The sequence below is a fragment of the Rhamphochromis sp. 'chilingali' genome (assembly GCF_963969265.1).
Source record: "Rhamphochromis sp. 'chilingali' genome assembly, chromosome: 18".
Taxonomy (NCBI): Eukaryota; Metazoa; Chordata; class Actinopteri; order Cichliformes; family Cichlidae; genus Rhamphochromis; species Rhamphochromis sp. 'chilingali'.
In genome coordinates, this window is record NC_137945.1 from 28,173,877 (window position 1) to 28,245,965 (window position 72,089).

Below are 72,089 nucleotides of genomic sequence, written 5' to 3' on the forward strand. Positions count from 1 at the left end.
TCTGTAATGTTCAGTACTTTGAAAATTGAACCGAATTTTTCTCCAAAGCATACAATTATGGATCGCTGGATGCAAATCAGAAAGTACGCTTAATTTTGAGTCTGTCTTGACATCAATCTACATATCCAGAGCTGATGATGGGATTCTATCAAATTCAGCAATGAAAAATAGGCAGGAGCTGATTTACAGTTTTAGTGCACAGCTACTTTGGAAGAGCTTAATGTACTGTTGTGTTCTCCTCTCTTACAGAGAGCTCACAGCTGAGATCAAGCCAGGATGCGGTGTATGGGCCCTGTGATGCTGTGCCAGAGGATGAACCATGTGTGCAGTGCAGACCAGTGACGGGGGTGCCAGAGCCAGGAGCTGACCCCCCGACGCACAGGAAGCTCTTCCTCAGGAATACTGATGATGGCTGGCCAGGAGTCCTTGCGACAGAGGAAGCTCTCTCAAGCCACCAGCTGCGACAGACTAGCCAGAATCTCTTTCATGGCCTGGACGGGCCCCCAGATTTGAAACCACAGCATTATGAGGCTGCACACGGAAAGGCCTTTCTTGCTATCCTCTCTCTCCCCTCCTCTTACCCAGGATGAAATGAAATAGAAAACACATTATGTGCTGTGCGTGATCTCAAGCTGAGGGGAGTGAGCCAAGCCCAGAATGGCAGCAGCATGCCCTGACCCCATCTCTAGAGCAATCAGACTTCTGTAGCATACATGGCTACTATGTAAAGGAAAAATAAATCAAGCATCTAAATGTGCCTCAGCATCCAAGGCAAATTAATGATACACCCCATTACGTGTGAGTGGGAAGGTTGTATTTCCTTGATTTAAGAACAAAGATAAATGAATGATTCACTTCTAAGTCTTTAGAGTACTTTTATGGTACTAAATCAACTTAAGTTGTAGACCTGTGGACACAGAGCATAGTGTCTGTCTATGTCTGTGTCCTTGGAGGGGCAAAAGTACCGTATGGGGCATCCAGCAGATGCATTTATACCATGGCTCTTTCATAAATCCACTATGGAACTGCTAACTCAAACCACATGGAGTTTTTATCTAAATAACAAATGCACCAAAGCAGCAGTATCAGGTTTCCCATGTCAATGGGTAAAGAGCGCTATTTAGCTCTTCTCATTGCTCCTGTCCCAGGAAAATCACCCAAAAAGCATGTTCATGAATTTCCCTAAAAACTGGCACACTGACATCCAGACAAACATTGTCAAACTTTGTTAGCACTCAACGGTGGGTCTGCAGTTCCCCCTCACCCTCCACATGGCTGCCATGCGTACACTTCTAGGCCAGAAAAATTCCCACTAGAAAAAGATTCCCCCCCCCCCCCGAAGACACCTGCCTGGGTCCAGTATGTTTAAACTTAACCAGACAGTTCTTCTGACATGCTGTTTACTTTTAATCACTGCTATAATCTAATAAAACAACTTTAGGTGTGGCTGGAAACAATACAGCTGCTCAGGAGATCAAAGACCAGATGATATGTAACCCAAATTAAGGTTGATTGACGACACTGATTTGTAATAGTAAGCTAAAGACCTCAAACAACAGCATAAAGATGCTCATTATAACTTAAAAAAACCTAGATTGAATTGGATGGCAGCAACACATCTCAGAAAACCTGGTAAACGGAGCAATGTTTACCGCTGTGTAGCATCCTCTCTTTTTTTTTCTTACGGGGGGGCACCCATTACTGACCTTTTCCCATGTCCCATTCTTGTACAATACAGCAGCTCAACAGCCCTGGGTCTTCTTTGTGACACTAATGCACCAAATATTTTCAGTTCGTGAAAGCTCTGGAGAGCCCTGGAGAAGCTATGCTATTGTAATAGGTGCATCACGCAGTGGCTACAGCTGTATATTCTATAAGAAACATGTCCTGTTTAAAAACTATTATGTATTCCTATTCTGTGCATGGTTCTATCTAAACATATATGAACAACATTCAAAACCATGTAGTGGATTGTGTGCCTCTGGAGCTAGTAGCATGTTAAGGGAAGATTTTCAGCTGGGAAATCAGAAGCCATGCCACAGGATATTACTCAGTCTTTCTCCCCGCCTGCTTCCTAATTCACCAATCCCTTTGTGCCAAGGAAGCTTCTCTGCTTCATATTAGTCCAAGGTTCATGTAAGCCTCTTCTGACACAGCTCTGCCCCTGCTAACCTCCCAGCAGCAGCAGGTTGAAGGAAGGGCTTAGGAGACAAGCTTGATGATATAAGATGGCTTCTGTTTTGTGAGAAGGATAACCCTTCTGAAATGACACGAACACTGCAGAACTCTTTGATTTACAGGATAAATATGTGCTGGTGATGTGCCTCACTTCGCAGGAACAGGACAGAGGCAGAAGGCCAATTAACTTTAAGTCACGGATAACTATAAGAAATATGCACTTCACTGTATTTCTGCATTCTCAACGCACAAAGAGCCCAAGCAGCACTGAACATCTGCACTGGGGTTTTTTAGCAGCGACCACACCAGACGGATTCCATCAAGCTGGTCAATGATTCTGAAGAAAGAGAAAGACATGAAAGTGTTGTGATGTGAGAGGGAATGAAAGAAAAGAATGAACAAGCAAATATAGAAAATCTTAAAAAGTGTTACATTGTGATTTCATTTAGATCTTTCACTAAAGCTAATTCTCTGCTTGAAAGATATATGATAATATCTTTTTAATCATGTTTATTTCTCAGAGCCCCTGCTGTATCAGCCCAGCCAGCACCAGGCTCAATCCAAATACAACCAAACAGGATCAAAGCGTCAATCGATTTCAGCAGTGGCTTTTCATCGCAACTTGCCTTCAGTTTATCTAGGTTTCTTTCCAGGGTCTGAAACCCTTCTACTGTGTGCTCACTCAAATCATTCTCCATGGAAAAAGATCAGTGATGCTAGGGCCAGAGGTTAACTCACATACATCTATGTGTAGTGTTTCATACATGGATTTATAAATAGAACCCGAGACAAATTTACACTTTACATTGGTGGCTTGTTTTTAAACCAGAACCAAAAAGAGGAGCACTTTCCAAATCAAACAGAGCCAGAGACAGGTCGTTCTATATTTCATTCAGTCTGAGTGAAGTTTACTTAAGCGTGAGCTGTATTTCATGTAGTATACATGCCTGTTTTCAAAACTGCAGTCAAGGTCTGAGAACTCAAAGAATTACGCCACAGTGCACCCGTTGTCTGGTATAAATAACATGTAACGTGTTCCCCATGTGTGCTTCCACCAACAAGGCCGACATTGAATGTTGTCATAATTACTTAAACACTCCCTAATCACAGTATCTCCGTGACTGGCAACGAGTGAACACTCATCAGGGACGTCCCTTGCGCCATCTGTCTTCCGTTTGCACATAAATCAGTCTAGAGGGATCATAACATCAGATTCGAGTCTGCTGGGCCTCTTAAATCCGGCCCCAAAACAAAAGTGAAGCGTCATATCGACCGCCAAAACTGCTCCGTCTTCCCATGAAGCAGGTATGAAATAGATTAGCAATGAAGTTGCAGCCGACAGTGATGGATTAGAGGAGAAGACCACAAACCTTGGAGGCATTAAAACAACGTGTGTTCGCTCTTGTAGCTACACAAGATTCAGGAAGTGTTATGTCATTAACCACACATTGCCTACTGGTTGAGAATGAAAACAAACATGTGAGTATTTCATGGAAAACTTGAAAGTAATCAATGTTTGTTCTGGGTCTTCTGTAGTTATGGATGACCTAAACGACAATGATGATGAGAAAATGATTGTGATGATCAACCAAAGGGGGGTTTAGAGAAAAAGTTTCTTTAGTTATAATGAATTCATGTTAACTGACAGGATTGTTGTAGCTAACTGTGTGGTATCATTCATATATCATCGTAAGTGTTAGCTAGCCAAACACTGTTTATCATTGGTAATCTGAAAAACAGTGCTAGCTGTGTTGGGTTGAAGCAAGAAATGGCCAAATGTGAGTTATGTTAATTGCTCAGCAAACTGCCGTACACATTCACACATGTCTCAAAATAAACTATAGCTGCAGAACATAAAAAGGTGGCTGCTGAAATAAAGAAATGTCTGTTTACAGCTAAGTGTGAAGGCAGAAAGGTTCCACACTTTGGCCTAAATATGATCATCGTGAGAAAACATGGAGAGCGTGATGAACAAATGTAACACATTTTTCCCCATTGTGTGAGACTTACCACAGTAACTGGCTATATTTTATCATGCTGACAATTTTTTTATTGAGCTCCTTGGTTTTTGACTCCAAACAAATGTAATAGGTTCACACAACAGCATTAACAGCCAACTAACAATGGGAATTCTGACATTAGGCTGCATTTGTGTCCACTGCTAATTAAGACGGGTATTGTAGTCCTTAACAGCCTCGTAAAAGCAATGAGGCACAGATGGAAGCTCCGCAAAGCTCGGCGGTATTGAGGGTGAGGTTAAATGAGCAGAGAATAAAGAGTGCTCTGGCCTCTGCTTCACTGTGTTTTCTCACTCATGTAGTCTTGGACAGGGCAGGGTTTAGGTATGTTAGTCTGACCAGCTCAGCTCCTAACAGTGACCGCAGGCCTATAGTAAAACACTAGGAATTAAACCGCAACCATATTTAACACAGCAGGTACAATAAACAAAGCTTTTAAAATCTGTCATTAAGCCGGGGATAAAAGGGTAACCTACCTGCATAATTACAAATTTTAAAAACAGGAGATTTCTTGAAGCATCAATGCATGACCAGTTAATGATACCGTGTTTAGATCCTAGACTTGATGTCATTCTTTTGTAAAACCGTATGACATCAATGCAAGGTTGGGAATATGTATGTTTGGACCTAATTTAGTAATAACAGTGAGTCAGACATATCACATTTTAAGAGACACCTCATATGAGGCTGTTTGTCTTGTCTGTAAATTATACTGCAAACTTTAAAGATCATGTTAGCTAATTGGATGTACAGAGAGAGACATAGCCTTACAACATATTATCCTAACCAATCACAGTGGCTGGTGAGATTGCCTAAAGTGGATGCATAAATCAGTATGTCATGTTTAAAACATGGCATCACCCTTAAGATAAAAAGGAAGACCAGTTCATGTGATGTTATCGAAGTCACGTATTGGGGACCTTGTTTTCTCTGCCAAGAGCCATGTCTTTTTCTCTTTTTCTCCTTTGTGGTTGACAAGCAGCAGCTGTGGTGAAACAGGTCTGAGTTGGAGCAGCAATGAGCAGATGGTCAGCTGCAGTGACAAAGAGAAACTGTGGTTCTGCAGTGACAGAGCAGCGCTTGACTGTAGGAGGACGTAAATCAGAGTTGCAGTATTGGGTAATGCCAGCAGCCAAGATTTGATGAAATGTAATCATGCAAAAAAGCAAACTTAAATATCTTTTAATAAGGGTTGCAGGCTTCCTTCGGACCCAATGAGTATTTCTAAAGCTGGGTACTCCTTCCTCAGACATCTCAAGAGTAAAATTTTAATCTGTGCTGGTGCATGATCCAATTGTGCTTAAGCTTCGGGAATGAAATCATGGCCAGACATTCTCCTTAACGATTTTCTGATAGGGAGCAGAATTCATGGTTTCACTGAGTATAGCAAGTCGCCCAGGTGCTGAAGGAGCAAAGCAGGCCCTGACATTACACTATCATCTTCTCTGTTCTGTTGGTTGTTATGAGTTTCTTTGGATGGTGGCATGATGTGTTGTTGTTGGGGTTTTTTTTAGATTTTTTAGACTACTTCACTTTATTTGACAGGCTTGATTCTTCAATCACCTTCTAATACGTTTAATAGTTGCTGAGAAATTTCTAGACCACAGTGTGAAGTGGTTTAACCAACGGGGTGGCTGTAGCTCAGGTGGCAGCGCAGCTCAGCCACTAATCAGAAGATCGGTAGTTCGATCCCACGCTGCCTCCTGGCTGCATGCCAAATATCCTTGGGCAAGATACTAACCCCATGTTTGCCTACTGGTGGTGGTCAGAGGGCCTGGTGGCGCCAGTGCCCGGCAGCCTCGCCTCTGTCAGTGCGCCCCAGGGCAGCTGTGGCTACAACGTAGCTTGCCATTGCCAGTGCGTGAATGTGTGTGTGTGTGTGTGAATGGGTGAATGACTGAATATAGTGTAAAGTGCTTTGGGGTCCTTAAGGACTGAGTAAAGTGTTACCCCACACAAGGCATGCATGGCTAGGCTTAATTGCATCTGCAAACCACATTGCAACCCACCTCATCTTTGCTCCTTTGTAACTGCTGTTTTTGACTAAATCAACATAAAGAGCTCTCAGCCACACTACGTCCTATATCTTACTGTAACTCAGCAGTACAGACAGCTTTCCCATGGTTCCTCACAGTTGTCCCTTGTACATTATTTGCATAACCAAAGCTTTGCTGCGGCTTGGAAACACTTCCTCCCTCTTTTGCTGTGATTTTTCCTGTTTGCCACTGCTATAGAGTGGTAAACTATAGTAAACATTTAAAAGGGATATAATGCGGTTGCAAAAACCTCAACAAACCTCTGATGTACAGTTAAGTTCTACGACTGTTTTTATTCACAGTTACGGTTGCTGGCATCGTGGCCTGTAAGCTATTGTAGATGGCCAAGGTCATTTGGTTTTGGTCAGGGTCCACTGACAGACAGCCTATTCCTGCAAGTGAAAACACAGCTAATGAACAGAAGAGCTGCCAAAGATAACTTCAGTGAAATTCACCATAACAAAAAACAATGGTTTTCCTGTGCCATTGCTGAAGTGTCTTCTGCACTTGACTACAGTAGAATTGTCTTGTAATCACAGACATAGCTTTTGATAAATGAACAGTAGGCTGTGTCTGTTTCTGTTAACCCAATCCCAGCTGAAGTAATCACGTGATGGCAAGAGCAACATTACACAAAACTGCCCGAAGCGGCTTTTACTGCAAGGACTGGAAGTTTATCTGAAGACGCAGGAATCACAGTGGAGCTTCTGTGGAGCAGATTTTCTTTTTTTATGATTGATTGTTTGCCTTTTCCTGTTTTCATTCATCTGTTCTAGTCATAACCAAGTGACCAAGTCTAACCAAGTGGAGAAAGATGAAATTGTGCTTTATAGATGTTTTATAGAGTTTTTAGGCAGGCTGAAGTGAAAGTAAGATATTACAGGAATGATGAACTTAGAAAGAGAAAGTTATCTGCTGAGATTGAAATTAACAGATAAATCAATCTATTTTTAAAAAAAAATGTTGTAGAGCATTGAATGACTTAGGTGAGCATAGAGTGTCTGTGAGGTAAGGAGAAGAATCATTTAGCCAGGCAATTATGGTCTGCTCATCACAGGGCTGGAACAGAGGTAAGATGGAGGGGTAGTCAGTAATTGGAAGCGAACCCCACAATCTTGACCCCGAGCATTACTGCTCTGGCAAACACAGTCCGCAACTTGGCAGTTGTGACTTTCCATTGCAAAGTTATTCCCTCACCCTTTTGTTGAGGCTTTTTACAGGATTTTTGTGTGTCCATAACACCTCAGCATACAGACTCAAGGAGCCACATCTGGATGCATCCATAAATCTGCACAAAATAATGTTGCAGTGTTTCCAAGCAGGCTTTCTACTAAGGTTTTCCTCATACATATAGCTTTGACCCAGGCATCGTGGTACTCCTATGAATAACATGAGGTTATGGCAATGTGGCTTTTTTCCAAACGCACTTACATTATGAATTTAATTATATTTCAGGACATCAATCATCTTTCATTTTGATCCATCATTAATCAAGAAAATGGCTAATAAGTGCTGCTCCTTGTCTTGATTGCAAGTCCTCCCTGCCTCATTCTCTACTGTCCAGAGCATGCAAAGCATCAGTCACAGTGTTGTATCCAGGTGTGTGGCAGACGGCGTGAGAACCCCATCTCAAGACTCTGGAGACAGACGTGCACTGGAGTGTAGCTTTATTGCTGAGTTACATATGCTTAGAATCCTACACAAACTGGGGCATTACTACGAACAGAACACAGAGAGTGACAGGAAGACCAACAACAATGTGACAAAGAACTAAGTAAACTGAGGGCTTAAATAAACACAATGGGCAATCAGGGAGACACAAGGTAACACAGGTGAACCAAATCAGACTAACGAGAAAGGGAAATAGAACTGAACATAATGCACACAGTACAAGAGACTGTCACAATAAAACAGGAAGCTTATGGCTCAGGCACAGGAAGATGGGGAAAGAAACACTGAGACGAGACTGACTAAATATCGAGAGCAAGGGACGCAGAGAGCAGAGAGAGAGACAGAGGGTGACATAACACAGACGAGACCAAGACAACCAGGAGGCAAAAGGGAGCTGACTTAATGAAAAAGTAGCTAAGAGTGCTGTTGTTTGCAGTGGGCCACAGGCTCTGTTTCCTCTGACTATGAACTTAATGAAAGAAAAGAGAAGAAAACAGACTCTGCCTCTCATTATTGCTGTAACAAAACATATTCCAAAATGATTTTCATTTCAGTACGCCACTCAGCCTCTGATTGATTCTGAAATGAGCAAATGCCCCTAAAACCCTGTTACCATTAACAGCCTTTCCTTTTTGACAGTAATGGCTCTGTCGCTTCATTCCAAGCTTTTGCCTGACCTAGACATTTTAAGTGATTCAAATAAGCCTGAGAGAGTACGAAAAAACAGATCCACTTACAGATTCAAGTGGGCATTAAAAACATTTGCTGTGCATCACGCTGGTTTCCTCCCGAAGAGGTGGCCAATTTCACCTTCATTCATATCCAACTGTGCATGTCATCCAAAAAACAAAATATAACACAACACACACGGGAACCAAACCACAAAATGAGAGAACTCTATTCATATTACGGCCTGTTGATACTCTTACTAAGATACCTTTGTGACATGTTAAATTTAGAGTGAGGGCAACCAAAGTGTTTTTTAGTGTTTGTAAATGAAGTGTCACTAAATGTGCTTTACATAAGATTAATGTCATCATTATAATTACTTCTATTATTGTTATTATCAGTAGCGGGATAACTGTTTTACATAGTAACAGTGTGACAAGTCATTAAGTATGGCAGAGAGCCTGTACTGGCAGCAAGTGTATTAAGCTGCCACATTACTCATGGCAGTTAGGATGTTTTATCACCATGCCAAGCTGCAGTTAGCCTGGTTCCCAATTTTAGTTGTTTTTTTAAAGCCTTATTTGTTTAGAAATGACTAAGACGTCCGCTGAAAGCCTTATTTTGTTCCATGAAGAGGGAACTTCTCTCTTTAGCAGTTATGCTTCTATCATTAAGTATAAAGTGTGTGTTAAGGAGATACTGATTTGTCCATCTTGTTCTAAAAGGATAATATTCTCGTAGTTTTGCTTCAAGTGAAGGTATTCATGCTAACTCAGTGTGGCAGCAGACACTCCAGTTTCAGTTGGGAGGACTTAACCTAGACTTTAAATGCAGGATATCATTGTGTCAGTTATGATATATGAAGTGCAGAAAGCCTTGTGAGTGCTACTGAACCCTTTTTCTTGTTATTTTTAGAATTCCACTGAAATCGGAACTACACATAAGAAAAAAGGGATTTTCACATAATCTTACCTCTGGAAAAAGACTTCAACTTCGTATAGTACTTTTTTTTTTATCATAGCAATTATTAAAACAGACTAGTTTATCAGCTCCTTTGCTAAACTGAAAGGACTTGATTCTGAATTGATTAATGTGGTAGCAAGGTGTTAAGTCACTGCTTGCTGTATATTATAGTCCCACACTCACAGTGACTAAGAGAATAAATAAAACTAAATTGTTCTTTTAAGAGAGTACTAGTGGAAATGTGTTGAGCTGCCAGGGCATGCTCTGAGGACATTGTTTATTTAAGAGGGAAAATTACTGATTTAAAAATCATCTGACACTAAAGTGCAAGTCCAAAACCATCGCACAAATGTCATTACTATAGGAACCAGGCTAGATGACAATTAAACAAACCCCTGCCTATCAAGACAAATGATTAAAGGCCCTGTCAGCCTGCATCTACTGACATTAGAAAATCAGAGAAAGTCAGTCTGCAGCTGATTCTTTCAGTATGCCCATTTTTGGTTCATTTCTAAAAGGCCCTAACCAACACATCACTTATGTCTATAAAATCAGCACGCACGCTTGATCCTTTGTTAGCAGCGGAAAAGACTGAAATCTAAACGCAAAGACTTACATAAAAGATCAGAGCGGATAGAATCCATACAAAAACTTTACATTTTATACAAATAATGACTTCAAGGAGAGACAATAGTAAAGGAGAGATATGACAACAGCATGCGAGTGGAAAAAGTGACACAGCTAGTCGTGAATGAGTGAAAGCCCCCATAAAAATAACATGTGGTGATGGTATAACATCCTTGATGCACGCAAGTTGGTGCTCTATATCCATCGCTGCTATTGATGTATTCACAGACTGCTGTTAATAACATCTTCCTGGCAAACATATGATCCAAAAGTAATGGGCACATGTGGATAATGCAATGGTTTACTGCTATCAACCAGCTTTTCCACTGAGGGTCATCAAGTGATTTGTCAAAGTCATACTAATTGTTGTCACTGCTTAGGTTTCCTTGATCATGCCTAAAGTCTGAATGTCAGTCCTGTAGCTCTCCTGTAGTTAGACAAAAATAAACAGATCACATAACCATGAATGATACCACCGGTCTTAAGTTTTGAACTTAATCTTGACTTTTATTATCATTATCGCAGCTCAGCTCATATATATTTGTTAATCTTATATCACTGGTTGTTTTAGTTTCACTGTCTAGACTGTTAGATGTGTAGCATTTAATAGAAGAAAAGTGTACAAGCATAATGAAATCACAATAGTTTAAACTTTTAAGGTGCCAAAAGGCACCTTATCTGATTGTAATGTGAAAACTTGAAACATCCACCACACACTGGGAGCACTTTTCAATTAACTTTACATATAAGCAGAATTAATGAAATAAAAAACAAAACGGGGATTTCTTGTGAAATAACCTGTCAGACAGGAGTTATTATTTAAAGCCGAGTATTTTAATATGTCTCAAAAATGTGTTTAGATGGGGATCAATAAAACTTCATGGAAAGACCGTATCCAACAATCATGGAATCATCGTCTCTTAATACTGCCTGCACTTACTAATTCAAGCAAAGACAGAAATGGAAGATTCCAGATCTGTGCTCTCCTTCCGGGAGTCAGAGCTATTATACACAAGCTGCTGACTCATGCTTCTGATGTACTTGATGTCAGAAGCATGTCCGTCTGACAGACAATTTCACCACTTAATACATACTTAATCTGAACATTGAGTGTGTTTGTATCTTTTTCTTTTTCTTTTCTTTCTTATAAAGTGTCTTATTGTGTGCTCTGTTCAATCATCTCAAAGAAAGTCAATGAACAAAACAGCAAACGCAATGTCAGATGAAATTCTGTCAAACTGCCACTGGAGAACAGAATTTACAGGAGATGCACCAAGTTTTGTTTTCAGAGTCGCGCTTGTTGCTGCACCTGCTGCACTACCCCCAAATCAGCTAATACCAGAGTGATGGCCTAGTCTCTACAGCAAGCCAGGACTATGAAGATTCTCAGCATGTCATCATCCAAGTTAGCTGACTGATGCTATAGTAGTGTTTGCTGATGGTAGGTTCAAACAATGCCATGCTCCATACAAGTTAATGATAGGCAGGCAAAGAAGCAAAAGTATTGCTTTTGATGTGGAACTGCTACTGACTGCAAAAGAAAAACAACCTCTTCTAGAGTAGGTCATGATTACACCTGCACTTTGGTCCAAAGTGAAATTCAGACAGATTTACTTGGGGCACATTGGTTCACATCTAAATTATTGAGCACTTGAGTCGTACAGAGATTCTGTTAAATGTTAAAGTCACACATGCAGCTTAGGTCTTTACATTATTTTTTGATGACACTGCAACTCAGGAGTATAAAGGGATTAGGAACATTAAGTTCTGGGCATAGAATCCATGTCAGTAGGATCAGCTCATTGTTGGTTCTGGACTTTCAATAAATGTATGTGCAATAAAAAAATCAAGGGAAATGGTTAGCCTTCTCATTTCCTTTGCAGTATATGTTTTAACACTTTTAATAGATGGTTAATTCAATATAGAATCACACTATTGTGCAGAGTATGACTTGACAAATTGTTATCAATCATAGGCCCCTCTCACCTCTGATGCATATTCCTGTAGGTTGCCAGTTACTGGAATAAGCATTTTCTGAAGTGGAGACTTGAGCTGGGGTCCCAGCAGAGGGATACCCCCAGCCTTACAAATGGTTCATAATGCTAAAGCCCCACAACAGGCCACCTCTATATCGTCCTCCTGGTTGGGAATCAGGCTGGCTAAATTAGGAAGGCAGTCCACCTGATTGGAGATATAGACGCCCCTAAACTTACATGTAGATAGACAGTTAAAGCCGAGTAAAATCTCTACATGGAAACTCAGTGAGACTGATATAAATTCAGGAACTAAACTGAAAAGTTTGTCTGCAAGATTTGGGTAATAATTGATGGTTCCAGATGGAAATAGCAAGTTTTTGGCCCTGATTACAGGTGTAATTAAAGTTCTATTACCACTGGGTCTGAGAGGATGAAAACACCAGAGATGCTAGGAGTGGAAAACTGTCAGGATAGATGTTGATGTTAGGTCTGAAAAGCCCAGTGTGACCATTTATGGCCATCATTCTGTGTTCTAATCCATAGTTCCTGGCCAGCAAGACAGACCAGGCAAAGCTATTACGGACTGCACAGTTCAAAGGTGGTCTTGTAGCATAGCGTGAAATTAATCTGCCTCCGTGAGCAACTTGCACATGAGAACATCCGATTTGGGGCTGAGGAAAATATACAAGGCATGGTGGCTTTAATCAAAGGTCCCTCCATCAACAAACATAAATGCAGGTTAGAGGATGTAGGAGACATTCTATCTGGTACCCAGCACCCACTTTCTAATTTAAAAAAACTGGATGACCACTATCGGGCATTTACTGTGTGAAAAGGGAACATAATTCTTTGATTCAAGGAAGCTAAAACAACAACAAAAATTTTTTTACCCTTTGAACTATGTTAATATATGGATTTCATCAGAATAAAACACATATTTTCACAAAAGTGTCCAAGTTTTCTGAAGTTAGTACAAAAAAGTACTACATCATAAATAAGCTGACCTGTGTTTTCAAGGAAAATCTGCCACTGTTGGACATTTTTCGTTATTACCAGTACAGAAAGATCAGGCTCAAATCTGCAGTGTTTTTTCCTGCTGCATTCCTCACCATGGGATTGTAGAGCTTGAGCCATGTCACACTCTGAACTTACATTTTACTCTGCTTACACTCACCAGTTTATTGATACCACCATATAACCTGACATTTCTTCTTGCTCTGCGGAACTTGGCCACGTTAGCGATGGTCTCGGCAGCTAAGGCCTTCAGTTCCTTGACTGGTGAGTCCAGGATCTTCACTATGCTCTGCACGCCTCTCATGTCAACAATAACCCGATGGATTAGAGATCCAATCTAATCACAAGAACACACATTAATATTAAATATGACTAGTTAAAAGTTAGGCAGCACGGTGGCACAGTGGTTAGCACTGTTGCCGCACAGCAAGAAGGTCCTGAGTTCAATTCCACCATCAGGCCGGGGTCTTTCTGTGTGGAGTTTGCATGTTCTCCCCGTGTTTGCATGGGTTCCCTCCGGGTACTCCGGCTTCTTCCCACCGTCCAAAGACATGCAGTTTGTGGGGATAGGTTAATTGGATAATCCAAATTGTCACTAGGTGTGAATGGTTGTCTGTCCCTGTGTGTTGGCCCTGCGACAGACTGGCGACCTGTCCAGGGTGTACCCCGCCTCTCGCCCTATGACAGCTGGGATAGGCTCCAGCGCCCCAGCGAAAAGGATAAGCGAATGGATGGATAGTTAAAAATTAAATTTGTTTTATGACAGAGAAACTTTTTAAGCAGCCAAATATTCATTTCCACTAAAAGTAGATAAAATGTTGCAGTACAACCCAGTTGAAAAGCACCAACCCACACATCTCATTAGGAATGCTATAGAATAATTGCTACCCCATTTTTTAAACAGCATGCTTTCTACCTTGCACTCATGTTTCTGAAACTAAAACACAGGCTGGCACACATGGCCAGCTCTGTTCATGCCAGCAGGCCATGCAGGTCCAACTTTGCCATGGCAACTCACTTTGCATTTGTGTTCATCTGTATCCAGCAAGTTAAGGAGGACTTTAAGGCCACCTGTGTCCTGGATAGCCATTTGGCATGACTCCTGCATCAAATTAGTCCATCATGGCACAAAGAGTGTCAACAGTCTGGTCACCATCCTGAAACAATAATTTCAAACACAAATGAATTAAAAAGTAGGAGAGGAGGAAATAACTGAACATTAAGAAAAGCCTCCCTCCATTCCCTCGGACTTCTCCTTCCTCTTACACTCATTGTGTTGTTTCTCTTTATAATGCTACTCCTGCTGTTTTGTTTATGCCATGGTCTTGTTCTGTATGTGTTTAGCGTTGTCGTGGTTAACACTGATGGAATGAAATAATTTGCTAACAAAGAGCACGGTGCTCTGGTTTCATGCAAAAAAGGACAGTATTAACACTGAAACCCTGACACTAATTTTAAGTTAGAATTCAAAAGTTGTGTGTTTTGTCAGTTGCTATATACACACAAATCAATTTAGACCAGTGATTAGCAACTTAGTAACTACAACACTACTCAGTCAACAAGTGGTTTGAGGGAGGAAAGTCTGGTCTTTGATTTAAATTCAAGCCCCTCGACAAATATGGGAGAGGAAATGGAACTGATTAGATTTTATTGCCACTTAACTTCAATGTGTTCACAAAAAACAGAAAAAAAGAAAAAAGAAGAAAGAAACAATACGGACTTAAAATAGTGCATGTGTGGTCAAATGCTGTCATGCACCGCAGTTGCAGAACCTTAATTTTATTTTATTGTTTTTTCCTTAAATTTAGAGTCCAAATACTAGTTTTTGTTGGTTTTTTCATATACTCTTTACATAAATCCACATAATGTCCTAGCTGTGGATGGATGATGACAGCATTACAGCACTTGAAATACCAGCGTTACAGTTCTTGCTTTGTGATGGTTAAATGCAGGCAGTGGTGGTGTTTTATGACTGTGTTTAGTCTGAATCACATGCAGTTATGTAACAAACTTGGTTCACATACAATGTTTTCCATCATGACATTGAGTGTTCACAGCAAAAAATGCAAAAGTTTTATTCAGCTTTGACATTCATTTCAATTCAGCTTTATTTATATATCATCAAATCACATCAACAGTTGCCTCAAGGCGCTTTATATTGTAAGGTAAAGACCCTACAACAATGCAGAGAAAACCCCAGCAGCCAGATGAGCCCGAGTGGGAATAAACAATCCCTTTTAACCAAAAGAAACCTCTGACAGAACCAGGCTCAGGGAGGCTTAGGGTTGGGGGTCAGGCATGTCACTGAAACGTCCAGTCTAAAATATTCTGGCAAGTGAACCATCAAATATTGCTCCCTTTATTGCACTGATTAAAACATGGCACTGATAGATTCTCCTATAGTAACTTCAAGGCTGCCTCTATGATTCCAAGGCAAACTTTGCACAAACAACTGTGAGACTTCACGAGTTATTTCACGCAAAAACAGGACATGAATCTATCATGTTCTGCTAACAGCTACCCATATATGTAGAAAACAGCCAGCGAGTTTTAAGCAGCTGTTGGAGGGGCTGGCTGATCTGGTCAGGCCTATAGCATGGTCTCAAGTAGTGTTTGATCATATCTCGCTCACAAAGCAGTACTCAGCAGGATAACAGGCACATGTGTTCCCCATATCATGACGCGAGCCTAAATGTGAACCATTTGTCCATTAACAGCAGTGGATCTACTGCTTCCTTTGTCTCCTTCACTCTCACTCTTCAAAGGGTTCGGCGGGCGAGTTTCGTACCTTGTAAAAACAACAAAAAAAGCTGTGTTTAGGAGTGATAGCTGGGAGAAAAACAGATCATGTGCTTTCAGTTTTGGTAGCTTTGGTCTTGAAGTTTTGTCGACATTCTTTAAAATACCGACAACATCTGACAATCTTTTATGGTGAAAGATCTTTGACTTTCTCCAAGCGTGATACAGGCAGATGCCCAAGATGGAACAAATTCAACCACCATTCGACCTCAGAACAAGAAATTCAAAGTAGTTCCAGCAAGTTTAATATCTGTTTCATGAGGCCTGGTGAGTGTTTGCATGTTTGGAGGGGGCAAAGACAAGTGAGTCAACAATGTGTAACAACAGCCGTCACGCAAATTCTGCTACATGATTCACCAGTAGGCTGCAAAGGTCTTTAATATCAAAGACTAGAAGCCATAGGCGATTTAAGACCCTTTTTTTTTTTTTTTATCAGAGCACCCCTAAAGATAACTATTAAGAGTATTAACAATAGTTTATTTTAGTATTATTTTCTGTAATTATCTTCAAATGTTAGACTTTCCTAATTTTCCTATTAACGACAGTACAGGATAGATTGATATCATGTTAAAGTCTCTCACACAAAAGGTGTTGGTGTTTTAGCAGCATCTTTTATCATTACCCTAATAACTTTCATTGTTGCTGCAGAAAGAAGATGCTGAGGTAATTTCATGACACACATCAGTGGTGCTTATTTAAAATTATAAAGCTGTAGCTTCCATTTTACCCACATTCATTGATGATGAGGATTTCACAAATGTAAGAAGTGTGTTGTCCTGTGGTCAACTTTCTCTTATAAAAATTATTATAACATTATATTTTTACTTATACTTCTTCTAAATATAGCATATTGATATGGATGCTATCATTTTATAGGATTCCTACCACTCTGAACATGGCTCAAAGAGGCTGGCTGCCACTACATTGATGTGTCCGACTACAAATCTGTTTACATGATGCTCTGTGCTGAGTCTGCATAATAATGGGAGAGGTTGTATGAATTCCAAAACAGTTTGTGTTGTGGAAGGGTGATTTTTCAGTGTCTATACTGAATAATGTTACTTTAAGTGCTTAATGATTTGGTGGACTGCCTCTATGTGATTACCAGACTGAAATAACATTGTGCATGTTTCTCAGCTGCTTTGCTACAAATAGTTATTTAACTTCTTTAAGGACTGAGCCTTTGAGTAAACACAAAATTGCAGTTTTTAAATGATGATTTCATTTATAAAGAGAAAAAAGCTATCCAAACCTACCTGGCATTATGTAAGTAATCAACATCTAATACTAACAAGAGGTTGTGCCACCCTTGGCAGTAAGAACTGCAATCAAACATTTGTGATAAATGGCAAACCGGCAAGTCTTTCACATCGCTGTGGAGGAATTTTGGTCCACTCTTCTTTGCAGACTAGATTTAATTCAGTCATGTAGAGTTTTCAGGCATGAACGACCTGTTTACGGCTATGCCAAAGCATTTCAATTGGATTCAAGTCTGGATTGGACCACTCCAAAACCTTCAATTTGTGTTTTGAGCCATTCAGAGATGGACTTGCGGGTGTATTGTTGGGTCATTGTTCGGCTGCATAACCCAAATTCTCTTGAGCTTTGAGACACAAACCGATGATCCAACGTTTTCCTTCATAATTTTCTGGTAGAGAGGAGAATTCATGGTTCCATCAATAGCGTAAAATTGTACAGGTCCTGAAGCAGCAAAGCAGCCCCAGACTATCATGCTACCACTTCCATGTTTGAATGTTGGTATGATGCAGTTTTTATGAAGTGCTGTTAGTTTTATGCCACATGTCACGGGACATAAACCATTCAAAAAGTTCTGTCTGATCAGACCACAGAATATTTTCCCAGAAGTCTCAAGATGTTTTTGTTAAATGTGAGATGAGCCTTTCAGCTGTTTTGGCTTGGAACATTTTGCCCAGTGTCTTTGTCTTTGCTGAATCATGAATGCTGATCTTGACTGAAACCAGTGAGGCCTGAAGTTTTTCACATGCTGTTCTGTTTTTTTTTTTTTGTTTTTTTTGTATTAGTCATCAATGCACTCTTACAGCAATGTTGTGTGAAATACTTTGTCAGATAGGCCTGGGTCCCTTTAAACTTTTTTTACCCTTAATAAATTAAATCTTTATTTAAAAACTGTATTTTGTATTTAGACAGGTTACGTGTTTGTAATATGCAAATATGCAAAGAATAAAATAAACCCCCCCCCCCCAAAAAAAAAACAAAAAAAAACTCAGAGAGCGGCAAACACTTTATCAAAGCACGATATCATGTGAATTACTTCTGATAGTATCATTACTGTGAATCCTTTTAGCTGCATTAATTATGGAAAAGAAAGAAAAAAGTGCCTTTTTTAGTTTGCACAGCTCTTTGGTCAACCTGGCAATGAACTTGCCTTGACATTGAGTTGTTTAAAGCCATACAGTGAGGCTAGGGAAAAATCATTAAAAAAAAATCATAATACAAATAAATTCATACTACATATACTGTACAGCTTAGTTAATGTATTAAAATACCAGGGACAGATACATCCCAACCACTTTCCTATTAAGAACACTTTGGATTTGTCACCATGTAATTAATAAGCTTCATTAATAATCATATAGCAATAATTGTAATAATAATAATAATGTCTGATGAATTGCAGTAGAAAATGGGTTAAGAAGGGATTAGGCAGTAGAGGATCCAATTGCATTCACAAGCTCCAATGGTGAACTTGATATCAGCCACATAAAGATGCTTTACACATTTTTTCTCTTCCTTTACTGCAGGTGTCTCGGCCTTGAGCTACTAAATAGCTGCAGCCTCCACAGTACTGAATGGAGGTCTTATTCTAGTCTGGTTTCCTCTGGAGCAGCAGACTAGATACTGCAGACACAGACTGCCCTGGCTGAGCCTCTCTCGGTCTATAAATCACAGCACTGAGTATGTGGGAGCTGGGATGGGGTTAACAGTGATGTCAATGATAGCCTGTTGACCTCAGGCATTTAGACATTTTGTGTATGTGTGTATGTTTGTGTATTAGTGTGTGTGTGTGTGTGTGTGTGTGTGTGTGTGTGTGTGTGTGTGTGTGTGTGTGTGTGGGGGGCTCAGTGGGATATTTCTCTTTTTGTGTGTGTTACCTGAACATCCTTTCAGCAGGGGTTAACATGCATATTAAGCATGGTGCTCAAATACATAGGAATGTTTCAGCAATGCCTGATTGGAGACAGGGGGACTTGGGCCACTCAGAGTGTTTCATACCAATTATTGTAACACAAAATGATTCAGACTTAGCAGTTTTCATACTTCTGTGCAGTCTACAGCAGACATAGAGAGAACAAACCCATCCCTTTCATGGGAAGAGTACTAAAAGGACAGAATGACTGATTACACGTTGTTTCTTGACTCATATTTGATCTCCTGTAATATTAAACCTGATCACTTAATAGGGTTGGCAGTCATAAAATGAGCACAGTACATGTTGGGCAAAGACTCGGGTCTTTGGGTTGCAAAGACTCGGGTCTTTGCCCAGTTGAGCTGAACAGTTGCTTGACTCAGGAACCAATGCAATGTTTTTTTGTAAAAATAAATCTCCACATTAGGCATGCTATAAATGCATTACAGGCACTAAAAGCACAATTGTTTTAACTGAGTGCTGCAGTTATTAAAAGCAGCATCAGGAACAGATAATTATTCACAGTACAACATAATTAACTCCAAATTCACTGCTGTTGAGAAAATGACATGACATTGGGATTTTGCACACTGGAGATGAATTTCAGTGCAGCCATTAGCAGGAGGAGCACAGGGCAGTAGTGCTGGTAGTACTGGGACTGCCCAGCAGAGGGGGAGAAACCATAATGAGGGCTGAGCACAATGTTGTGTGTGTGTGTGTGTGCGTGTGTGTGTGTGTGTGTGATGTGATGTATTTTAAAGCTAAGGAGAAAGTCTGCTCTAACAGTGACACCTTAGAAACTTTAAAAATCTGATGACAAAAAACATTTAGTTAAGAAAAAACGAAAAAGCAAATTTTCTTGTTTTAAAATGACAATTATTAAAATCTTTACAGCACAAAGTTTATGTGTGAACTGGTAACATATTTTACATGAGACAAAATATTTTGTGAGAGTGTGTTTGTTTTGTTGTTGTTTTGTGTTTAGAAAGCCACATGTCTAACATCACTGATAGCAGCTAGTGTATTTGTATTTGTTTAACATTGCTTAGTCCCGATAAGTAAAGCAGCTCTTCTTTTGACTCCTCTGCATTTTTTCCATAGCCTGTGCGTTTATAATAATTCGCAGAATTCTTGTCCTAGCATGCACAGCCTTTATAAGCATAAACACATTATGATACAGGTAGTTTACAACTAATGAATAAGGAGCGTAAATTAAAGTTTTCATCTATACACACTTACAATCATGTTACCATAGCATAGCCACAGGTCACCGTTATGCGGGTACAAAAACAAACACATCGGCAAATATTCTTACATAAATATCATTAAAACACAAAACAGAACATCCATGTGTCACTTTATGAACGTGTTAAACATCCTAGAGTACAAATGGCTGTCTATAGTGCGAAGGAGAAGGAGAAAAAAGATCTCCTCCTAAAATAAAACAGATATTTAACTTGGCTCATGGTAGCTTTCAGTGTCTGATGGTAATGATATTATAAAATGACGACTAGACAAACCCCATAAATAACTGTGCTGTGTGGCGTCCAGACAGATAGAAAGCTGGGACATGTTGGTTACGGCATTGTTGCATTGTATTGAAGCAGGATTGCACACACAACCCTAAAGCTCGTGCCACAATCCCACTGAAAAGCACAAAATCTAAAAACCAGAGAGTTTTTTGTTTTTCTTTTTTTAAATCTGAATTTCGTATCGTTTACATCTTTTTTTTTCTTTTTTCTGGAACGGAGCAACAGCCTGCTTTTAGAGTGGGAATTTCCTTCCATTATATTCTGTTTAGCTAAGCTAAAAATATTCACCAGGGCTTGTACTTTATGGCAGTGTTTTCTATAAAAGTTTTACTTGCACTGTGAATGATCTTATTTAGCACCAAGCTATGTGCTTCGGAAGCCAAATCAGCAACATCAGGAAATCCCACACTGTGTAAAAATATGAAATCTAGACTAATGTTACACACTGAAATAACACTCATTTTCTTTCAACTGAAACAGCATTTGAGGTATTGTTACGGCTAAATACCAAAGGACAGGCATGCAGCAAAATACGTTCCTTGAATATCATCTGTCTGAATGATGCTGTGCACATAAACAGATAACTGGGCCCACTGAGTGAGGCAGGGTAATTGCTCAAGTCAAGCGGTCGGAGGTATTCACAGCCAGTCTGGGCCATTGTCATTCTGTCCTCTTTTTCTTTTCCTTCCATGTTTTGACACATTAATATTCACCATATGCCCCGTCAGACCTATCACGAGTGCATTTCATTTTTATGCTTCTGCGGTGTGGGCAAACGATGCATGCAGCTGCTGCCGTCAGACAGCTCTTTCCCCCTGTGCACTTGGCTCGCATGTGCAACCAAACAGGCCTGTGTCAGAAACCAGGAATCCACGAGCCGAGTCTACCACTTCAATAAACATCTCCCTGCAAAGCACCATTTTAAATGGGAGCGACCTACACTTCATTTCATCTGACATCCCTTTTGTCGCTGAGTGTGCCTTGATGTGATTGAACAAAACAGACAGGTGGAATTATGTGAAAGGAAAATATCCCATTATAAGTTCTGGTGCACATCCATGGCTAAATATTATTTTCCTTGAAATGCAATTGTGGAGAGTTTGTGGAAATTTGTATGCTGATTCAGGTCAACATCAAGATTCTTGTACAGACAGCAGGAAAAGATCTAGTATGTCTGTGGCTCAGTTCAATTCACTGTTTTTGGATGAAATCCATGAGAGGAAGGAAACACTGTTGTGCAGAGTGAACTTCTCATACCTTGAGATACTTGACCAGTTGAATACTGGACTTGCCAGTATTCATAGGGCAGGTCTGTGTTAGTCTCTGGATGGCGATATGCCTGCTCTTCTTCCTCTTCACTCTCAGTGGAGCTCTCACTGGAAAGTTCCAGCTTTGGACTAAAGATTACAACACCAAACGTTTGGGACAGACAATAGAGATAAATAGAGGGATGGAATATAAGATCATAAAATCTCTTGTCTGGTGTTTTAAGCAGGAAATAAAGCTGGTTATCCCACACAAGAAGATCCATTAAAGACCGAAATTCAAGTCTTCACAGAATTTAAGTAGCAGGAAAATAAAATTGGAGTCAATATCATGAGGGGAATGGAGCCGTTATCATACAGAGTCAAAGTTCTTGCTGTATACTGATGCAAACAGAAATGCAGATGGTGTTTTAAAGCTGCATGGGCCACTTGGATGAATGTATCATGAAAATATGGCACTGTAGAGCAATGAAATCTGGTACACATTCAAATGGGCCCACTGAGAGGCAGTTCCCAGGTACATGCAAATAGCATTTCCAGGGGAGCGTATTATCAGACGGGGCTGGCTGATAGATGGGGTTTTTTCCACTACACAGTATGATAAACACTGAACAAGACCTTCCTGTGGCTGTCAGGCCTACACTGATGTGAGGTGATGAGTGTGACTGAGTGAACGCACCCCGGAGTCTTTATTGCATGTATAGAAAATGATGATCAGCAAAGATTGATGTCAGTGACTTAATGATTTATTACACTTGCAGTTTGTATACAGACAACATTCAAGTATGGAGATGGCTTATGTGCTGTACCTGCCAAAAGCCAAACAAGGAAAAACCTTTTACTTAGCTTCTTGTTCAGAACAATTTTAGCAGCTGACAGTTTTTAAAGCAGAAGTCACAAATGGTGAAAAACATCCAGTTAATTCAGTTTTCACTGGGGGGGTGGGGAGGGGGGATATGACTATATAACAAACTGTGTCAATATTGAAATAGCAAACGGATGGTTAATAAGTCAAAATTCTTTAACTTAGACCACATGTAATATTAATGCATTTAAGTGTAGAATGAAGTCACAATAAAAATTCAGCCAAGATTTTAGATTTTTAAAAGAATCTCATCTTTACCAATTTGGGCCAAGCTTTAGTGTTTTCAACTTAGAGAGAAATGCCCTTCTCTTGCAGCCTGTTATCTAAGAAATGTTATCTAAGACCTGCAGAGTCAGAGATGTAACTCTTGGGTAGTCACCTGCCGTTGTTGTTGCATCAAGGATGGCAGTCTGGTTTCTTACTTGGTAAGTCACGTTGCATTAGACAATTATAAGAGAGCTGTGCTGTTCATGGGTCACTTTATAACTCCATTTGTAATTGTAATTACCCTCAATCAGAAATTACATGTGTTATTCCTTTTTGTTACCATGGCAACAGGTGTACTTACATTTGTTTCATTTTGTTGCCTGTACTTCTGACCTATTTGGTTTTAATTAGACGTACAATCAGAACTTCTACGGTTCTAACCTTTACTGAGTTTAATTTGCCCCAGCTGCAGAGCAAAAACGAATCCTTATAGTTTCAGAAAAAAGGAAGTTTCTGGTGTCCAGGTAAAGAAGATGCAGAAAACTCTGCTTTCATTTTGGTCATGGCTTTTCTGTCTCAGAATGTTCTTCTCCTCTCCAGAACTCTTATGGCATTCACTTTTTGTTTTACTGTAATGCTGTGAAATAAGAGACATTATGGCTGCTTCTATTTTAGCAATGGTTAGTTTTCAACATAATCTTTATTTAACAATTCAAAAAAGACCTCAGCAGATTTTTTTTTTTTAGCCAGTGAGACACGTTTATCTTGGTTGTATTTTCAAACTAATCTCTAAGCTCTTTGTTTTTAATTAGACATACAATCAGATTCCTTGCACTTCTAACCTCTACTGAGTTTAATTTACCACAGCTGCAGTGCAAGAAGGAACCTCTATAGGTTCTGACAAAACAGAACTATCTTACCATGTCTGGGAGGACATGTGTGCAGGTGAAGAAGACACAGAGAATTTTGTTTTCATCTTGTTCTTGGCCCCTTGTCCTAGACTCTTTTATCCTCTTCAGAGCTCTTACGGCCTTTATTTTCCTCTGTTTTACTGTAATGATGTAAAATAAGAGTCATTATGCCTGCTTCTATTTTGAAAATGGTTATTTTTCTAACATAATCATTATTTAACAATTCGAGACAGGGCTCAGCAGACTTTTTTTTTCTTTTTCTTTTTTTTTTTAGCAATTGAGATACTTTTATCTTGAGCCAGTTTCTCCTCAAATGGGTACAGTTATCACAAGGTACAGCTGCAACAGCTCAGCCCTTGCTAGATCTATTTATCAATCAAAGACCATATGTGATAGATCTTTTGGGGATATTTTTTCTCATACTTTTCCCCAAGTTTTGCATCTGTAATTGAGCAGAAAGGGTTTCTATTATATGGAGAATTTATTAACTCTGACTATTGTGTAATGAGGAATATTTGCACTTGCCCTTAAATTTATAAACCATATAACCATCTCTTTATAATGTGTGACTGCTGGCAGATGCACTAAGCACATGTGTTGAAGGCCTGGCATCACAGTCATCTAAAGTTCATCTGCTATTCAAGAAGAATCTCTGCAATGCAACAAAAATTCAGGACACTTCTTACGTGAGGAATTATCACATACCCACATGTAGAAAAGACACTAAGTCCACTCCATCGTGGACATGGTTCATATATCTTCTCGCGGTCTACCCTGTAGAGTGTACGCTGTAGTTTCTCATGCACATTCTTTTCCTGTTGCTCGTAAGACCTCTGGGGTTGGCCTTGTTCCTCTCCATCAACCGATTCCACATGCTGAATCTTTTGTGTTGATAGTTCTTGAACTGCAGAATCCTGCTGGTAAGGGGGAAAGCCAGAAGCTGAAGACTGAGTGTAAATACCTCTTCCAATTTGCAACAGAATGAGCAAAATCTGATTGTGAAGTGCTTTGTAATCTGGCTGTAAATTTGTCAAGTTTATGCTTATTAAAACAAAAATAGCTATTCTGATTAATCTGTTTCGCATTTATTTCACTTTTTATCAGTCAATGTGGTGTATTTTCCACTTACGCTTTGCAATGATTTGTCTCATTATCGGAAAGTCATCGCATATCTATGTCAGACAAAGAATTGCTCATGCTACTCAGAAGGCGAATACTGGAAAACCCTACATGTGGCAAATAAAAACATGAAATTCACATAAAAGCCCCTTCTCAATCCTATGCAGACTTGAAAAAATCTTTATTTTCTCAATATTATTCTTTATTGAGGTATTGAAATAAAATAACAAACTCTCATTGCTTTGCACAGAAGAGGTCTCTCTTGGTTAAATGGCTGAACAATGTCAAGAAGTTCATTGTTTCTCGACATTCACCTAAAACCTTACAGCTTGGCTCAGGCTAAGTAACGCCTTTGTGTCACTGTTATTCAGGTAAAGTTTTCAAGGTCTTTATACCAAACTTTACAACCTACACACAAACGCCAGTAAGACACATATGAAAGGTTTGCAGGCATGAGAGTTTTTAATCACAGACACCTGCTTTTGCAGAAGTAGCTCAGTCTGTCATTGGCTGTTAGGAGCTTGAGATTTTTAAGGGCAGGGGAAAAGAATTAAAACGTATTTCTTTGGGTTGTGTTCATGCACAAACTGGAGCCAAGTTGCCTGATCACTTTTCCAAAGACTTGTTTTTCATAAAACACAAAGTGACCTTCTATTGGAAACATAAGTCAATACACCCAACCACAGACCCACATCCTGACTTTATTAGACTAACCAACTTTCTTTAATTCCATTATATGTGAAATGGACAAAGTCCATTTGCTTACACAGAAGGGAACACTCGACATTTCTTAACATGCTGCAGTAAAAAAAAAACCTTAAACCAGTACAGGTCCAGAGACAAATGCTAAGCAGGGCTGACGCCTGAAATCTGAAGTTAAAAAAATATTTTTATAGCATGTAACATTACACCACCAAGTTTCTTCATTTGTCGTTTTCATAAAGCAATCGACTACTAAAACCTAAACCCCAAATGTTTACATGTGTTTGGGGCAGATTTGTATCTAATTACTTTATCCATACTGATGGAAAATCAGCAGGGCAACAAATTGTGAAGCCAGTGGCCATAAAACATCTGTCAGTGTGAGAATTCCAGCAGCTGCTGGTGAATGGTTATGGCAGTGAGGCAGTCTGTATTAATTTCAGGATGTGAATAACAAAAACAATTGACAACCCAGGGATTTTGTGTTTTTCAGTAAGCATCTTGTGCATGCATACACACAGCATGTTCCATTTCCAATCACGCTGTGATGTCAAAATGAATCCGCAACACTGAACAGAGAAGGCTAGTCTGCTTCCTCCCTGCGTTGCAGCCACCATCTCCGTTGGCTGCTGCAGCTCATTTGATTGAGGCTGTCCAATCTAATAGAACTGTTAAAAAAGATCTGCTTCCTCAGACTGAAAATGAGCAGATATGTTTGGAGATTAGGTGTTGTTATCTTTGACTTCGTCTTTTGGGTTTGGGCTCCATTCTGCAATCAGGGAACTGAGGCGGAGCAGTGGAAGACTGTGTTCCTGACTGTTGCTTTCTCAAATTAAAACTGCAATGGGCCAGACTGACAAGAAGGACTACAATTATTCACTATCTTGTATGGATGATATAGATTTGATTGATGTTGTCAGCAATAAGTCAAATGGATTTCAATGTGATGCATTCTAGCCGCATCACATGAAAAGGTTTAGCTGAAGTAGAGGCAGAGAGATCTAGACAAAAGTTACAGGACACTGCATGCTGCACATATCAAAGGAGTTAAAGAATCCAAGAGAAAAAAGACCTTGACAGTGATTTGTGCCTCCACACACTTATTCACAGCTATTTATACGGCTGTTGTCCATCATTTTTAGATCATTCAGACTAAAGGCATCATTCTTCACAGAGCACTCATGAAACATAAAAGCCTGAATATGTGTATATAACTTTCTTTGTTATAAATTTTTTTTCTTTCACACAGGTCAGCCCCATACTTCTTATTGGTTTATTGTAGTCATCATAAACCCTATGATGGGTTTCGTAGAACACTTTAGATCTTTACATTGCCTACTGTATGAAAACATACAGACATCACCACTATGCCACAAATATGAAGAAACTACTTTTAAAGGGAAAGCTATGAAGACTAAAACTATCTAAATGATTGATATTTTGAGTCTTACCTAATACGTGTAGAATTTAACTTATATTTTCATTTCAACACAAAAGAAAGTATGACTGTTCAGAAAAGTGACTGGTACACTGAATATATAGTTCTTCTCTTAAAGGCAAAAATGCACTTTAGCCCCCCAAAATATCACACTTTGACAATCAGCTAAAATAGCTGAGAGAACACCACACTGGTGTAAACTGAGAGTAAGTGCAGATCCTAGACTGATTAGCAAAGTCTGGTTTTGAGACCTCAGAGAGGAGTCAAGCATTGTCACATCACTGTCTTTGTGACTTCAAAAAACTGAATGTGGCAAACCCTGGTGGGATGTGACAAACTAAGGGACACTGCAGGCTCATGCCATAACCACCCAAACACACTGTAGTCATATCCAAAAGCAGACCCTGCTTTGTCGTTTATTTGGACTCTAACAATAATTGTAATTTACAAAATGAACATCATATTTTATTCAGTAAGAGGTGAAACTACCAGTTAAGACCATAAATACATCAGGAAAGTGTTCGGTGAGGTCATAAATTGAGAAAGCAAAAGAATGTTTTCCCATAGATTTCCTGGCTTGTAGAAGAGCTGCCTCCTGCTGGCTGCTAGAAACAATGCAGATCTAAGACACTTCCACATTAGATCACTTTTCAAACTTGTGTTTAAAACTGTGTCCATTTTTTGCGATACTGCGCCGATGTAGCCTAGAAATCTACAAACATGAACAGCTGTTTAATGGTAATGGCAATGCAGTGTATCAGAGTAACCATCTGCTTCCAGTGCTAATATTTACGATAAGAGCAACAGAGTCTGTTGGAAATTTAAAGAATTTGGCAGGTATTTGTTCTTGAAACAAAGTACTGAAAAAGAGAAGAATTTTGACGTGAATGTGATGCAAGATGAAAACCAAAGAGAATGAGAAAGTGAGCTTAGCCTGATGGGACTTTGTTCCAGTCCAACAAATACATCTTTTCACTGGATAAATAAAAGGCTGAAGGTTCTGATACGCGTTGCCTTCTTTCACCATAGTTTGTGTTTTTCTTCATCTCCTTGTTCACCTTATTTCCCCTCACAGTTTCACAGTAGATTGTTGCCCTGGGTGTGGTTTTGTCTCTTCCTGTTAAACGGTAGTTCTTTCTCCCCACTATCACGACTTCTTGTTTATGGGGGATTTTTTGATTGTTGGACTTTCCTCTCTAGTATTGTAGGCTTTTTGTCATAAATATAATGTACCTTGAAAAGCCTGTTGTTAGTTTTATATAAATAATATTGAACAGAATTGTGCTAAAGTCAGTGCAGATATTTGGATTATCCATATGAATACCATTAATGTCTGTAAAGTGTTTTGAGGGAATCCGTCCAACAGTCGTTGGGAAATTTAGAAAGAGGTGGCGGACAACAAACATCCACCACATCCGCAGAGCCATGCTGCCAGTGTGTAGTATTTCTATGAAGCAATACTAATATTAGTATTAATACCTGGTAATGACAGTTCGAAGCATGAGATGTAAAGCAAACATCCAAATAAATCCCGACATTAAAAATTAAAAATTATTCAAAGAAACATTTTGTTTTGTTAAAATGACTTCAGCTTTCATCTCAAATGTAGTTTATATGTATCACAGTGCTGCAAAACCACACTGTAAATACATTTACATGTCAATTCTGTTTGATCTTTTGTAAATGCTATTACTCATACTGATCTACTTTTGATTCTTGCTTTGAAAAGCTGTGCAAATACTATTGTTCTTAATTACACTCATACTTTATTTGGATAAGAATGACAGCCAACAAACAAAAAACTAGACAGTGATGAAATACCTCAAACAGACCTGATATCCATGCAAAGCAGACAGTAAGCAGTAAGTGCTTTTCAAAGGACCTGATGAGCTTGTGATGATGCCACATTTTCCAACAAACATCAGCTCAAGCAAGAAAAAAAATATGTTTTTAAATGATTAACAGATTTTCGAGAGCAGATGGAGTCCATTATTGAGGCGATTTGTTATGTCGTCAAATTTCTAAAGCAGGAAATAGCACTACTGAATAAATCACACAGATTTCAATGTCTGGAAATGAGCAAGTGTGTGTGCGTGTGTGTGTGTGTGTGTGTGTGTGTGTGTGTGTGTGTGTGTGTGTGTGTGTGTGTGTGTGTGTGAGTGTGAAGGGGGTAGGTGGTGGGAGGGATGTGGCTCTGCTGTTTTGATGTTGGAACAGGGAGGAGGTCAATTCAGAAATTTTTCAACACAGTGACAACCAGACACTAGCTCACTAGCGTGGAAGAGCACAGACGCTGATTACACAATCTGTTTACGAATATGAGTCACACAGCATCAGAAATCAAATCGAAGTATTAGAGAGAAGGAGCTTGTTCATAAGACAAAGAGGCGTTTCAGCACCCACACATTTTTGCTTTGAGAGTTATTATTCACAGCTAAAATAAAAAGACAAGCCTTAATGTGTTGATGTTAATTGCTTATATTCCACTCCACCTGGTTGTTTGTGTTCTCAGCAAAGTGTGGAGATCTGCTCTTCAGAAGTGTTACCAGGTCTTTGTAAGTATCACTTGTTCACTCATATCCATGCTCCTGCCCCTGCTGTTTTATGCCCTGTGAAAACAAAGTGAAAAACAGCTTCATTAATTCTAAAAACCACAATTTTAATGTGGCCCACATGTCAGCTGGAATAGCTAAGGCTAGAAGCTCCAAGTATCTGAAAGCAGAGGAAGTGTAAAATCATACAAGTTGCTGAATTCGGTTATGACAAAGCTCCTCTTTGAGGTTTCATTTGCATCAATGTCACCTTTTCAGTTTCAGAGTGGACTTTTTTCAACTTGTGTGAACCATTTTCAGTTGAAGAAACAGTAATAGGAGTCTTAAAGTTTGTCAGCTAAGTCACTGGTGGAGTGAAAGGTGTTGCGGCATGTAAAATCCTCAAATAGAAAAGAGTGCAAAGCATGAAAGAAGCTCTCTTTACAATAACGGGATAAGAGGGAGTTGCATTGTGGGAGGCCAATAAGTCAATATTTTCACCAGACAGGGTACTGTGCAAGACTCCTGTGTGCGAGAGTCTCCAGTTTCTTCATATTTTGCTAGGACATAGGAAATCTATGTAACTTGTGCAAACATACATGGAAGTACATTATTTAAGATGTCTATACACTCACTTTTATACCTCTCTGCCTCCATAATGACATCTCTCACCTTCCTAACTTTTCTGAATGTGGTGTGTCGAGCTGCCTACCAATACACAAAACAAAACACAATTACTCAAAAATGGCCAGGGATAAGAACTAGACTAAAATGACCAAAGAAGCAGCCAATGTCCAAAGAAAAACTTTAAAAGGGCTGGAGAAGTACTCCTCAAGGCCACTCTAAACAAACACAAGTCTGACTTCTTGGTAATAATAATGAAAATTTTAAAAAGTCAGGGATGGAGCAAGACTTTGCACATTGATGTGTTTATCATCATCATCATCATCAACTTTATTTATAAAGCACTTTAAAACAACCACAGCTGACACAAAGTGCTGTACATTGGAACTGTAAAATAAAATTACATGAGATATAAATAAAAAACAAATAAAAGAAGAGTGAAATCATTAATTAAATAACTACTGCATTAAAAAAAGAAACTAAGTCTCACTGAGGTTAAAAGCCAAGGAATAAAAGTGGGTTTTAAGACGTGATTTAAAAGTGGACAGTGAAGGGGCCTCTCTAACATGCATGGGCAAATTATTCCATAATTTTGGAGCCACAATAGAGAAGGCCCTGTCCCCTCTGAGCTTCCTCCTGGATCTCGGTACCTCCAGGAGCAGCTGGTCAGCTGACCTGAGAGACCGACAGGGTATGTGGGGATGAAGAAGCTCAGAGAGGTAAGGCGGGGCAAGACTGTGTAGGCATTTAAAAACAAACATAAGAATTTTAAAATTAACTCTAAAAGACACAGGCAGCCAGTGCAGAGAGGCCAGCACGGGGGTTATATGCTCTCTTTTTCGAGTTCCTGTTAGGAGTCGTGCAGCCGCATTTTGAACCAGCTGCAGACGTGAGAGCAATGACTGACTGACCCCCACATAAAGTGAGTTACAGTAGTCCAGGCGGGAAGAAATAAAAGCATGGATCACTGTTTCAAGGTGCTGCCTCGAAAGAAAAGATTTTAGTCTTGCCAGTCGCCTTAAATGATAAAAACTGGACTTCACCACTGCTCTGATTTGGTGGTCCAATTTAAAATCACTGTCCAACTTAAAACCAAGGTCAGTAACAACAGATTTAAAATAGACTTCCAGGGATCCTAAAACAACAGAGGAGGACTCACAGGGACCACTGGGTCCAAACACCAACACTTCTGTTTTCTTTTTATTAAAATTTAAAAAGTTTCGAGCCAACCAAGCTTTAATGTCATCTAGACATGTCAAGAGAGGTTTTATGGAGATGGCATCCTTGCGTTTTAGTGTCAAATAAATTTGGCAGTCATTGGCATAACAGTGAAATGAGATCCCATGCCTTCTAAGGATAGAACCCAGAGGCAGTAGATACAGAGAAAAGAGCAGTGGCCCTAAAATTGAGCCCTGTGGGACACCACATGACAGAGGAGCAGAAGACGATTCGTAACCGAGAAGGCTGACAGAGAAAGTTCTATCTGACAAATAAGACCTAAACCAATTGAGTGCAGTGCCACCAATACCCACTACATCATGTAATCGAGAAATTAAAATATTGTGGTCTACTGTGTCAAAGGCAGCAGTTAGGTCAAGCAAGACAAGAACAACATGGTTACCAGAATCACATGCCAGAAGGATGTCATTAAAAACCCTTAGTAATGCAGATTCTGTGCTGTGAAGGGTTTTAAAACCTGACTGAAAAACCTCAAAGATTCCATTTTCATCTAGAAAATCTTTCAGTTGACTAAAAACAATTTTCTCTAAAACCTTGGAGACTAAAGGCAGCTTGGAAATAGGCCTATAGTTCGCTAAAACTGTGTGATCAAGGCCAGGTTTCTTAAGCAGTGGCTGTACTACTGCATGTTTGAAATTTGCAGGAACCACACCAGAAGACAGACTGCTGTTAATAATGTCAAGGACATACTGTTGTATACTAGGAAAAATTTCTTTAAAGAATTGTGGAGGGACAGGATCCCGTGGGGAACCTGTGGGCTTAATATGGCGAACCACATCCTCTAAAGAGGAGAGCGTCACAAGCTCAAACTGAGTGAAAACAGCAGCGCAAGGGACAGAGACAGAGGGGTCAGAGTCAGGAGCTGTGATAAGAGCCCTGATGGTGACAACCTTTTCAATAAAAAAGTTCAGAAAATCATTGCAAAGCTCAGGAGAAACTTCCAAACAGACATTCAAAGGAGTATTAAGAACAGTGTCAATGGTCCTAAATAACACACGTGGGTTATGACAGTTGGAAGAAATAATATTTGCAAAATATTCCCTTTTTGCCTCTTTAACAGTGTTCTGGTAGCGATGCCAGCAGTCTTTGAGAATTTGAAATGATACATGCAGTTTATCCTTTTTCCACCTCCGTTCTGCTCGACGACATTCCCTCTTTACAGCACGACTGCTCTCATTAAACCAAGGCTCAGGTTTAGCCTTAAGCTGCCTGGTTTTTAAAGGAGCCACAGAGTCCATGATTTTTTGACAGCAACAGATATAGTTCCAGCATCCAAATACAGTGGTAAGTTTTTTTGTTGTCTTAAGCAATTCAATATATTTTAAAATGTCTTAATTCTGTCTTAATCAGTTCTTACAGAATAGCCTTGTCTGAAGATGCAGCATAGCACAGTGCTTCATATCTGATTATACGTTTGCACTGTGCTTTATTGCAATATGCTGCCTCTTCCAGCTGGAACAATGTACAGAGGGACTTAAAAATGTCAGAAGAGATTACTGGTGGTGTCAGTTTTTAATGGTGTGGAAAATAGCACTTGTGTTGAATGCATCTGCTTCTTTATTGTCTTTGCTTTGTTCTGGTAGTTTTAGAAACTGCTTATACATCCCAACTTAATATTGTCTAAGCTCTTTTGCTATGTGTCACACACATTGTTTGTTTGTTGCTATAATAATGTACTTTCTGCAGTCTTGTGTTAAACTCACTAAAATATTTCTGCTTAGATCAAAGGAAAGTCTAATAATAATAGAGCATTAAAGTTTGTGGACAATTTCTGTTTAAATGCAACCCAATCACAGAATTTTTACTTGACTTCTAAAATGAGTTAAATAGAAGACAACTGAAGAACTGAGACAAAGATTTTATAAATTACAGTTTTTTTAAATCCAGAAAAAAAATCCAGTGTTTGCAGAAGGAAAATTAGCAAATTTAAAGATAAAATTTGAATTATCAATTGCAATAAATGGGATGACAAACAGGTGTCAGTGATCACCCTGTTTTGATGATGACAGTCTGTGTATGAATGGAAGAAACTGAAGCCCATCTTCTATTGCACAGAAGTGGTTAACAGACCAAGGTTATTTAAACAGTGGGGGTTTTGGTAGACTGGGAGGTAAAAATGGAAGCCAGAGTAACTTCTAAATGGCTAAAGATCTCTTTAGCTCTGGCCAGTGTCCATGTGTCCATAATCAGGAGAACACTAAACAACAATGGTTTGTATTTCATGACCACAAGAAGAAAGCGACTTCACCCCAATGAGAAACTGTAGTTTCTGAAAGGTCACATGGACAAGCCAGAAGACATCTGGAACAATGCAAAGCCAAAATAGATCCTGCTGGTTTAAATGAAAATCATTCTGTTCCATGAAAGGAAAACACTGCACTGCAATGAATGACTTTCACTGTAACTGTGAAATATGGTGGAAGTATCAAAGTTTGGATCTTCTGAATTGCATCAGTGATTTCTAATGGAAAATTTTAAGACAGTTCTCCTTGAATTACACATAAAGAGAAAGTGGGTCAAGCATCTAGGCACTAATCCCATCTTGCCAGAGAATAGTCAAAGAAGGATGAAGAAAATGTTTTGTATTTTGTCAAAGTATTGATCTTTAACCAACAGAAATGATGTGGAAACACTTCAAGAAGTTGATTTTTTTTTTCTTTAGGTCACGAGCAGTTGTCTAAGCATTTCACTGCATATCGTACTGTGTATGACTGTGTACGTGACAAATAAAATTTGAATTTGATATAACACCCCCCACCCCACACCACCCCCCAATCAACATCCTGGAGTTACAGCTGCACTTTCATTCCTCCAAGCTGATGTGAAAGACTGACCAACAGTCACTGAAGGCAAATAATTTAAAGGTTTTGTGTTATTTGTGTAATTGGTTTCCTTGCTTTCTGGCTTTGTGTGAAAATGTGACTATGTTGTAGGTTTGGATAGAAATATAAAAGATCAAAATGTGGATCACAATGCCTTTAAACATAGTTTTAGCACATTGTGCCAGCTGTGCTGCACTGTCACAGGGCTCAATCACAAGGTAGCAAATCTCACCCTGCACCTGTCAAGATGGTGCACCACAGCCCCACCCCCACCAAAAATAAATAAATAAATAAATAGATGAATAAAAATAAACAGGAAAATAACTCCTACTACTCCTACTAAATTGTTTAAGTTATGAAGGGCAGCATGATATCATTTCACAACAGATTTGTCCCCAAGGAAGGAAGGAAAAGGAAAAGGTGAAATCATCACGTGTTTGGTCTGCTAAAGAGGAGAAGGAGAACAGCATGAGCCCAAGGCTGAGCCATGGTTTTACTTGTAATATAAATCATTCACTAAAAAACTAAGCCACGTAGTGACAACATCATCTTTCAACGCTGATTTGGAGAGTACTTTTTTTTGGAAGTAGAGGGTGTCACTTTAACCAGAGAACACAGGACATAGACTGCATTTATCACTTGGTGTGTGATAAATGCTGCTGAATGCTTTTATGAGCATGATAAATCCGCTGCAATGAAGCAAATAGCGTGACTGAAAAATGACTTGCAAAACTGGAATCTAACAGATACACCTATACACCTATATTGCCTAACAGATACACCTATTCTGTCCACTCTTTGGAACAACAACAGATTCAGTTCTTCTGAGAAGGCCTTCCACAAAGCTTAGGAGTTTTTATGAGAATTTTTGGCCATTCTTCCAGAAGTGTATTTGTGAGATCAGACATTGATGGCCTGACTGAGAGTTTATGCTCTAATTTCTTCCAAAGGTGTTCTGTCAGATTGAGGTCAGCACTCTGTGCAGGCCAGTCAAGTTCTTCCACACCAAACTCACTCATCCATGTCTTTATGGAGCTTGCTTTGTGCACAGGTAGCCATGTTGGAACAGGAATGGGCCAACCCCAAACTGTACCCACAAAATTGGGAGCATGAAATTGTCCAAAATGTTTTGGTATACTGAAGCATAAGAGTTCCTTTTATGAATCCTCCCTTCCCCCAAACTGTACACTTGGCACAATTCAGTACTGATCTCCCAGTGACCGCTGAACCCAGACTTATCTATCAAATCGCCAGTCACTTGATTTGTGCCAGATATTGCATTTTCACTGTTCTAGAGTCCAGTGGGGAAATTCTTTACACCACTGCATCAACATGTGCTTGGATGCATCTGTTCAGCCATAGAAACCCATTCCATGTCGCTCTCTACGCACTGTTCTTGAAGTAAATGGAAGACCACATATGGTTTTGGAGGTCTTTAATGATTGACTCTGCAGAAAGTTGGTGACTTTTGCGCATTATGTGCCTCAGCATTCTCTGACCATACTCTGGGATTTTACATGCCCTGCAACTTCATGGGTGAGTTGTTGTCATTCCCAATCGCTTCCAGTTTGTTATAATACCAATCACAGTTGACTATCCACATATAGCATCCAGTAGCATGCTGGAAAAGACTGAGCAACACATTCTTTCACAGACTGCTTTGCAGAAGCAGTCTGCATGCCTAGGTGCTTTATTCTTACCCTTTGTAAAACGCAGATGGGAAAAAAAATCTGAGGTATTGTCATCACCCCATCAGACCAGTGGTTGGGCTAAGCGGACACCCAATTTTGTGGATGTGATAACTCAAGAACGAAGCCATGTAGGTGTTTGAAATTGATACCACAAATGTATCTATTAAAAATCTTGGATGAGTTTGAATCTCAATGATGAATTAATATAATGAAAAACTGAATGAATTAGAGGAAGTGGCTGACATCCAGAAATCCTACCAGTGGCTGGACAAAGCTGGACTGAAAGACAGCACAGAGGCAAAGCTTGGGGAGTGGCTCCAGCAGATCCCAGGAACAACATCTGAGATCTCTCTCCAGAAGAGCACAGTCCTAGGAACAGCAAAGATACTGCATGGGAACTTCAAGCTCCCAGGCTGCCGGCAGAAGACCCAAGCTTGAAGCATAAAAGACTGCACGCAGGGGTGAGAGGGTAATTTATATATTTAAAAATGTTTTTACATAGTCTGTGTAATAACTGATTACTGAATACAAATAAATATCAAATATTTCTTTAAGAAGGTTTTCAAGGATCTGTTTGTCCACGTTTTGGAACAACAGAAACAGTTTGACCTTGACCCCCAAGTCGTTGGCTAGGCCTTCCTCCTTTCTGTCTACCACACTTACTGCATCAGCACGGGCTTCTCTCTCCAGGCCAAAGGCAAAGCTCCTACCAAGAATCCTAACCACGAGCTCTCTGTTTTCTGACAACACAAGAGGTGAGTTGGATTCATTTTAATCTATCAAAACAGCTGGTCTTGAATGTACTCTGTTTTTTCTTACAAGCTAAGCTAATATTATCTCTCCATAACAAATCCACTGGCAGTATGAAATAAGTATTACTATATTCATCATGTATCCATCTGTCAAAGAAATATATATTACTTTATCTCTTCTTGGCAGTGGCCCTAAAGTAAATGCATATCTGTAAAGAATTACCAATGGCGGCATAATTGGATGGCTGTATAGAGTAACAAGGAGGACAAACAAATTAAGTCTGTGGGTTATGGAGGAATGCTGGTGGTTGGACTGCTTAGGATGCAAATTGGACTCAAATTTACCTTCTAGACATGCCCGAACCTCCGCCAACTTCTTATCATCTGCCAGATGAAGCAGTTTAGAGAGCTGGCTGAAGCTGCGTACATAAACAGTCGGTGGAGAGAGCTGCAGGAGTGGATGGCCCTCACTATCTCTTTCGTGGGACTGAACATCTGAGTCACAAAGTAGGAAATAAAACAAAAAAGAAACTTTAATTGCCTGAAATGCTTAATGGAGATCTGAGTCTTTGTTTTTGTACTTTTCCAGGTTCATACTATGAGACACAAAGGAAACCACACACTTAAAGTAGAGCAGACATTCTGATGAAATACAGTGGAACGTTCTCAATCTTACTGAAGCTGAAAAACAATTAATTACAGTCCACATGCAGCTTTGAGTATGTCTAAGGTAAAAACATTTGGACACCATGGTGACAGAAAATCCTGCACAGACACATAATACTGAGAGCCAGCCAGCTGCCCGCTTCATGATTAGACCAACCTGATGTCGTAGTCTGTTTTGAAATCAGACGCCACTAAAGTGGTACTCCACTGGAGTGGCTCCTCAAACACATGTTCAGCTTCCTGTGGGTGTTGGGAACTAAAGCGCTCCACAAAGTGCAGGATTTCTTTCAACAAGGACTCATTCATTGGTGTGGATGCCAGTTTGCCAGTACTAAAGCTGGCCATGGTCCACTGGGCAGCCCTGGTCAATGATATCCCCATCGCTGTGTCTGGGATACTCTAAAACTTAACATTAACAGCATGTGGTTCTTAAAGATTCAGCATGGCTCTTCGTTTCCGAGTTTGGAGCCCCATGTGGACCTTCATTAAAAAAAACATAAAGGTCAGCTGTTTCATATTCAAACCTTTACTGTCAATCGGTGTTCTTGGACTTTTAATACACACTTTAATTTTCTCCTGCCTCACTTTTCATGAGCATCTCAAAGTCCTCCATAGCTTGTTAGTTCAGGACAAAGCAGCAAGGCTGCTAACGGAAATATCCGGCGGTCACATATTAAACCTTGCTTCCCTTCACTGTGAAATTCAGAATCTACTTTAAAATTCTACTATTAGCATAAAAACATAGAGCTCTACATGGACAGGCTTATATAGCAGAGCTTTTAAGACCTCGTGGATGCAGGCAGCCTCGCCAACCAGGGTCTTCTCGCTCTAAACAATTAATCTGATTAGAAATATATCATGTGAACTATATCACTGTCATATTGGGGGCGATTGTGGCTCAAGAGTTGGGCGTTCGCCTTGTAATTAGAAGGTTGCCGGTTCGAACCCCAGCTTGGACAGTCTCGGTCGCTGTGTCCTTGGGCAAGACACTTCACCCGTTGCCTACTGGTGGTGGTCAGAGGGCCCGGTGGCGCCAGTGTCCAGCAGCCTCGCCTCTGTCAGTGCGCCCCAGGGTGGCTGTGGCTACAATGTAGCTTGCCATCACCAGTGTGTGAATGTGTGTGTGAATGGGTGGATGACTGAATGTAGTGTGAAGCGCTTTGGGGTCTTTAGGGACTAGTAAGACGCTATACAAATACAGGCCATTTACCATATTTAAAAGGGAACTGAAGTCTTTACATGTTCAGACTGTGTGGATTTTGGTTCCTTTCAAGCCATCTTTCTCCTGATTGACGTTCCCCTATAAAGGTTTGATCTTTATGTGCATAGTCAACTGTGCTTGGTATCATAACAGCTTCATTTAGATGTCCATATTAGGAATGTGGCCTTTGATATTTAGAAAGCCAAGAGTAGAAAAATGTCCTAACCTGGGTATTTAGTGCAGTTTGAAGTCTGAGTTTTTGCCTTACATACATTGACGTCGTTATTTGAAACTTTGCTGGTGATAATAGACTGGCCATGAGGACTCATTCAAAACAAATAAAGGCATGTTTTTGTTTTGACACAGTTTACTCTGCCTCTTTTTTTTATTTTTTTTTGCACTATACTGGTAAACATGATGGCAAACGAGCTAAGTCAAAACTTACCAAATCCAAACTAAGGACAGCTTTGCATATCTGTGTGTGTGTGTGTGTGTGTGTGTGTGTGTGTGTGTGTGTGTGTGTGTGTGTGTGTGTGTGTGTGTGTGTGTGTGTGTGCGTGTGCGTGTGCGTGTGTACACTATCAGCAGTGGTACTTTACCTGTGTCAAGTCTAACTTTACAGTTAGACTTGCAATTGTGAGAGACTCTAAAATGTCAAGTCAAATGTTGTCACAATAATAAAAAAAACCCTGTATGCTTTCCTTTTTAGAGTGTCCACATGACCGCATATTTGAGAGCCTATTTCCTCTCTCAGTACTGGTTTGGCACTGTACTGCAGGCAAACACTGGGTAGTGAAAACATTCTATTTGAGAGGATATGCTGTATTTAGGCACAGCAAATAAGTTCACGCAATTCACTCAAAGTTATTAATATGCCTGTCAATGCAGGTATGTGAACTCTGATAAAATACTACCTTTGTATGTGTAGACTGACAGTACCTCTGCTGTTCTTGTCAAATTTTAAAGCACCCCAGGCATTTTTTTCCATTGCCTGGGGTGCTTTATTTGTGATTCATAGGTGGGCAATTATCTGTCTTTGGGAACAAATTGTGTCTTCATTGTCAGACAGGTAGCCAACCAGCATGTCTACAGCCTTGGTGCAATGCCTACCTAAATAAAGTGGAATTATTTTTACACCATTGGGGTGAGTTGAATTGAACAAATCACTCTGAGTCTCTCAGGAGAAGAGAGCCTCAGAGTGCATCAAGAGAGAGGATTCTCACTGTTGTTGTTGTTGTGGATTTATGATTTGCTGCCCTCCAGGTATCACATTTGGAAGTGTTTTTAATTTAGACAGCTTGTACATTAAAAACACTTCCAATGTTGCTTGAGTTAGAGAGTTGGTTCAGGCAATGAAGCTCAGACACCAACTCTGACATTAACCACATGCAACTGTGTGTAAGGCAGTAAGAAGAAAAAAATCTAGTGAAGACGGATGGAAGACTAAAAGAAAACAGTGAAGGAAAAAGAAGGATAAATGAGGGTCTTAATACTCAGGGTCTCATTAACTTGCCTAATTGCTGTTCCTTAAAGGGGATTAAATGAAATGTTCCCCACAGCCTGGGTCTTTTACAAAGTAAAACAAATATACACTGTGCTCAGAAGCACCTGCTCACTCTTAGATCTTCTCAGACTAAAACCTAATACAGCACAATAAACACAACTGCTCTCTGTGCTTTTTCTTTGCAGAGTGAGTTGAGTTACTGATTGGACTGCATGGAAACACACTGACGACACACTAAGAAAGTCAAAGTTGTGTCTGTACACACTGACATCGTGATTGCATCCGCTCACTGTTCGTCCAGCCGCCACAACACTCCATTAACACCCAGATTAAACATACACTAAGGTTGTGCATGCGTAACAAGAGTGATGATGTGGAGGTGCGCAGACTCCTTCCTGCTCCTGCTCCTGGTTTGAAAAGAGCTGGAAAAGCGTGTCTCCTGTATTTCTTTCTTTCTTTGTTTTTCAGGCAAGAGCTCTGATGTTTTTACAGGCATCTTGTCAAATCCAGTTGAGCGCAGCTTATAGCTGTGCGGTTAAAGCAGGAAAGGAAAAGGGTGACACTGGTCATTGTAATGAGCACCTGCGAGATGTGTCTCACTAATTCATGTGAGTTTCTGAAATAGAAAACAGTTTAAGGGACTCTAAGAAGAGGCTGTGACCACATCCCCAACTTGTAAAAAGCTCCAGAAGCCTGTCTGTTTTTTCCCATAATCCTCTGTGTTTTTAGGCATGGAGAACAGCGGGCAAGTGCTTTTAAATTGGATTCAGCATGGGTGACTTATGATTGATAGGAAGCTTGAAGACATGTCATATAATTTTTTTCCCCAAGGAACAGTTCATGGCACATATGTACTACTCTATTGAGCAGCCTTGCTCTGGTTATCTTGTTTGAATATGACAGACAATGGTGAGGTCATTTGGTGGCTATAAGAACTGCCTGACTTATTGACTGTTTAAATAGGCACTAGTGCAAGAGGCCAATGGAAAGATGCATTAGTCCCCCATTACATTGTAAAGAACAGTGATAGAAGCAAACAGAGCACTGCCAAAGAAAATTGAACATAATTATGCCTCAGCACACACAGAGATTTTACCCGCATTAAACAATCATATTGTGATGTTACAATAGACTGAAATAAAGGTAATTCAGGCAAAACCAACCAACACAGGCCTACGATGGGAAGGACTTTAGTTGCCTTCCCATAAATATGCACAGACAGTGCATATTTATCTTGTGCTATTTATAGATGAGAAACAATGCATTTTAGAAGTTTTGAAAAACCAACTCCTGTTATATTTTTCACAGTGGTTGTCTCAACTGCCTATAGTATAGTAATAGTATAGTTATAATCTGCTTTTTTCCCTTTATTTTCCAAGCTCCATTACTTCCATGTTAATTTTGTTTTTTATTGTGGCAGTGCAGCCATATTGCCCAATGAATAAATGGAACCAGTATATTTGCTGAAACATCAAATAATTGTATCTCACCAAATATTCAAATAAATTTAATAGGCCCCCTTTGACTGCCCCCTATCCCTGTGAATTCCCATTTTCAGAAATCCTGGAAACGCCCCTGAACCATGTGAGGTAAGCGTTGGAGTCATAACAATCACTACATGAAAATGATCAAAAATCTGTTCCAAACGAATCTCAGCAAACATAATCCGATACTGCTGAGAAATTGTATTTTTTTGAAACTATGTCATTGCTTGAGCTTCTTATGGACATAAACCTGCAATTGTGGCTTCCAAATACTGTGTACAGTATGTATTTCAAGTGGCTATCGCTTAGTGCCAGTGCTTTCTTTGGAATGAACAGACTCTTGTCAAATATAGAAGTAATACAAGATTTATGACCATAGGCTTTATGGGGAAAACCAATGACAAAGTCTACATCTACATGACTTAAAGCATATATTGTATATTTAGGTTGCAATTCTGCAAGGCGACACTTGGCTCCTCTAGGAATTCATTGAGGGACTTTACTCGAACTTTTATGTATTTCCAAAGAGGCTGAATGAGCGTATGCAACCACAAAACATATCTTTGAGAAAATCATATCACCCTGAACTAGAATATTCTCAGACCCACTGACTGGCTGATGGGTATGTAGTGTTTGCTTTAAATGTGCACGTTGTCATTTAATGTAAAAATAGTAGGACAAATATGAGGCCATGTTAACATCATGGATGTCATGAGCATAGTTTTGTGCTGTGCAAAACAGATCACGAGTACTGTTTGGATTTCAATTTTATAATTATAGAATTTCAATCATTTTCTTATATATGTGACCTATATTAAACACTACTGGACATACTTAACATTTAGTCTTGCACGTTGTAAGCTTGTAAGCATGTTGTAAAATACATATCCATGGTATTTTCTGTGAACTATCCATATATGAAGTGTTTCATGCCAAGTAGCTAGGTGAAGCTCCAAGCAAACTCCCTGCAGCAGATTTTGGGTATCCTGGGCGAATACTGCAACCTTATCTGCTCTCACATTTCTCTCATGTTCCTGAAAAGTGAGTCAATTTACAATGCATCTGAAAAATATTTACATTTTCCACATTTTGTCATGTTACAGCCTCATTCGAAACGGGATTAAATTCATTTTCACATCAAAATTCTGCACACAACACCCCATAATAATAATTAAAAATAATAATGTTTTCCAGAAATAAACTGTATTTTAACTGCAGTTAGTACAATCCACATAACCGGCCAACGCAAAACACTTTCACCTTCTAGCTGGAAAACTGGCTGTGTTTCTCAAAGATCCAGCGTTGCCCGTAGCTCAGCTACTCTGTTAAGTAGCACACTATTGGTTGATCAGCAACAGGTGAGTGTGATTGCTCTACAGGTGTATGGCTCCAAGATGGGAAACACTCTCTGGCTTGATGTTGCAGAGAAACGCGAATGCCACCACAGACACATACAAACATGTACAGTAGGAAACGAGATGCCAAGAGAGAAGGACATCAAACACAACATAGACATGGCAGGTCGACCGCCGAGGACTAGCGGACTTGGTCTTCTGCTACTGTAGTTCATCTGCTTTAAGTTCCAGTGTTTCTGAGCAACTGGACATATAGCCATTCTCTTCTGACATCAGACAACAGCATTTTTTCAACTGATATTAAGTTAAGTTATATTAAATTATAATCCCAAAACCCTATTCCAGTAAACTAAAACAATTAACATTGAATTATGAGCCTCTCTGCCAGAGTACCACTAATTAGTTTATGTTATAATTAAGTTGTATAAATTCACAGAAAAAAATGCAGTTAATCAAATGTCCAGATCAGTGGGCTAATTGCAGCTATCTGATTCAGCCAGTTATTAATCTGGTCTCGGCAGTGGTGGCTATGTGTGCTATATTCTAATCACTTGGAGATTAAGCTGTCCCAGTCCAAGTTTGTCTGGTTATCTTTGTTGCATGCCTTTTTTCCTCTACCTTGTTTCTGTCTGTCTGCTAAGGTAATAGCCAAAATGCTCCAAAAAAGGCCTTTTTTAAATTAAGTTAAAAAAAAACAAAACAAAAAACAAACAAACTGAAAAACGAACAAAAAAACTAATATAATGGTTTTCTTTTGTGTAGTTCATGTGAGGTTATGTTGCCCCCACCTTGACCTGTTCATAAAGTCCTATGAGTAACCTTGAGCTGCCAAAATCCATTTTGTTGGACTGATTGCCTCTTTTTGCCTGCAGATAGCAGCTGCTTCTACTCTTTTAAAATGTTCAGAACACTTAAATAGAAACACAGATCTTCACTCTTCCTTTCCTACTCCCTTTGCCTCCTTGCTCCTCTGTTCCCCTCACTTCATCTTTTATACTATAATTATCATTTTGAGACAGCAGTCTAAGAGACCATCATTGTTTGGCATTGCCACACTTGTTAATGCTTGGGGATCTAATCATTATACAATTTGACTTTTGCATTATAGACATCAGAGGACATTTGTTCTGTCCCTCTGCTGTGTTTGAAAGATGGGAAGTTTGAGGTGTTGAAAAAGAGAAAATAGGCTAGGCAAGAGGTAATAAAATGACCGAAGGGTAGAGTGAAGGAGTGGTCGGCTTGTTTTTGGGAAGAAGAACACGTTGAGGAAAACTTAGACGTGAACTGAGATGAAGATAGATGTTGAATGGAAAATGTAAACGGAAAAGGTGAGGAGAGGAATAAAAGGAGCGACAACAGACAAAGAGGGCAACTTATTTAACATTGGTCTCCTGTCCTCCCATCATTAGAGGAGGTGCTGCTTGAGACCTTTATGTTGGTGCGCTTCCAGTGTTGGCGCCGCCAGGCCACGAAAAGAAAAATATGAACTTCTTGTGAACAGATAGAATTTAAAGAAGACTTTGCCTGGAGACAACTCTGTTGTTCATCACATCATTTATTCTGAGCCCAGAATAAAAGTTGGCCTTTGTAATTTTCCTTCTAGCTTTTATTTAATTTTTCTGAAACTATCCATCTGATCTAACTTAAAACTTTCTTTTTTTTTTTTTTTTTTTTTTTTTTTTTTTTTTGGGCCTGTCCCGTTTGGCTCTTTTGCCATCAGAATTGTTGTCTAAAGGCAAAGAAAGATGCCCAACGGATTTACTTTACCAAACTGACCATCTCAGCCTTGCCGTAATGGTCCATTTGATTCACCTTTTATTGTTTATTTTATTTTCACTTACTGAATACGGGACAGACTTGACTGGGGGAAAGAAGGGGAGAAAGAAAGAGGGAAAGAGAAACAGCTGAGAAGAGGGACGGGGGAGAAGGGCAAAAGACAAAAACCAACAGAACGGGCAGAGAAAAAAAATGCATATATCAATCACCTGGATCACCTGCTGAGAAAGAAAAAAGAAAGCAAGCAGAAGAGAACAAGAGTAATAGAATAAACAACATCACAATGATATATGGGAATATGACAGTAAATACTAACTTAAAACTTTCAATTCTGACCCCTTAGTACAAATCAGCATTGACTTCCATACAGTCTGATCAAAGGGTAGTCTATGGGTTTTTTTTGTTTGAATACAATTATTTTTAGATGGTGAGCCACTTCTGGATTGTGTGGACTGCTTTGGTTACATTAAAAAGTGAACCAGTGCACTAATTTCGGGTGGGTGCACTTTGATTTAGGTTTTCTTCAATGAAATTGCTGTTTTTGTCCATCTAGATCAGTAGTGACTAGTAAGCATGACTAGTCGGATCATAAGCATCGACTGTCGTTCCACAGAGATAGTGCTTAGATTTCTGCCCTAATTGTTACGGTTTCAACTTCTCAGATCAAAGAATCCACTTTCATGGCTGCAGCTGCAATGTTAAGCCAGAAAAACCACACTCAGGGAGGGGCAGGCATTCGCCATGACCAGTTGAGGGAGAGGGGAAAGAGAAAAGAGCAGAGAGCGAGAGAGAGAATAAAAGACACACTATGGGAGGAAAAGCCTGAATTTGATAATTACTATTGATAAAATACAGTGATCTACAGTGCACTAACGTTGTGAAGAAGAACAGCTCAGTGCATCACGGGAGGCCCAAGGCAGACCAAGCCTATTCCAAAATAACAAAGGTGTCCCTTTGCTGTAGTAACATGGACATAGCAGCAGGTCAGCCTGGGAATGGGGAGAGTCTCAGTGAGCTGACTCTTATCTCTGCGGACGGTGGAGGGAAAGCCGAGGCGGTGGATATGAAGTCCCTTACCAGGGGGTGTACCGACTCCATCAACCAGGGAAAACCTAAGATACATCCATGCAACTGGCAATTCACTTCCTTCCGGTCGTGAAGGGTAGCTCCAACCACTCACTGCATAGTGATTCCACAGTCTGGATTATTTCCTCTAGGAGCTCATCGGAGGGATTGAGTGTCACTGGGTCACTCAACCCCATGGTCAGACTGACACACTGAAGACACAACACTAACCTACATAGTAGGGAAGACACCGACATGGGAGGAACATAAATAGGGAAACATAGACTTAAACAGAACTAACTGAAGTCTTTCAACATAATAATAACCCAAAACATACGTCACTCCTGGCAAAGAACTATCTCCAGACTGAGATGCACAAAGCCCTGAGTTAAATTTCATTGAAAATCTGTGGGGTGAACTGAAGACCAAGGTCCATCAAATCAGGAGGAGCTTGACATTTTGTCAAAGAAGAATGGATTGGGAATGCTCAGGAGGCATGTGTGACTCTTGTTGAAAACTGCAACAAATGACTGCAGGCTATCATTTAGCAAAAGGGATACACAGTTATTTCCATCAGGGTGATTGAGTCTGGTTGTTTTTATCTTTTATGATTTTTCTAATACTCTATTGCTATTATACTACAGGGTGGGCCATTTATATGGATACACCGTAATAACATGGGAACGGTTGGTGATATTTAAGTCCTGTTTGTGGCACATTAGTATATGTGAGGGAGCAAACTCCCCAAGATGGGTGGTGACCATGGTGGCCATTTAGAAGTCGGCCATCTGGATACAACTTTTGTTTTTTTCAATAGGAAGAGGGCCATGTGACACATCAAACTTATTGGTAATGTCACAAGAAAAACAATGGTGTGCTTGGTTTCAATGTAACTTTATTCTTTCATGAGTTATTTACAAGTTTTTCTTTGTTCACAGCCATTGACATGTCGAAGAGGTTAACACGTGAGGAGCGGATCGAAATTGTGTTGATATCTGGTGAACGCAGTAACCGGGTTATTGCAGCAGATTTCAATGCAAGACACCCTACGAGACCACCCATCTCCCATGCTACAGTTAGCAAACTGCTTGCTAAGTTTCGTGAAACTGGTTCAGTGTTGGATTTGCCAAAATGTGGACGCAAGAAAACTGCCACTAATGAAGAAACATCAGTGGCTGTCCTAGCTTCATTCAGCAAGAGCCCACAGCGCCACTCGCATGTCACTGGAGAGCAGTGTTGGGAAGGTTACTTTTAAAATGTATTCCATTACAGAATACAGAATACATGCCCCAAAATGTATTCTGTAACGTATTCCGTTACGTTACTCAATGACAGTAACGTATTCTGAATACTTTGGATTACTTAATATATTATCATGCTTTTTACAACAACGTGAATGTACTATTGCTGTGTGATTTATTACTATTACTGAAGGTCCGCGACTCCGAACTGTAGTAAAGGGACCTCTGACTAATACGGCGGGGTCCCTGTCGGCTCGTAGCCGAAAAATAGCTTTACTTTGTTGTGTGGGTCAACTTTTCTTGACAGAGAGAGGTGTTGAAAGGCTGCTCCAACGGAACTTATTGTTTTCGGAGGAAAACACGAACACGGTGTACAGTCGAGTCTTAATAGCTTACTTACAACTGGGCTCGTCAGGCACTCTTCTTGGCTGAAGTGGTTATTATTATATTTACATGCTTCCAGCTCCCGTTTTTGCTCGATGACAACTCGTACCTTTCCACTCCCCTTTTTCTCCCTCCTCGCGCTCACAGACCCATAACGTGTATGGCAGTCCATTCTCCCTGCAACACGGACTACACTGCCCATGATGCTACATTCTTTAGAGCTATGCTTGTAGCATTCTGCCTGTTAGCTTAGCACAACAACAACAACAACGAAAAGGCGCTCTCTCACCCAGGAAACACACAGTCGCAGAGAGAGAGAGAGAGCGTCGCCCTGTAACCATGGCAACCATAAGGCTGCCGCCTGGAACAACAGAACATAGCTGTCAAACAAAACCCAAACAGTCCTGACCCGCGACAAAATGAAACAGGAAAGTACCGCAGTGTAATCCATTTATTTCAACAAAGTAACTGTATTCTGAATACCACCTTTTTAAACGGTAACTGTAACGGAATACAGTTACTCATATTTTGTATTTTAAATACGTAACCGCGGTACATGTATTCCGTTACTCCCCAACACTGCTGGAGAGTGGCATTAGTCGAACATCCCTTCGGCGGATATTAGCTACTCACAAATGGCACCCTTACAAACTCCAGCTACTGCAGCATCTCAACGAGGATGACCCAGATCGGCGCACAGAATTTGCAGAATGGGCAAAACAAAAATTGGAACAGGACCCTCAGTTCACACAGAAGATTTTGTTCAGTGATGAGGCAAACTTTTATGTGAATGGTGAAGTTAACAAACAAAACCACCGCTATTGGTCTGATGCTAACCCACATTGGATGGATCCCTCCAAGACTGTTGGAACAACAAAAGTGAGGGTTTGGTGTGGTATATGGGGTACAACGATAATGGGTCCATTCTTCATCAATGGAAACCTCAAGGCCACTGAATATTTGAAATTGCTACATGATGATGTGTTTCCCTCTTTATGCACTGAAGCTGGCACGTTCCCTGAGTTTTTCCAGCAAGATGGTGCACCAACACATTATGGGTGCCAGGTCCGAGCATTCCTAGATGAACAGTTTCCTGGAAAGTGGATTGGTCGTCGTGGGCCAGTTGAATGGCCCCCAAGGTCTCCCGACCTGACCCCCTTAGACTTTTATCTTTGGGGTCATCTGAAGGCAATTGTCTATGGTGTGAAGATACGAGATGTGCAGCACCTGAAACTACGGATACTGGATGCCTGTGCTGGCATTTCTCCTGCGTTGCTATCAGTGTGTGAAGAGTGGGAGAAGAGGGTTGCATTGACAATCCAACACAATGGGCAGCACACTGAACACATTTTATAAGTGGTCAGAAACTTGTAAATAACTCATGAAAGAATAAAGTTATGTTGAAACCAAGAACATCATTGTTTTTCTTGTGACATTACCAATAAGTTTGATGTGTCACATGGCCCTCTTCCTATTGAAAAAACAAAAGTTGTATCCAAGATACAACTTCTAAATGGCCACCATGGTCACCACTCATCTTGAGGAGTTTGCCCCCTCACATATACTAATGTGCCACAAACAGGACTTAAATATCACCAACCGTTCCCATGTTATTACGGTGTATCCATATAAATGGCCCACCCTGTACTTATAAGATTGTTAATAGGTATATCTTATTGTAGCATTCTGTATTTCTACTGCTAAAGTGCTCAAAGAAAAGGACCACTGTATCTAGGAAGTATTCCACTAGCTACTGAGGTTGAAGAATTCTGAAAATAAATATTGCTCTTTACAAGTTGTCAACAAGCCAAGAAAGGGTAGTCAAAGCCAGTGCTGTTCCAGTGCTAACAATGTAGGCTGATCACAAACCTCTGAGGACTAATCAGTCTGTCTGTGGCCTGCGTGTGAGCCCTTCTACACAGACTGGAGAGGGGGTTGAGTTCAGCCTCGAAGGCAGGATACTCTTAGCAGAGTCGTCTGAGTGCCAGGCAGCCAGACTTTGGACCGTGGGCATTTCCTCCTTTCAGATGGATTCAGTTAAAAGGGTGCTTCATTCTCTCAACTTCTGGCTGCTGTAAAACAGCCTCTCTGAAGAATCACTCATTACGGTATGTTGTCCACAGCCAAACCTCAATCACTCCCCAAGCCACTGCAGCACCACTCCCCGCCATCAACACCTGCTAACACATGACACATATGCTCCAGCTGACTGCTGCAAGGAACTCCCTTCTGATCTCCCGCCTTTGCCTAACAAGACCCAAAGCATCTTTTTCTGTTCCTGGCGCCTCTACATGTCATTAGATCCACTTTTGATTTTTTGACCCCATGCTATATTTCCATAGACTCGCCTTAGAGTTCCGAAAGTCATCACACTGGAGTGTAAAACTAACTATTATTAGTTGCCAAAGGTGAACTGCTTTAGGCTTTGTTTGTCCTAAGACCCCGCCACATGGTTTCTTTCATATGAGTCATGACTGCTTTGACAGTTTAACATGTCATGCGGAACAGACGTTTTTACATTTTTGTCATCTGTCCACTAGATCTAGCCTGCACAAGAATTGGTAGCCCAGTCTCCTGTCTGCTCAACACATAATATACTGGCATCCTCACTGGACCAATGGCTCTTTATTGGAAATTACATCACGTCGTAAAGGGACATGACCCATTACAAAATCACACAACTTGTCGTTATTTTTCCTTTACAAAAAAGAAAGTCTCTCATCCTATTTTCATTTGGTCCCCTTTTAATTGTTTGTTTGTTTGTTTTTTATAAATATTTTTATTGAGAGACAAATGTGCATTAGTTTACAATGACAATACAATCTGTTCCCCTCACATATTTGTTAGTTTTTCTTACATGAACAGATACAATAACAGACACACACACACACAGGCACACCCACACACACGCTTATATAAAATTGAGAAAAAACAAAATAAAAATAAAACAAAAACAAAAACTAAGAAGAAACCCAAAACCAAAACAAACAACAAACCCCAAAACACACACAAAAAAAGGGGGGGGGGGGGGGGGGGAGATGATATTAATCAGCTGGTAGAACATTTAATGACTTGCAATAGTTTACGAAGGGGCCCCAGATACGATAAAAGTCTCTGTATTTGCCCTTCGCCACAAGGCCTATCTTTTGCAATTTAAGAAATGACATCACATCTCTAAACCAAAAAGAAACTGAAGGTGGCTTTGAAGATTTCCAAAGGAGTAAGATGCAACGTCTAGCCAAAAATGATGTAAAGGCTAATATTTTGAAGTGTGTAGGGTCGATTAGACCAGTGTTGACTGGAAGCCCAAAAACAGCTAGAAAAGGGTCCATGCAGATTTGGGTCCCAAGAGCCTTGGAAAGAATAACTGAATACTGACTCCAGAAGCCATGGAGTCTTGGGTACAGAAAGAACATATGACCTAGGTCCCATGGGGTGGCATGACATCTCTCACACTGATCCATCACTTGTGGGTAAACCTCAGAAAGACAAGACATTTTGAATAGTAAACCCTGTACAATACCTTGAACTGGATAAGTTGCAACCTGGCACAGGACGTACTATAACGGACATTGGATACTGCTTTCTCCCATTGCTGATCCGAAAAAATTACTCCTAACTCCCGCTCCAAAGCCCTGCTAATTTTAACAACTGAATGGACATTTAAATCCATAAGTTGTTCATATATTAAAGATATAATTGACTTCTTATTCAGTTTAAGGGATAAGAATTCCTCCCACGGTTGGACATTTGGAAGAAGAGGGTAGGAGGGGAAGAGAGCAGAAGTGCAATGCCGTGCCTGAAAATAACAGAATAGATTGGTAGCCAGAAGATTTGTTTCTGAACACAGGTCTAAAAAAGTTAAGAAAGTGCCATCTTTATAGAGATCCTTAAAGGTATTAATACCATGATGCTTCCACTGTACATAGGTACCATCAATGAGGCCAGGAGTAAACAGATGATTCTGTGTGATGGGCATCTGTACTGATGCAGAGATGTACTTAAAATGACTCCTGAATTGTGACCAGATCCTTAGACTACACTGTACCACGGGGTTTTTCGTGAAATGAGAAGGCTTAAGTGGTAGTGGAGAGAACAATAAAGCTTCTAAGGATGAGGAAGTGCACAACAGGCGCTCCAGTTTACACCACAGCAGTTCTTGAGATTGAAGCTAATGGGTCAATTTGTGAATATGAGAGGACCAATAGTAAAATAAAAAGTTAGGCAAGGCAAGACCACCATCAAACGTCAGTCTCTGTAATAATGATTTCCTCACCCTGGGATGTTTCCCTCCCCACAAACGATACAACTAGCTGGTCCAACGAAAAAAGCTTTAGGTAAAAATATAGGAATACTCTGAAACAGCAATAACAATCGAGGCAAAATGTTCATCTTTACAGCATTGATCTGACCAATTAGTGACAAAGGTAGTGAATTCCATCTCTGAAAATCTGATTGAATTTGAGTCATTAAAGGGGAGAAATTGGAAGAGTATAAAGAAGACAAAGTACGAGTCACGTTAACTCCCAAATATTTAAAGCCGGCAGGGCTAAGTCTAAAAGGAATGTCAGATTGTTTAAGTGTAAGACTTAAAGAATTTATGGGGAAACATTCACTTTTAAGAAGATTTATTTTGTAACTTGACAGAGAGCCGAACTTGTTTAATAGAGACACAATCGATGGTATGCTAGATAAGGGATCAGAAACATATAGAAGCAGGTCATCTGCATACAAAGACAATTTTAAGACAAGGCCTGACCGGGAAATACCACGAAAATGAGGAAGGGCCTTCAAAGCTATAGATAGGGGTTCAATTACAATAGCAAAAAGTAGGTGGGACAGGGGGCAACCCTGTCTCGTGCCGCGTGACAATGAGAAGTAGCCAGAGGAAACACCATTTGTCTATACACTGGCTTGGGGTGCCTTGTACAACAGTCAGCCTTGAAACCAAATCTTTGTAAGACCGCAAAGAGAAAGCTCCACTCTACACGATCGAAAGCTTTCTCAGCGTCAAGTTAGATATCTGCTTCTGGATTAGTGGTCGAGTGTTGGGAAAGAATGACATTCAAAAGCGTGCGAACATTAAAGAACAGCTGGCGGCCTTTAATAAAGCCATTCTGTTCATCTGAAATAATAGTAGGAAGAACCTTTTCAAGGCGAATTGCTAAAATTTTAGCCAAGACTTTAACATCCACATTCAGCAGGAAATAGGCCTATATGAGGTGCAAGACGTAGGATCCTTACCCTTCTTTAAGAGAACAGTAATTAGTGCTTGAGACAATGTAGGGGGCAATAGACCACGTTCAAAAGATTCATTATACACTGAAAGAAGTAGTGGGGCTAACTTGTCTATAAATGTTTTAAAAAATTCAACTGAAAACCCGTCATGTCCTGGTGCCTTACTATTGTGCATGGTCTTGATGGCATGCACTATTTCATCCAACCTAAAAGGGGCATCTAATTATTCAGACATAACAGGATCAACATTATAAGACCGTTAAAAAAAGAATCCACCTCAGAGGCGTCAGCAGCAGATTCAGATTCATATAGGGAGGAATAATACTTCTTAAACACCTCATTTACTTCCTTTGAATCAGAGACCAAGTTGCCTGCCGCATCTTTAATTTGAGAAATTAATCGAGAAGAGGCCTTCGGGGCTTATCACCATGTTCATAATATGCGCACGAAGTAAAAGGCTTTCAGCATCTGCCGTAGAAAGTACCTGATGTACCTGAGAAAAGAAAGAGTACGCTCTGGTAGTATGGTTAGAAAACCTCCAGGGATCTTCAAAATCATCCTGGAACATAAACTCTGAAATAGACTTGGACATAGAGGATTGGGTCAGGGTCCGAGGATTCGAGCGATCTAAGGCAGGATCAATAACACAGTTCAAGTCACCACCCAATATTAAAAGATGAGTATCAAGGGAAGGGAGACTACTCAAAAGTGCATCTGTAAAACCTGGATTATCAAAATTCGGCGCATACACATTGACTAAGAGGACGGGTACATTGTACATGGTGCCTACAACAACCAAATATCTCCCGTTTTTGTCAGCTTTAATCTCAGAGGCTGTAAACTGTACTCTTCTGCCGACTACAAAGCGACCGTGTCAAACTAAAGCTCCAACAGAGTCATTTCTCAATGGATTAAAAGGCACAAATAAAATAAAAATAACACAATTATATTTTACTATTAGACAGGTAAAACAAAAAAAGTGTTTGGCAGAGTAACAAACTTAACTTACCACAATGACGTTTGGATTTGGATCATTCGCTATTTCAAACAAACAAACAAAATAAACATTGTCCCGCTATGTCTTTATCGCGTGGTTATTGCCTTAATATATTCCTTGGCCTCTTCTGGCGAGACGAAGTCGCGCTGCATTCCTTGATAAGTGATTCGTAGCCTTGCCGGATAGAGGATCCCAAATCGGACTTCCTGGATGCCACGAAGCTGGCGACGGACCTCATTGAAAGCCGCACGGGCCCGCACGGGCCCTTAGCGGTGTCGTCGGGGACGTTCACCGGTGTTAGGTTTGGGGGCCAAAGTTCGGTGGGCTCTGTCTACAAGCGGCTCCTTCCCAAGCTGAAATGTCTCCATCAACAGCACGGACACATCTGTAGCAGACAGGATGTTCTCTTCTGGCAAACCAACAATGCGTATGTTATTGCGGCGAGACCTGGACTCCAAATGCTTGCATTTATTCTCCAATTTGGCCAACTCCTTTGACATCGCATTCACTTTGGCTTGGAGGTGGACAATATCATCCGTGCATGTAGAGAGAGACTGCTCCATCTCCGTAACTGTGCTTCTGAGGCCAGCGAATTCCTGCCGCATGGACGTTATGCCTAATAGACCTGAGATTCTCCTCAAACGCTGCCGTCAGTTCCTTTTTAAACAGTGCTGAAATTTCTTCACGAAGTTCAGAGAGGAGTTCAGCCTTCGTGAACTTCTCCGTATCGACGAGCAGCGTGTCGGGCGACCCAGGCAGTGGCGAAGTTTTACCACGAGGCGGGGATGCAGTGTTAGCAGCAGGCCGCAAGTTCGGCTGAGAGGTGTTTGCGCTCTTATTAACCTTACGCGACATTCTAAACGCAAAAAGCAAAAACTGTTTTGTCTCAGAACTATACAAAACAGTTGATATATTTAAAAAAAACATCAAAATGTGCCTGGAAACACTCGATAATAACTAGACACTGTAGGAGCTGCATTCGGTGCGACCTACGCCATGTTCACATAAACCGGAAGTCCCTTTGTTTGTTTTTTTATCATTTGCGTTCGCACCAAATGATATAAAATAGAATAAATTAAAACAGAATTCAACTTTATTGTCATTGCACATGTCACAGGTACAGGGCAACGAAATGCAGTTTGCAAAAAAAAAAAGACCATCAAGCCAGGGCAGTTACTTGATTAGAAACACACAAAGTAAGCACAAAGGAAGTGTGTGCAGCCATCACGTGCTCTTCTTCATGCCTAACTATCCATAAACAAGGACGACAATATGTCAAAACATGATGTGTAGAGTGCATGGCCTCGGGGTCAAAGGCTTTGAGAACATGATGAAGGATACATGTGTGATTGTCATGAGTCCATGTTGGGCCTGCACCATGTTGATATAAAGATGCCAAAAGCTTCTGACATGTCCCCATGTTTCCCAGAACAATGTAATAACAACTTGACGTCTGACTGACTGTTACAAGGTCTTTGAGTGCAGCAAGAATTCACACTGGTGAAAAGAAATACGTTTTTTCAATCTCTAGGGGTTCACAAGAAGGCTTGTTACATCTGTGGATATGTTTCAGTACGTGTACCTCTCTTTTCGTAAAGGCACGTGGGGTTTTAAAACAAGCAGTATATTAAAAACAAACATGTCTACAAAATTCTATGGGAAATCCTAAACTGTCATACTATTAGCTCAAATATTTCCTCTAACACTAACACTATATTGCTAACACTATCATGTTAGCAATAAATAAATATTCTGAGAAGGTCAAGTGGACTATTTAAGAGAATGATTACACCCGAATTGGTAGTCATTACATTAGCCATCATCAAGACAAGTCATGCCCTGTGAGCCAAACATTTACTGCATTATTTTTTAATTTAGTAATCAAAAAGGTCATGATGCTTAAGGTAAACTGAAAATTGATAAACATGTACCAAATAATATTTGTCTTTAGTGACTTTTGCAAGTAAATAAAAATCTCCTATCAGTTACAAAAGGTTCACGATTCAGCCTGAGGAAGGTTGTTGTTGTTAACAAATTAGATAACTATAAAAATGACTGTAGGAGAGTATACATGTGTGTGTGGTGCATGAATTATTGTGCCACATGTGCACATGCACACAACTCTCACAACTGAGGAAAAACTCAATTGGATGTGAAAAACATAAATCCAGTTTTACTTAATGTTTGTCAAACCCAAATCAAGCTACATTCATTGATAAGTCTTCTTCACAAACTACGACTCAGTTTGACTTCTAATCATTTCATTTTCTATCTCCTAGTGGAGTCAGACTGCAGTACCTCATCTAGGCTTCATGCTACATTTTCTCTTGCTTGACAGCGAGAGATGAGGAAGAGAACGGCGGTGAAATCTTTAGTGGTTCATACATCAGCGTCACCACATGTATCTTCCACTGCATGCAGGAAAGTCAAGTGTGAATAGGTTTTGCAGTCTTACGTCTTCCATTGCCATGGTGTAAAATTTCTTCTTTTGGATCCAGAGAAAGAAAATACAGCAGCAGAGAGCTGCAGACTGTGGGTGGTGAGTGACCCAGTCGCAAACCAGAGGAACCAGATTGAGTCCAACATTGTTGCAAATAACAAGAAACCTGAAATGCTCTGAATTCACCTTGAGAGACCAGGTTTGTAAAGTATGTATATAGATTTAATAATATTTGTCCATGTTGTATGGATCAATTTGAGCATGGGGTTGAACAGGAACAAATAATAACATTTCCACCATGTTGGATATAAATATCCCATACAAAACACCACAGGCTTGCAAAATTCATCAGTAAAATTACATCCTGTTCGTATACCAGCAGTTTCCATTTCCATTACCATCTATAAACATATAAACAAACTTGGAATTTTACCTATAATTGTTTGCCTTTGGAGAACTGTATTTGTGGCCTTCATGTAGTTTACAGGCAGTGACCTGTCAGGATATAAGTATTTGTGCCTGTGAAAATTGCTGTGACGCAATGGGCAAATAAGCACTTAGCTCTAAGAATTGTGTTTTGCTCAAAGGATTCAGTGCACAATCTCCACCCTAAGATCTAATCACTAAAATGTTTCTATATTGTAACTACATTAATAGGTCACTAGTGATACCATGCATCATGGCCCTTATGGACTGGACAATTTGACAATATTGATTGTAAAATGTCAGATGAAGACATCGTTGGCCTTTTTCACATGTGACATACAGCTTGTCTGCTTCAGATGTGGGCTCACTAATGAAAATTCTCTTTTAGACTGAATGTTGAGTTCTTTAGCAGCCTTTGTTAAAGGTTTTGACTGTCAGGTTCTGATTTTTGTTAAAATTTTAAAATAAAAAGCTGTTTGAATCATTATTCCATCACTGTAAACTGAAACATGAAAATCTAAAATATTCCACACAGCTTTCTGTGAACCTGTAACCTCATCTGAGGCGCCTACATGGAACAACACATCTTGGAGGTCCTGAGCTCCATCCCTGTGGTATAGCTGCTGCCACATGGATGTAACTCTAGAAGACTTAGTATTAATGACCAGTGTCCGTGGCCTTCTTGTAATCCACTTAACATCGTCACACAGGGTCGGCATGGCTACTGCTGCAGGGCTCTCATACCCTAGCTGGACACGGTGCTACATTCCATTTGAGTGATGTATTGCTGGAAGATGGAAAACCAGTTTTGCTACTTAAATTTATATTTGGTTCTACAAACTTGTTCAAAAGAGGACGCTGCTAGAAACCCAACAGAATAACACAGACTACTAAAAGAATGCTTCATTGTGACACTGTGACCAATTTGTAGCAAACACAAGATAGTTCCTGACCCAAAGAGCACTCTAACCTTAAAGATTACGTTTCCAAATCAGTGCAATTAAAACTGCTTTAACAGAGGCCAGTAAAAGACTTGGGGGAGGGCCACAGCAAAAGTTTAAGAAAATACAAGTGGACAGCTCTAACATAGACAGTGCCTTGGTCCCTTGACCCTTCTATCGCACCGCATGTGTAGCAGGAATTCTTCATCTGCAAGAACCCTCATGATGAACTTTTACCCCTTATTCTAATTTTCAAACATGCGCAGAGTTAATTTAACCTGCTCAGCTCCATCATCAGTGTATACATACACTGCCCTGTGTTAATGAATGGCCGACTGCACAATGACTGAGACATGTTGTTATGATTTCCACACATTCTCACATTTTCATGCCAAAAGAGAATGAAGAGCATCCCCTGTTCACGTCTTACTCTCCACCCTCAGGTTCCTAAAGCACTGCGACTGAGAAATACGTCTAACGGTAGCATGCCCCAAAGACCCTTTGCCCACAGACATGAGGTAATGGTGAGGCTAATTAGGCTGAGGAGACAGTGTTGGCGGAAGCTCCTGGCCTGAAGCACCATTAGTCTAGAGTACAGTCTCCCAATGGTCAAGGGCATTTACTTTGGGATGAGGAAAACAGAGCAGCGTCCCAGGCTGGCTGCTATGGTAAAGCTGCGGTGATGGACTGAGTCACCACATGAAAGACTGGGCACGGGGACGATAGTGGAACGAAAGAGAAAAAGGAGACCCAGAGAGAAAGGCTCATTCAGGAAAAGGATGGAGACTCTCAGCGGGACTCCTCTTCCTTCTTACGCACACGGCATTCTTCTGATGCTCATGATGTACAGTTTGTTATGTTACAGAGGCAGGACGTATCTCATTGAGCCGCTTTTAGGATATTGGCCTCAACACAGTCATTTTAAGGCAGTAAATCAAAATGATTGCAGCACATATCGTAAAGCGAGGCAGAAAAATTTTGCTTTAACAGTTTCAGAATCAGGGACGTTCAAGGAACCTCTGTGACACATCGCTGGGCTCAGGATGGGATGGGCTTTCTGACTTTTACAATGTTACTCCTCCTTGCGCTGGCCATAATCTGCTAAACAGTGGGTTCAGTTAATGCATGGATTTATGGACATGAAAATAAATACATCAAGTACATCAAAAGATTTGCGAGATATTACTGCACTGCAACAGAGCAACATTAATCTTACGGATTTAAGGTAAAAGCAGAACTTTGCTTCCTATAAATCCTCAGATTCATTACAAGTTCTGTTTAAATGGGGAATAGAGAGGGAGCAAGTTCATGTGAGAGCTGGAGAAGGCACTGCTTGGCTTTTTACTCACATGGCAGCTCACTTCTCAAGGAATATCAAAGAAAGATGATTAAAGAGGAAGAAGAAGATTTGTTACCATAAATCAGTCAGGGACTACAGGCAGACTTTTATAATTTTTATATGAAGATTTATGAGCTCAAATCATTCTTTGCTACTACTTACAGAACTGCACTGCCACTTACCTTCATCATATATGCAGACCCGTATGTATATACATAGTATTGTTCAGTATTACATCATCGCTCTTCTAAAGTACCTTGGCATATGTGGCTGTTTCTCCTCCCTTTGTTATCCACTTTCATGGGAAACCTAATCTGTGAACACATGTTTCTGGCCTCCAGAGCTGGAAGTGAATAAAGCACAGCATCTGGGCAGATGTAACCCCTCATCACTCTGAAAATGGTGTGGGCTCCTTTAGGTTCATGCTAACTGCATCAAGGAACCAGGAAACAAAACAGTATGTCAGTCACTACCTCTCATGACACAGCATCAAGGAGCTCATCGTTTGTTACTGACAAATGTCTCGGGGGTGTGGGGAGCAACTTTCCTTTCTAGGAGAACTGTAGTGCTATCAAAACATAGCTTGTCAGCCTTAAGTCAGGCAGAGTCAAATAAACATTTGGAAAAACCTGCAGCAGATGAGATAGTAGGTGAATAAAGACATGAACTGGAGTATGCCGAGCAAAACCATGACGTGCAACAAGACCTTAGATAAAAGCTAGGTAGCATCTAGGCTGCTTCAAGTCTGTGACAGTCTCTAGCCTAGAGATGGTTGCTAAAATGATGTAGAGCACTGGAGCGCTTTTCATATTACTTCCTTAACACCTCCAGAATATCAAAAGCTATCACAGTTAAGTATTTGTACCCTGGACAACTTGATAGCTTTTGGAGAGAAAAACTTTGCTTATTTGCCCATTCATTCACTGAGACTGTGTTTAGCCTGGGGAGCATGGAGGGTTAGTGTCATATTACTGTATATAAAAGCAGCCTTAGAGTAGATATGTTTCTCTGTTATCCTAATTAGGAAGAAAAAGTAAGTGGAAGTCATTTAAAAGAAGCAATGTATGGACTAACTACTTCCTCCCTTTGGCCTGAGTAAGTACCATTACCTTCTCCTGACCTTCCCACTACCTCCTCCTCCTCCCTCACCTTGCTGTGTCCTTATCCGCCATGACCGTAACAGCCCCCTCCTCTCCTTCTGCTCTGTTCTTTTCTCAAAGTGAGCACTGTGGAAAAGAGGAAACATTAAGGCTAGTGGAACCTGATTTGGATCTGTGAGGGATTTCTTTGGAACATCATCAAGCGGAGGCCTGCTGAATCCTCCAGTGAATTGCTAGCTGAACTTCTCAAGAGCTCCCCTTTACCACCCCCACCGACTCCACCTTTTCACAACCTTGGTTCTCAAAGGTCCAGTCACATCTGAGTTAGTAATTTGGCACACATCTATAGCTGGACGCTGGGGTGTAAATAGATTACACTTGCCTGGAGTTTTCCTGAATGAAATATGAGTGGATTTTTTCCTGAGACTTATATTCTAGAAAACAAAGAATATAGCTGAAATTTAGCTAAATGAGTCCACTTGATTTTAAAGACATAAAGGGCAATCAGCTCATACCAGAACTGAGAAGAAAGAAAAATCTGAAGCTACAAGAGTTGTAGCAATGTTGATAATAGAGTCATACTAAGTGGCTAGCTATGTTGGAAATCAATATCCCAGATGTTAAAGTTATGTTAATCTATGAATCTTACAAAGTAAAGTGCTAGTTTAAAAATGAGGAAGGGAGGCCTAGAGAGAGTGACTCAAATTAACAATAAACTCCTAATAGTCATAAAATCAGATCCAGCTACTTAAGTTGAAGTCCTGGAAGAGTACTTGGAGTCAGTATTAGCAGCTTTGATCAAGCTTTTTTATGTAAGTAAAACTAAGGACTCCACCCTAATAAAACATAGTTGTGAATATTTTCTTCCACCTGACATCCAAGAGTGTCCAGTTTTGGAACTTCAAATGATAAAGATGCAATGCTGTTGAATGGACATTACAACACCAAATAACACAACTGTGTGTGCTCTGTAAGAAAAAGAAAAAAAAACTAGACTGGAGTGATCAAAACACTAGATTGAAAAAAGAGATTCTTCTAGTGAAAGAACAGAATAATGTTAAAATCACAATAATTGTATATGAAATGTATTTAAAAAAAAAACTACTAGCAGATATTAGAAAATATATTAATTTCTTTTAAATAAAATTACACTTATTGCCCTTTCTCAAGAGTGTACCTGACAGTGTTTTGCTTGAAATAACAGTCATGGAAGATTTTAGATGTACAAAAGTCTAATAAGACAGAAGGCAAGTATGTTTTCCTTTCTCCTCTTTCCCTGGTGCTGTGCTCTTTTACAGACAAACACATGTAAGCTGTCCACGAAGAAGAAATACATCAGTCATTGGGTTTCTAATGGTCTAATGTTATAAAACCACTAAAGAAGGAGTCCTGGTTGGCCGGATTACTGATGTGCTGGCAGGACTGCTGGTGCTACAATGGTCCAAACTTGTTCCACATTCCGGTTTGGACCAAGGCGCTCCAAGTTGTGGCCATGGATGTGTGACCCAGACTGAGACCCTGATCAATGTCAAAGTCTTAGATTCTGGAAAGAAGCCTGCAGCCACAACCCGATCACATCTGGTCAGACCTGGAGCTTCCAGACCACAGCTGAGGTCTAAATCCAACCTGATCCCAGGCAGAAGCTTATTTTTAGCTCGATGCAGTTCAGGTATGGCGACACAGCAGCCAGGCACTGTTTTATTCCTGATTTACTTCCCAACACCGTCCCTGGCAAATATTTTTTTAAAAAGATAGAAAACCTGCATATTTTTGTCAAAGCACTTCCCTTTTCTCCTTTTACAGTCAGTATGTCTCTCAGGAGTGAGTCCAGCTGACTGGAATCCAGTGTGTCTCTGTCTCCACTTTCTTTAGTGCCAACTGCAGCTCGCTGAAGGCAACATCGAGGTTGTCGTTGACTATAACCATCTCAAAGAGATGGCTGTACTGAGTCTCCATTGTCTGGGCCGTGTTCACCATCTCCTGAAAGTCTTCCTCCTGGGAAAAGAGGGAAGAGACAAAAGAGATGGAAGTTAAAAACACAAAACAGATAAAAGCAGAGACCCTGAAATGAGAATCCCGTACAGTCTATCTGCTGCAAAAACAAAACACTTGCCATAGTAAACAAGATGGGGGATAAGTTCACATGCTGTAAACACAAATTGCACAACCTTGAACGCACAATAAACACAAAGCACCAGATATAAACTCCCAAAGACATGGCACCCACACATGAACCCTGGCACAGACCACGCACTAAAACCTCTCCATACAACTTGACCTCAAGGAATTTTCATTATTTCCTGCACCAAATACACATGGTCATCCAATTCACAAAGAAAAGAAAATATCTTAAAAATAAGCTAAGGACAAAACATAACCATCATTTTACAAAATGCAGACATGTAAAACATACATCATTGCCAGTCTGGATTTTATATGCACGATGGGGAAATGACAGCTTGTGGACAGCACTGAGTCTGGGCTGTATGAACTTCCTGCACAGCTCACCAACTCTACTGGAGTTCACACTGAAGTAAAAGCTGACAAAAATGGACATGGTACAGATTTGGTTTTCAGTCTGCAATTTTTTATTTTTGAAGGCATATGCCTGGAAGCGATAATGATATGGTTCAGAACTGTGGGTTCAGTACTGGATCTGACTTGATTTGATGTGAACATCAGATTTGACCTTGATGTTAACACCAGCGACTCTTGAATTCATGACCCCAAGTGAAAAATGAAAAATATGAAAAAATACACACTGGATCAAGTCTTTTATACATATATAATTGTTATGCTGTGTTGTGGTTTTATTCAGAATTCACTGACCTGTTACTCGAAAATGTCTAAAACAACATGTTAGCAACAACACAGCTCTGAACATTAGCCTCAGACAGAGCAGAATTCAACTTTAGCACCGGCTACAGCTATAGCTGTCGGACAGCGGATTGTCACCTTGAGGCATCAGGATCAGTCACTGTGTCTCAGTTCAGATCCTTTTGTAAGTTCAGCTTCATTACTTGGGAAATGTGTGGATTTTGTAGAGGTATCAGAAATTATGTTAGCAACTTTTGGCCATTAGCTTGAGTATTTTGCAAATAAAACTTGTTAGGACTCCGACCTCAAATCGAATACTAAATTCTTTTACAAGACGACAATTCAAACCACACAGACACTAGACTCTTTGGTGTTTATGAATTATCTTCGATTTTCAGCATAAAAGATGGATGAATGGAAACGATGGAAAATGATGCAGTAGCCTTACATCCCTCACATTCAATATATTTCTCTTACAAGAGCTGCTTGGTCATCAAATCCATGCCATGAAGCTCCCAGTGCACCAATTTCTGCTGATGTTAGTGCCGGAGGAGGTCTGGAACTCTGCAGTCACATACTCAGCAGAGCATTGGTGAACTTTATGCACTATGCATTTCAACACCCAGAAACCCTGCTCTGAAACTTTTTACAGAGTTGCTGTGGTTCCTAAAGGTTTCCACTTTGCAATAATACCACTTACAGTTGATTGGTGGAGGGAAGAAATTTAAAAAAACTGTTATAGCAGCACCCTCTAATTCAGTGATCTTGGTGGAACCACCTATTCTTTCACAAATCTTCGGAAAGGCAAATTACATGTCTATGTGCATGATTTTACAAACATGTGGAACTGAAAACACTTGGACTGAAAGATTTAGAGGTATAGCCCTATACTTCTGTCCGTGTAGTGTAGTAAAAACGTTATGCCAGTGTGACCTGCTTTAAACCCATGTTCTTCATATTCATACGATACTCCAACATCTTTATGAGAAACACCATCCAGGTACTCCTAGCGGTAACCAAGTAGTAGACCATTTGAAACACACCTAATATATTTGCTCCAACTCAGGTACTCAGGCACTTTCCTGTTATTTTTTTAATCTTTAAAGAAAACGAATTTATGATCAGTTGGCAACGGCCTGTTTTTTGCTTGTTTTTTTTTTTGTTTTGTTTTTTTGTTTTTTTTATCCCACATTAAAAAACTCTTATTTTGGTTGCTAAGAGTAGATACAAAGACTGTTAAGAGTCAACACTGCAACAAAAACTACATTAAATGACTTTATTGTAAGGTTGAGGGCACGTGACAACTTTAAAAAGCAAACAAAACACTGTAGGTATCGGTATTAAAATCTTTGCTTCCTAACATGGAGTCTTCCACAGAGGTCTTTAAGGGCATGTAGAGTTTTCCAAGTCAATATGCAAATCAGCTATGCAGTGTAAAGAATAAAACCACGTGCTAACTGTGTGGAACAGCAAAATAACATATTTTTATCTGGCTGGGAGTAAATATGGCCTACCAGGGGCTCCTGTATTCATAGATAGAGGGTTCTGAAAGAGCTCAGGTATCTCTCTGCGGTAGTCACTTGGAGACGTTTTGGTTTCAGCTGTGTGGGTCCTGGCTGATTCTGCTCTCAGTCTAAAGTGGCTGCACTGATTTAGCTTTATGTTTTTACTGGGAACACTCAACCTTAGATTTCAGGACAGATATGGGTTTTATAGTGAACCCCTTTGCCAAACAGACAATTATAAATACACAGATGCACATTCATGCTCAAAACCTCTCTCACACACACAAACGCGCGCTTGCAGGATCAAGCTGAGTGTGCACATGTGATGTGTACACACATAAACACGGGCTCGTAAAAGTTTCAAAATCCTAAATGGCTCAGTTTTTGGAGATGCTTCTTCCAGCCAGCAGTTCCTTCAGAATGTTTCTGGTGGTTTTCCGCTTCATAATGGATTAGCTGCGCAGCTAAATATAAACCCTCAGTCGCTGTGACATTCAGCAAAGCCTTGTCTGTTTTTTCTGCCCAGATGTCTACCATGTATCTACCTTACAAACACAAACCCACACACTATCCTACACTCTGTTGTCCTTGGTGAGAAAGATGTGATGGTTTTATCATCCCGCGTAGAAGATTTGTGGGCCTGTGGAGCAATGTGTTCCACAGTGCAGCTACGGTAATCTGTACTGAAGCATCCACAGGACTTTCACTGTTGAAGGGAGTCTTACAGATGACCACTGTGTCCAGTGCCAGAAATACAACCCCCTTGACCTGTCCTAAACAAACCTGGGAAACGGTGTGCAGGTTATATGCATTCCTGTCCCTGCCTCCAGGTAAAAAGAACATTAATCACAGCAGGAAGCTGTTTTAGGGACAGCAAGCTGAGTTTGAGAGATGGAAAGAAAATAGAGACCTTAACAAGAAAAGACTAGTTTGGGAAGAAAGGGGTGAAGAGATAAATAAAATGAGAGTGAACAGAAACTTCAGCGAGGTTATTGTCTGGCACTGAATTCCAGGTCACTCCTCAAAGAGGAGATTGAACTGATGCCTCTTCTGGGGGACCAAACTTGAGAAAAAGCACACCCGGGACTCGTTTATTTCCATTAGGTGGCCTAATTTCCACAAGAAGTTATGTAGCATCTTGTGCCTTTTTAAGTACTTTGTAACAGCATAGATAAATTTCATTGCACAGCAACTAAATACTGAGTCACAGTTTAGGTGAACGTTCCCTCTGTTTTTATTGTAATTCTTTTATTTGTAGCCTTTATACATTTGTTGCTTTTACCTTACAGGACTATAAATCTTTACGCATTTCAGTGGCATGAAGCAGCACGTGTCAGCCTCAGTATCCTCTTTTACAAGCAACCACGTTCTCTGCTGGACACCTGCTTTGTTGTGCCAATAAAACCCACCTGTCTTTGCGTTTTAAAAAAGTGTCAGAAACCAAAGAGATTTCCTCAAATCACTTTGAAATGCCTGTGGTTCTTTCAGATTGGGTGCCAGTTTCTATGCTAACCACATTACAGCTGGGATTTTGCATTACATCAGATTGTTTTGCTTGTATTCACATCACGCTTCCAGCCAGCTCGACTGAAACAATGAGACGACTGTTCCTTGGCCTTTATCATTAAAGCAGACCTGTCTCTTGCAAAGAAAAATACAGCTAGCGTTGGATTGAAAATGTCTGGGACGACTTGCCCAACAACAGCTTCCCTTCATTTAATAGTAAATATAAGATGGGTTTGGGTCTGTCAGTGTACATGAACATTTACACAGAGACTTTGTTTGTTAGCTGGTTGAAATACAGCCCGCTGTCACACAGCTTTATAGAAGTATATTTGTATTACATGAGAGAATAACAGAAGCTAATAAAGGGACGTTAAAACTGCAACAGACTGTTCACAACCAGATTGCTTCTGACAACTAAAGCTTATTGTTCTCAAGACCCAGCTGGGAAATAAGGAGCGGACTGAGACAGAATTATGTTTACCTGTGTGAATAATATAAGCTGATGCTGTGTCTGTATCAAGGTTTAACAAGCTGACCTTCAACCATAAATTCACTGCATGTTCTAGGTGAAAGTGTATTGTACTCTAGCATTTTCCTCAACACTTATTACCCATAAATGCACTAAATTATGCCTCAATAAGTCGGATCCTATTATATTTTGTGTTGATGTGACTTGACTAACTATCAGTACGTCAGTTTTAGCTTTTTATTAGCTTTCAAATTATTTCTACATTCCTAAACAATGACCCCTTTAGCTCAGATGTCTGCTGGTATATTTCGATTGTGCGTCCATCTTATCCTTTTCAGGGTCGCGGGGGGCACTGGAGCCTATCCCAGCTGTCATAGAGCGAGAGGCGGGGTAGACCCTGGACAGGTCGCCAGTCGCAGGGCTAACACACAGAGACAGACAACCATTCGCGCTCACATTCACACCTATGGGCAATTTTGGATTAATCAATTAACCTTTCCCCACAAACTGCATGTCTTTGGACCGTGGGAGGAAGCCGGAGTACCCGGAGGGAACCCACGCAAACACGGGGAGAACATGCAAATTTCACACAGAAAGACCCCGGCCTGATGGTGGAACTGAACTGAGGACCTTCTTGCTGTGCGGCAACAGTGCTAACCACCGTGCCACTGTGCTGCCCTGCTTTATATATAGTCTAAAAAAAAACAAACCCAAAAGTTTGATGCTACAGCTGCATAAAGTGTCATACTTCTGCAAGCTCTGGTTCACACCCCCAGTGTTGCCATCAGTCAGTCTCCATCTCTTTGCTGACCCTTTCTCTGCTCTCCTTGCTCCTTATGTTTCTCACCTCCTGTATCCCATCAGGCTGACCCGGGCGTGTTACCCGTGGTGAGTGAGACACGCGAGCAAGAAAACCCCAGGCCAATGCTGCTGGGAAAACCATCATCCACATTCACACCTCCACCCCCCAACCCGTCAACTTCACAGCAGCACCGAACACCAGCTAATTTATTACATGTGTCTTTCTACTGGGCAGGGATAAAGGCATATAAAGAATGACCTCATCTCCCTCTCTCTCTCTCCCTCTCTCTCTCTCACACACACTCACAAGAAGCACACAGACTGCATTCTTCTTATTTTTTTAAATGATCTTATTGCAAATCCATTTGTTTTATATAGTATAACACCATCTCATTTCAAGCTGGCTCACTATGTACAAATGCCAACATCTTCTGTCATCTTCAGATTCAGCGTTCACACTTTTTTGGCCACAGAAACTACATTTAACCTCCACTGCATTCATGTTTGTATCCCTCTTTTCTAATTTAATTATATTCATCTAATCTGAATACCGATTAGAAACAATCCAGTATGAGATAATCAGCTTGAGTACCCGATGACTGTGGTTTCCTGCGATCGTCAAAATTAAAGCTGAAGCTATTCTGCTCATTTCCAGTTGCACATTTTTATTCTTGACTCTACCTGAGTAGCTTTGTACAAATTACAGTTCAATTAGGAGCGATCATTTGAAGCTAAAGATGATTTATTGAGATACAGAATCAAGTTGAGCAATTTAGTGATTAGGCTCTGATAACCAATCATGACTGCACAGTGAAAATGAACACAGAGGTTTGGATGCGGTTCTGTGTGACACCACAGCAGCAAAGACTACTGTGCTGCAGATAAAGCACCATGTGGTGACAAAATCCCAAAACCAAAAAGGCAGAATTACAGAAGAGCACTGCGATTTAAATGACACAGAATGGAGGCTGATCGACTTGGAGAAGGAGGACAAGAATAGGATTAGAAAGTGTGCAAAGGTGTAAGTGATTTAAAGATAACAGACTAGTAGCAAAGATCCAGGAAAACGTGCAGATGACTGATGAGAAATCTTCCATACTGAATTTACACATAAGCTTTATTTCTAACTTTCTTCTGATTGGCTGGGGAGGGAGGGCTCAGGGTCACCTGATCCAGCCGTAACTATAAGCTTTATCAAAAAGGAACATTTTAAGCCTAAACCTAGGAGTAGCGAGGGTGTGTGTCTCCCAAATCCAAATTGGGAGCTGTTTCCCCAGAAGAGGGGCCTGAAAGCATCCCACTACTTTTAAATATCTTAGCAACCACAAGTAAGCCTGCAATTGCATTGCATTTAACTGCAGGGGAATTAAAGCAACTTAAATGGTGTGCATTTTATGAGATTTGTAGAGACATTTTTAGAAATGATTAGAAATCAGCAGAGCCATCAACTGATGTGGAATTAAGATCAGCTAATCTGCTGATCTGCTGGCATTGCAGCTGAGTTTGACTCCTGTCTGAAGTAATGTTATGCTTGATTTGACAACTTTAGGAAGGTTTAACTGTTATAACAGCCCAAATAGAACTGTTGAAACTGAAGAGAAATATTTCTATATCACAGTATCACGTGAGCTGTGATTGAATGAAATGTACAGGACTGCATTTGTTGCTTGTTGGTCTTCAGAGCTGTCATTTGACCAAAGGCGGCACTTTGAAAAACATTTGTTTGAATCAACCAAGCAGCATGATCATGCAGCGGCAGAACAAATCACACAACACTGGTCAAATGTTACTTATAAAGTAGTGGCCACATGTTATAAACACATTACTGATTAGCCACACGGTAGTATTTTCCTGTCATTGTCACCATAAGGACTCAAATCACTCTAAACTACACACTTTAATTATAAAAGTCTGACAGGAATTCTGTATGAAAAAACCCTGTTCTCTTTGTTGTCTTTGCCCATTATGACTTAGTTTTGCTTTTTTTTTATTGTTAACTGTTAATTGTGCATGTTTTAAAAGCTAGTGGGGATATATATGTTTTCACATCTGCCTGTCTCTTCTTTGTGGTGACAATTTTCTGAAATAACATCACCAATCTGGTCCCCCAGAGGTAGGAGAGAGGCCAGATTTGATTAGCAGTGGCGTCAGGGCTCCTCTGGTTCTGGCACAATGATCCGGGCTTCTCACTGTGCTAATATCAGTGGGTCCAAACCCACAACTGATAACAAGACAGATAAAAACCCAATGGAGAGGCAGCAGAGGAACCACTGGAAGCATAGCTTTCATCAGTCACTCAGTAAGTCAACATGGGAGCAATAACATGCTTTGACACTGCTACTGATCTGATCTATGAGTCATGTTTAAGAAATGGCCTCACTGTGGAGGTTCATGGCACACACAATATCACAAATGAACGGCAAAAGACAAAAAAACACGGAGCTAAATGTACCCACATGAGCTTTCACAGACTCCTTCCTCCGATTCTGCTCAGGCCTGGGTGGTTTGAGAACGTGCCAAACTAATCTACAGTATGTAATGCCGTATTTGTGCATGTGTGTCATTATCCACTGAGCAAAAACAAACAGAGAAGGTCTGTTGGGGCAGAGACTGGACGATATGGGTCCAAAGCTTTAATTTGACAGGAATCATGCTCAGGGCTTTGTTGGGGCTCCGCATCAGGCTGGCCGTTTGTGCAGGCTCTGATTGCCACCATCCAAGTCACATAAGCCAAAGAGGAAATCTTCAAATAGAGGAAATTAGCGGTAATTGCTCCCCTGGAAATGACTTCTTTAGAAGGCCACTTTGGTAACTCAGCAAACAAACCAACCCTTTAGGTTAGCTGAGGAACAGGGAGATCGGCTTCTGAGATAGGTAGGTGCCAAAAAGCCTAAGAGTACAGTACAGGGATGGTGAAAAAGAATGGGATACAGAGGAAGAGTTTGTGTCACTAACACAAGACTGGACATCCAACAAGCACACTTTGTTCTTTGAGAGGATTGAGCATATCACGTCCAGACTTCTCCTGCAGTGATTCCCTTTGTACTTGCAAGACTTAATGAAAGTGAGAAACAAAAAGAGGGGAAATGGGAAGATTATCAAGCGGGAAAACACATTTTTTGATCATTATTTTGTGGAGGGATTTGGTTCTAATGCAAAACTAACGTCCCTTGGGAGAAACATTAGAATCTTGCCCTAATCTGCTCGTCTGTGTCAGCACTCTCCAGAGATTCATCTAAGAAATAATGATATATAAAAACCCTACAAATCCACCGAGACAGAAGGATTACTCTTTCAACTGCTGACAGATCTGAAGATAGCATTCTTTAGCGAAACTTTGAAAACCAGACGCTTTGGCCAAGCGTGTTTTTATATAATCTTCTGCGCTACCCTTTCAATCAGTAACACCTGTTTGTTCCAGAAAGACCAAAAAGCTTTGCAATGCCAAAACCTTTCCCGCCTTAATTCTCGAGGATTTCAACTCAACGAACGACTGCATGCAAGCAAACACTTTTCCACCAGATAATCTTCTCCCTTTCACACCAATCAGCCACCAGAGTATTTTTAGCTGGAAACAAGGAGGAAAAAAAAGAGAGAGAGACATGAGAGTAACAACGTGGAAAGAATTTGGAGCTAATAGGACGAATGCTTGCAGTCTGCTCTTGACGAGTGTCGGACAGAATGACTGCCTCTGTGTGACTGATGCCATGTAAAAAAGAACGTTTTATGGTAATTGCCCATGTAAGAAAGTTTTACTCAGCTTTTTTTTTTTTTTTTTTTTAAAGGGAAGCTTAAGACTCTAAAAACCTCATACATGGTTATGGGAAATTTATTTAAGAGCTTACAGTAGCCTGCATTGAAAAGCTCACACCTTGCAGCATTCTGTGCTCTTTGTCAGGCAGGACGTTATATAGATTACCGTAAAGCATGCCAGTGGAGGTTTGGCTATATTGAGAGGATGGACGGTTGCCATTTTAAAACAGAACAGGGCTTCCCTTGGGAAAGTTGTTCAAGCTAAACACACGTTGTTGTGGGCCCCGACGCACAGAGTCTCTTTCACTGCATTGTTTCTGCTGCATGCAATGAGGCATAACGCAAACAAGTTCATCTCATTCCTCCTCTACTTTGCTGCCTTGTAATTTCAGCGTGGAGTGTCCCACGCATCTACCCCACATCACAGCTCTGTCACTCACCCCTCCGACTCCCTGAAAAACATTGCATGCCTCGACCTACACCGCAACATGGCCTAAATATACAGCCCCCCTTTCCCTTCTTCTCTCTGCATGCTCTGACACTCTGTGTGCACTCGCCACCGCAGGCTTCCCTCTGTCATATCTCCTGTATGTGTGCGTTTGCGTGCATAAATGTTTTGTATGTGCACCCTACTGTGCTGCTTTTCTGTTTTTTTCCCCTCCAGTTCGTGTGAGACCAGCAGAAAGACATCAATCATTCCCGTGACTATTACAACTTGCATTTCAATTTGTTGGCCGCAAATGTCAAGGCGGGCCGTGGTGTGGCTAGATTCAGGGCGAGCGCCTCAGGGAAGGAGGAAGCAGAGACAGTAGACTTGGGGCCACTGTCTGGAGATCTGTTACCAGCACAGGACCCGACCCTGTCAACACCAGCTCACACTCGGTTACAGAGACACAGAGACGACGGCGGGCAGGGTGTGTTTGAACAGCGGCAGCAAGCATGGGACCGGTCAGAGTGCAGCTCTCACTGCTGCTCTGCCTCTAGTGGTTAAGAGCACACACTGAGCAGGACTGTTGTTTGCATTAGAACTCAATATCACGTATTTCAAACACAAAGTGTGTCAAACATTGTGATGACTGTGTCATGTAGTTAAGATATGCAACTACTGTATACTGGTGGCACTATTATGGCTGGTGGGGCATTATTATGTCCAGAGTCAGCATTTGTGCAAGTAATGCCTCTGAGCTAAAACCTTAGGCCTTGAATATTTGTTTAGCTCTTGTTGATGTCAGCAAGCTTGCAGATCCTTCAAAAACCTTTTGT

The 72,089-nt window shown here is 40.4% G+C and overlaps 1 pseudogene across 1 annotated transcript; it reads right to left on the reverse strand.

Moving 5' to 3' along the window:
* Positions 1–2,400: 2,400 nt before the first annotated feature.
* On the reverse strand, positions 2,401–37,865 carry LOC308385891 (outer dynein arm-docking complex subunit 2-like; annotated as a pseudogene). The gene is made up of 12 exons: positions 37,642–37,865; positions 37,164–37,321; positions 36,589–36,806; positions 29,652–29,768; positions 24,674–24,814; positions 23,910–23,914; positions 21,910–22,049; positions 14,171–14,309; positions 13,313–13,489; positions 12,149–12,244; positions 3,549–3,586; positions 2,401–2,515 (listed from the first exon to the last, which is right to left on the reverse strand). The product of its transcript is annotated as an outer dynein arm-docking complex subunit 2-like (transcript).
* Between the last annotated feature and the right edge of the window lie 34,224 nt (positions 37,866–72,089).